Consider the following 65,877-nt stretch of genomic DNA (forward strand, 5'->3'; position numbering starts at 1 on the left):
GGGGACACTGCCGGTGGTGGGAATTGACAGCTTGTGCCCCAAGATGATGCTCTGGGAGGGACACGGCATTGCTTCAGTGGGATTCCTGCCCGAAGGTCATAGTGGAATCTGCGCGGGAGCAAACACCAGACAAACCCAAACTCTAAGGACTTGCGACCAAGTGACAGGGACACGTCATTCCTGTCATCACACAGAGCCAGGAGGGGGTGAGGGTGGTGAAGCATGGATTTTAAGGAAGTGCTTGTTGCTCGCCTGTTGTCACGCGTTCCTCCCATGCCGTATGGTGAGTAGGGAGCAGGCATTATGGCCACCTTCAAATTTAGTGTAGGTCTCTGGGTGACCTTGGATGAGTCTCTGGACATCTCTCCTCCCACCGTGTCCTGGGTCAGCTGGAAGGGACTCACCAGGGATTTATGGAGCTCTGGGGGAAATATGGAGGCACCTTGCTAGTTACAAAAGAGCACCCAGGTGTGTTGCACAATGATAACACTCACTCCCTGTGGGGCTTTCAGTCCTGCAGGCTTTTGATCAGCCCAAAATGTGAGGACCACCACCCTGCAATGGGCAATACCCACCCAAGGCTTGCTGCGTAAACACCTACACACTCAGTCATAACACCTAAGACGTGTGTGTGTGTGTGTGTGTGTGTGTGTGTGTCCAAGGTGGATGCTCCATAGAGCATCTCCTCCACACCAGACACTATTCTAAGCCAAGAAGACTGAGGGCAAGACAGAATGAATCTTGGTTCTGGTGGCCTCAGCTTCTAGGACGATGTAGTTCAACCCAAGCTAGGAACCTCAAAGTCTATTTAAAATGTATCAAGCCTTGGAGTTCTTTTAATGAGGAGAAAGAGGAAGAAAAAGAGCACGAAAATAAGCCCCGTGTTATACACACTCATTTAACCCTCATCCCAACCTTTGGGGTTAATGCATCCATTTCTCAGATAGAGAAACTAAAACTAGGGTTGCTCGGGTGGTGCACTAGGTAAAGCATCTGACTCTTGAGTTTGGCTCATGTCCTGGGATTGAGCCCCACGTCGGGCTCCATGCTCAGCGCAGATCGGTTAGAGATCCTCTCTCTCTCTCTCCCTCTCTCCCCCACAGTCCCACTCTCTCTCTCTCTCCAATAAATGAAAACATCTTAAAAACAAACAACAAAACCTAAAACTAGAAGAGGGGCCTAATTTAGATAACTAATAAATGCTAGGTAACTAACATTTATTAGTTATCTAATAAATGGCTGAAATTTGAACTCGCAGCTGTGGAGCTTCAGAGCCCTGGCAGTGGTGGCTCTGTGGGTGCACTGCTGGGACCCAAATCCACCAGCCTGGCTCAGGGCCTCTCAGGGCTGGATAATTCCTTGTGGTGGAGGCTGCCCTGTGCGCTGTGAGATGTTTAGCCTTGGCCTCTTCCCACTAAATGGCAGGAGCGGGATCCCTGGGTGGCGCAGCGGTTTAGCGCCTGCCTTTGGCCCAGGGCGCGATCCTGGAGACCCAGGATCGAATCCCATGTCGGGCTCCCGGTGCATGGAGCCTGCTTCTCCCTCTGCCTGTGTCTCTGCCTCTCTCTCTCTCTCTCTCTCTCTGTGACTATCATAAATAAATAAATAAAAATTAAAAAAAATTATAGTTTAAAAAAAAAATGGCAGGAGCACCCCACACCCGGTTGTGACAATCAAAAGTGTCTCCAGACATGGCCAAATGTCCCCTGGGGAACAAAATCTCCCCAACTGAGAACCACTAGCCCAAGTGTAAACAGTTGTCCCACCACTTACTGTCGTATAACCTGGATAAGCAACTTAAGCCCTATGTGCCTCAGTGTCCTCATCTGTAAAATGGACAAATGACAGTATGTGAGGTTAATGTGAGGATCAAATAGAATCAGGAAGGCTAGGGTGGCTGGGTGACAGGCATTAAGGCAGGCACGTGATGTGATGAGCACCAGGTGTTATACTATATGTTAGCAAATTGAATTTAAATTAAATATATATATAAATGTAAAGGAAAGCACTTGGCTATCCACATAAGGGCTCAGGACAAGATTCCTTTTTTCCACTGCCCTTTGCTGCCTCCCCTCCAAATATGAAAGAGTGTTCAGAGCAGGTGCACAGCAGAGGTTGGCTTACATATAGAAAGTTGTCACTGGAAAGTGTCAGGTAACCAGCTAATTAACAAATGGACAAGGGATGTTCTGATCCCCGCATTAGTGACCTGCTAACTGGGAATGTCCTGGCAGCCCTTCTCACCATTGCAGGGCAGTGAGGATTAAAGACTCCACAGCCAGACTGCCCAAGTTCAAGCCCAGCTATGGAACCCTGGGATCCTAATGCTATCATTTCCTCGTCTGTAAAATGGGGGTAATAAAGGTGCCTGCCTGGCAGTGAGCAATGAATGAATTAGCACATGCGTGGTACCCAGAGCCCAGTGCGGCCCATAGTACCTGCCGTTGCTGCTATTCCATTCCTAGAATAAGCCTCTCAAGGGCCTCCAGCCACACTGACCACCTCTATTTTCTCCTGGGGTGCCAAGTATAGTCCCATTTCCAGGCATTCACATTCCCATTCCCTCTGCCAGGAGCCCTCCTCCTCCTAGACATTAACATCCCCCGACCCTCCTCCTTTGTCTGGGTCTCTATGCATACCGCCTCTTCTGAGACACAGCACCCAAAATAAGACAGCAGCTCCCCACCCTGCTCACTGTGCTGTTGGTATCACATCAATCATCACTGCCTGACCCGATATATCAGAGTCTAAACAGTACAGCACACACTGCAGAACAGTACAGCGTGGTCGTGTTCCTCCCCTTGTCTCCCTCCTATGAAAGCAGAAGTTCAACACACCAGAGTATCTAATTGGTGACTACATTCTTAGAACAGTGACCAGCACACGGTAGATGTAAATAATTATAAGAAATGATTAGAGATATTTTGCAGAAGGGATTTTCAAAGTCCCCGCATAACTCATTTTCCTAACACGGAAACTGTTGGAACTGGGGCCTAGAACAGGTTTGCCACAAAAACAAAACAGAACGAAACAAAACCTTGCTTTATTATAACAGTGGGTCCTTTAGAACAGATTAGCTCTACTTAAGAGACTTCCAAACTGTGTTCCCTGAAACTGTGGTCTCCGGAGAGAAGGGAGTAAGGAATTAAACCAAGCAAGGATTCACAGGGTCAAAGACATCGGGAAGCAACGCAGAATTCTTTCCTGCTTGGGGATTCACACTGCACAGAAAAGCTCTAAGAAGCCCTGTAGAGAAAACACTTATTTGAGCAAGGTTTGCTGGGCTTACTTCACCCGAGACCCCACCCATAACATCTGCATCATGAACAATTTGAAAAACAGTGCTCTAGTAGAAGTGTCTCAACTTACAGAGGCAGACAGAAAGTACGGCCCAGAAAGGTGATTGGAGTCACTCAAGGTCACACAGCCAGCTTCTGAATCCTAGAGCAGGGCACTTCTCATGACTCTCGAGGTTTCCCTAGTGGTCCACACAAGTGATAGGTTCACCAGAGGCCAAAAACTGAGCACAGACCTCAGCTTCTATTATCAGTTTGGCTAAATCACTAATGAAACTTAAGGTACCAAATAGGACTTGCTTTCAACCTCACCATTCCAGAGGTATTCATTCCACAAATATGGATTAGCCATTATGTGTCAAGCACGGCACGTTTTGTGGTGAACTAGACACAGTTGTTCAGTAGATTGACAATAAAATTATCCCTAAAGAGACCAAAATTGATTGAACTGTCCTTGATAAGCCTGCTTCAGAGTAGGGACTTGTAAGACATTACATATTCAGATCTCATTTGCTTCCATTAACAATGCTCACATTTAGATCTAGTGGTAATAACATGCTCTCAATTGGAATGGTTCTGGAATAAAAGGTTCCCCTTTCCTGTGCAGGCTGCAGAGAGGAACCAAAAGCTAGGAATTCATTGGGCTCTTTTTTCTGTTGAGCACCTCAATCAATAGATTTTCCCATTTCTGATTCATTCAAATATCATCTCTGGCTCCTCGATTTTCATTAAAATGTGTTTTCTCATTTCCTGTTGTCTACAAATGAAAATGACTATTTAAAAAATGAGATTTGTTCTTTAAAGCATATCAGCTCACACATTTCAGAGCCTTTCAGAAATGTGGAACCAAAGCCACGTAAGTCTAAAACACTACAGATTCAAGACTGAGAAAGATTCGGCTATTATTCTGTATGACTTTTCAATGAACTAATAGCATCTACCTAGGAAATGGGAATATTCTTGTATGTTATTTTTAAAAAGGAGATTCCAAATGAGAAAAAATATATTAGAATTTCAGGCCAGAGAAGTCCCTACTTGATACTTTGTGGCACTGAAGCCAGCTCTCAGCACAGACTTGAGATGTGTGTATCTAAAAAAAAAAAAAAAAAAACCTACACACATGCACACACACACACAACAAAACCTGAGAACTGGATGCTCTTCACGGTCCTTGCTCCTGTGTGTACCTGTAAGGACAACCTGTATGCAAAGAAAATAAAGATGTCCTTCCAGACCAAGCCAACATCTACCCTGATATTAAGGATGCTCTCATGGTTTCTCCAGGAACTATCCTGAAAACCAATCTGGCAAAGCAAAGATAATCACCCCATAATCCACATAATTTGTGTTTATTAGACACCAGAACAAATCAGAAAGTGTTGCTCAGCTGTTGTAAAGACACACACAGAGAGCAGAAATTGCATAAACAAAGGGCCACAGGAAGCTGGATACAGGAAAGCCACACACACACACCCCATCAGTGCAACACACACATAGAACCTGTTGTCTAAAAATCAACTGAACAAAAATAAGTCACTGATCAATCCATTTGTTTAAAGGGGGGGGGGGGCGGGCATATTTTTTTAAAGACCAGCTGCTGTTTTTTTTTTTTTTTAATCAAACACCACCTTCTCTTCTCTAACCGAACCATTGGTCCATTTCTGCTCGACTGGGGTATATTTGACTGAGTTTATGTCAAACACTTCTGCCAACTCCTCAAACAGCAAATCAGTCTGGTGAGGCTTCTCAGCACACGGGCGACTACAGACACAGACACAGAAAATGTGATCAACTGAGCAGCACTGGAGATGTATCTGTGAGTGTGTATTCCGCATGCTGGTTAGTGTCTGTGCAGTTATGTAGATCCAGGAGGGGCGCTTCTTAGGCAGTTTAATGGATTCCGTTTGGGGTGAAAGGTGTTATTTTGCCCAACGAAATCTCCCCCTCGCAGTCCAGCTCCCAGAGGGACTCGGCAGCAGGGTCACCATCGGGGGACGCCTGAGAGATCCGGGACATGCGGTCGAAAGGGCTCTCCTCCTCCTTGTCCACCTCCCCGTCCCCCGGGGTCACGGCGTTGGGGATCATATGGATGTAGGCAGCTGCGACCTCCTTGTGGAGGACGGTGTCCTGGTTGTAGGAGATGAGCTCATTGCTGATGTTCACTGTCTCCACGGGGGTGCGGGCGCACAGGTGGCTGCACCCCAGCAGCTGCGCAAACACCTTCCGGAAGTCAGCGTTGAAGGCGTAGATGACCGGGTTGAGCGAGGAGTTGGCCCAGCCGAACCAGACGAAGACGTCGAAGGTGGTCTCGCTGACGCAGGGGAAGCCCGCCCGAGGGCCCTCGGGGCGTCCGCTGCAGAAGGGGACCATGCAGTTAAGGATGAAGAAGGGCAGCCAGCAGCACACGAAGACCCCCATGATCACCGACAGGGTCTTGAGGACTTTGGTCTCCTTCTTGATGGATGCCCGCAGGCTGGTGTCAGGGGCACAGGCTGCGCGGCTGCGGCAGCTCTGCGCGTGCTCCGCGGCGCGCTCCAGGGAGGAAATCCTGCGGATCTGCACCTGGGCGATGCGGTAGATGCGCGTGTAGGTCACGATCATGATGGCCACGGGGATGTAGAAGCTGATGAGCGACGAGGAGATTGCGTACGTGCGGTTCAGGCTGGAGTCACAGTTTTCCGCCCTCGCCTCTGGCTCCCCGGCGTCCTCCCAGGGCGTCCCGTTGGCCAGGACCGAGGGCGGCTCCACTCCGCCCCAGGGGTCCGCCTTGTCCCTGTGCCAATGCAGCTGAACCGGGATGAAGGAGATGAGAATGGACAAGGTCCAGGCCAGGCCCACCATGACCAACGCCACCCGCTGGGTCATCTTGCGCTCATAGCGGAAGGGCCTGGAGATGGCCCAGTAGCGGTCCACGCTGATGACGCACAGGTTCAGGATGGAGGCGGTGGAGCACATGATGTCGAAGGCCACCCAGATGTCGCAGAAGGCCCCAAAGGGCCAGTACCCGGCCACCTCGGCCACCGCCTTCCAGGGCATGACCAGCAGCGCCACGAAGAGGTCGGACACGGCCAGAGACACGATGAAGACGTTGGTCATCTTGGCGCGCAGGTGGCGGCTGCGCACGATGGCCGCGCACACCAGCACGTTGCCCAGCAGGGTCCAGACGATGAGCAGGGTCAGGAGGCCGGCGGTGACCACCTGCGCGGGCCCCAGCGGCGCCGCCCCCTCCGCGCCCCCCGCGGCGCCCCGCGGCGCCCGCTGCTGCTGCCCGAACCGCGCCCGGTACGCGGAGCCGTTGCGCCCCGGCGGCAGCATGTCGGGCTCGGCGTCAGGGGCGGGCTGCGCGCGGTCCCAGCTTCGGCCTTGCGCCCCCCGGGTGACCCCATCGGGCACCCGGGGGCTGGCGCACCGGGACCCGCGGCTGAGGGATGCCCGCGCCCCGGGGGGGCCGCTCACCGTGCGCCGCGCCGGGGCCCCGAGTGCGCGGGGTCCCCTCTCGCCGCCTGCGGTGCCTGCGGGTGGGTGGCTGCGTTGCGCCCCTCTGGCGCGGGCGCTGGGCGCGGGAGGCCGGCCGGGGCGCGCCGGGCGGCGGTGGCTGCGGCTGTGTCTGGTTCGCAGCCGGAGCAGCGGAGAGCCAGCCGGCACCGAGGGGGCGGGGGCCGGGAGCGACCCGCCGCGGGCGAGCGCGGCGGCGCTGCCTGCATCCCGGTGTGCGCCCCGGGCCCGCGCCCCCGCGCAGCCGCCGCACCTGTGCCGGGGCGCCCACTCTCCGCGCTCTGCCCGCCGCCACAGTCTGGGGGCGACTCCGGAGGCGGGAGGCCACCTTCGGGCCAGACCCTCGCCCCGCGCCAGGGAGAACACGCCCTGGGGCGACCAAGAGGTCCCCGACCCAGCCCTGGTGCCCTAGCCCCAAACACATTTGGGGAACGGGGAGGCGGGCTAGGGATGGAGGAAATCCCTGGCCTCTGGACTGGGAAAGCGTGTTTGTGAGGCAGAGGGCAGCCTTGGCTTTCTCCCAGACCCAAGCCCCCAACTGAGACTTCATTCCTGGCTTGTGTGACCTGGAGCGCCCCAAACTTCCCTGGGTCTTGGTTTTCTCACCCACAAAATGGGCTAATGATTCCTCCTCCTCTCCGGTTCAGTGAAATCAGTCATCTAGGGAAAAAGCGTGCAGGAGGCCTGTCTCCTAGGAACCACTTCTCTTAAACTATCCCCACCCCACTCGTCCATTCTAAAAATTCAGGCTCGGGGATCCCTGGGTGGCTCAGCCGTTTAGCGCCTGCCTTTGGCCCAGGGTGCGATCCTGGAGTCCCGGGATCTAGTCCCACGTCGGGCTCCTGGCATGGAGTCTGCTTCTCCCTCCTCCTGTCTCTGGTCTCTCTCTCTCTCTCTCTCTCTCTCTCTCATGTCTATCATAAATAAATAAATAAATAAATAAATAAATAAATAAATAAATAAATCTTAAAAAAATAAAAAATTTAAAAAATAAAAATAAAAATTCAGGCTCAGCCTGACCTCTTGGGAGAGTCTTTATGCCCACCATCACCCCTGATCTTCTTCCCTTTGGGGATAATTTTGGATGAACCAGGAAGACAAGGAGGAGGAAGGGAGGCTCCAGCTAGCTGGAAGCCTCCTCCCTGCTGAACATCTTCAGTCTTTCTCTTTTATAACCTTGAGAAAGATGGATTAATATCTCAGTGCTTGACAGAAGTGAAAATTGAGGCTTGAACCGGTGGCCCAAAGTTTTGAAAAGAATGGCAGGAAGCCCTGGAGAGGAGAGCAGTGTTCCGGGCTCTTAACAAGCTTCCTCCCTCCAGCAAACAAGTTCTGCTTCTGAAGGGCCAAGTTTCTGCCTGGGGCTAAGCTCAGCTGAAGATAGCCGGGGAGAGAAAAGGCTGAGGCATCCAGCCACCCTGCCCTGAGGTCCAGAAACAGGGACTGGACTCTCACATCCCCTCCGTAATCTCTCTCCCCACTCAGACCTACAGGCTCCATTCACCTCAGCCCCCATCTGCACCTGCAAATGTCCCAGCTTTGAAGACTCAGCCTCCTTGGCCTTCTACAGCCTCTTCTCCCTCCAATCTTCTCTCCCTTCAGCACTTTCTGCTGCTGGAGGCAACAAGACCATCTGTCCAGGGTCCTGCACCTAAAGCTGGAGAGTCATATTTACATCCTCTCTCTCCCCATCTCCTAGGGGCAGGTCCACTCCTCTCCAGATGTCCCATCCAGGACTGTGTCTCCTCTAACCTGTTTCATGGTGGCACTATGCTAGCTTCCAGCTTCTGTCCCAATCCTCTGTGGCAGGCAGAGTGCTCCTTCTCAGATGTAATTGTGATCATGTCATTCCCCAGATGGAAAACCCCCGGTATCTCTTTGCCATCCCTGATCCTTAGACTGTCAGGTAAGCTCTTGGAAGTCTTTAACCATCTTCCCCTTGTTCCACATCTTCTCCTGCCCCTCCTCCTCGACATACAGTCTGGACTCAAGCCACTACCACCACAAAACACAAGCAAGCAAGCAAACGAAAAAATGCTAATTGTCATTTCCCTAGTGGGTCTTACAGCAATCCCTCCCCGTGGAGTGACCTCCATCCCATCCCAGTCTTCCTGGAGAACACCAACTTAGGATGTCAGAAGAGGACTTGGGTTTTAGAAACAGGTTTGAATTTCAATTCCTCATATTTTTATTTGGCAAATGCTTATTGAGCACCTGTTATATCTCAGATGCTGTTTTATTCACTGAGAATACAAGGGAGGATAAAAAATATAATGTCCCTTCCCTCTACAAGGTTATAGTCTAGTATTGGAGATGGACTTTAATACAAGAATTATCCAAATAGGGCAGCCCGGGTGGCTCAGCGGTTTAGCACCGCCTTCAGTCCAGGGCCTCATCCTGGAGACCTAGAATCAAGTCCCATGTCGGGCTCCTGCATGGAGCCTGCTTCTCCCTCTGCCTGTGTCTCTGCCTCTCTCTCTCTCTCTTTCTCTGTCTCTCTCTCTCTCTGTGTGTGTGTGTCTCTCATGAATAAATAAATAAAATCTTTTAAAAAAAAAAGAATTATCCAAATAAATGTACAATTGCAATGGTGACGGGTGCTGTGAAGGAAAAAGTGTAATCATGAGGGGTGACCTAGACAAGATATTTAGGGAAGTCCCTTTTGGGTTGAAACCACAGTTGCGTGGACCAAGGGGAAGACAGAAGGAAAGAACAGGCAGGAAGAGCAGGCACTTGCTAGCTGTGGGAACTTGGGCAAGTTTTTCTTTTATCTCTCTGTGCATCGGTTTCCTCCTCTACGACACAGGTTAATAATAGTAGGTTAGAAGGCAAGGGAGATGAGGCCAACACGTATGGTGTGCAAGACCCTTCCTTCACCCTCTGGCTGTGCCCTGGGTGCCCTGCAAGGGTTTCTGTAATGGAGCCAGAAAGTGGATGCACTATTGGACCTGAGAGGCTAGAGGAGGAAGGACTGGTCCCAGAAGGAAAAGACTGTGTTTGTCTTCAAAGCAATGAGCCCACAGGTGGCAGGGGTGGAGGATGGAGGGGGCTGGGGAGGCCTTGCAAGAACCTTTGTGGAAGAGCTGAGGCATGAAAGAGAACACAGGAAAGGCGAAGGGAATTTTAAAGGATCGCCTGTTGCCTTCACAGAACTTAAAAAAACTATTTGAATTTGGGGATTCTCTCTTGAACACAGCACAGCTGAGAGCCTGGGCCACATGGATCATGGCTTTGCAAGTTGCCTGGAGCGCTGGACTACACCGGGGCCTCTCCCTCCTCTGACAGCTCACCTAAGAAGCTGCTCTCCAGGAAGCCTAGCTGGCTTGTGGGCTGAGGCGCCCCCCCTGCCCCCGCAAGCTCCAGAGGACCCTGTGATACCTCGCAATGCAGCAGGATGATGCTGTATTGTTACCAGCCATGGACGTGGCTGCCAGCTCCTCTAGACTCTGAACTTCTGAAACCAAGGAACCATGTCTTATCCATGTCTGAATTCCCCAGGCCAACACAAAGAGTGGGTGCTCGGCAAATCTTTACTGATGGAAGAGTGGAAAAAGAGGGCTCCAGGCCCAACACTGTGACAGTAAGGGACACATGCTCACCACACATGATTGCATTTGTTTTCAGCCAGTTCTGACTCCCTGAATTTCATCTACTATTCATTCATTCATTCATTCATTCATTCAGCAGGGCTTTGCTGAGGACCTAGTATATGGAGAATCATAGCCCAGGTCACAGAGGCCTAGACCTTCTGGACTGAGCAGGTCCTGCTCCAGCAGACCCCTGGGTCGGCTTATAAGGCACCAGTTATGACACTGGAGGAGGAGGGAGGGGGAAGGAGGGGAGAGAGAGGTGGAGGAAGAAGGAGGAGGTAGGTGGTGGAGGAAGAAAAGGAATGAGGAAGAGTAGAAGCCTCTAGATCCATTAGTACCCTAGTCTTTGCAGTTTCAAAAGCCAGTAACTCACCTTTTGGTGAACGCTTCCCTGAGTTGAACTTCCCTTGTCACCTGCAACTGGAACAGCCCAGCCAAGCGCAAGGAACAAACACGGCTCGGTGGTGGCTGAGAACACGGGGATGGTCTGGCCGTTTGAGCAGGCAGCTTGGGGAAGGGCCACACAGAAGAGAGGACACCGAGCTGGAGGGTGCATGGAATCCACCAGCATTCCAGGTGGAGGGCACGCCTAACAGAAGGAACAGCGTGCGCAAAGGCTCAGAGGCACAGAGCTTCATGTGTGAAAGGGCAGATTCTTCAGAACTCTAGGGCTTTTCCCTCTGTTACACACAAAAAAACTATGTTCCTCATCATTTTTGGGAACAAGAGTTTTCTATCATTAAAACGCTATGCGTGCAAAGTAACGCCAGGCAGCCAGGTTGCTATAGCCCGTGTCTCTCCTGTCTTCACGGGGAGGGTTCCTGGAGCCATTTGTCTGCTGAGGATGATGGTTCCATGTGAGCAGTGGCTGACCTCTCTCACCCGGGCTCTTTCCCACATTTTCCAGAAATCTCTCATCATCCTGGGAAGCCAGACTCATCAGCATGGACTCTAAGCAAGCAGGTGGCCGATAAGCTCCCTCTCTTGTGTCATCCCAGCCACAGCCCTGCTCCAGAGGAAGGCATCAAGGAAGGGATCCTCCCCTACATTTGGCTCCTGCAAAATTGTACTAAGAGGATTTGCTTAGAACATTTTAGCATAAAGGGGGTTTCCCTAAGCCAGTCAGCAAATATTCTTCTGTTTGAACTCACTGATCCTCCTTCCTCCGAAGATATTATTTTCAATTGGATTTGCTTCATTGAGACAAATAGCAAAATCCACAGGAGTGACAGCCAGGATTTTGGTGCTCCTGCCACAGCTGGTATCAAAAGACTTAACTCTTTTATACCACACAAGCCTTGGTCCTTGGTTACAGGACACACCTGAGCTCCCCAGGGGCCAGCCTTGCCAGTGTGCTCAGCTTGGCTCAGCAGAGCTCAAGCAGAAAGGTAGAGATGAGCCACTCACATCCATCCTGTGGCCTCAAGCACAAGACCATGGATGCTGACCTGGAGGCTTCCTCTTCAAACCCAAGCATCAGTCCCTAGGTCTCCATTCCCTCCCAGCTCAGACACACAGGAGACATGGAGATGCAGGTGTGTCGACAAGACACAACCACCAATGTGAAGGGGCTCTCACTGGCCAAATTTGGGACAATATGAGCATCAGAACTAAAAGCGATAATAATGGATTATAATCTATTTGATAAAATGAGAATCTATGGTGATAAAAAAGGAATAGGAAGGAAGGAATGAGAAAGGCAGGAGAATGCCAATTACTGCCAAAGGAATAACAAAAAAATCACATTTTAGGGGCACCTGGGGGGCTCAGTTGGTGAAGCATCTGCCTTCAGCTCAGGTCTTGATCCCAGGGTTCTAGGATCCAGCCCTAAATCGGGCTCCCTGCTTCATGAGGAGTCTGCTTCCCCACCCAACCCCCCGCTGCCCACCACTGCCCCTGCTTTTGCACTCTCTTCTCTCTATATATGTGTGTGTGTGTGTGAAATAAATAAATAATAATAAAATCTATTAAAATATTTTTAAACATATTTTTAAAATCACATTTTGCAACTGGTAATAACTGATTTAGACAAAAATCATCACCTAGTACAAGGTTAGAGAGGAACAGAAGGGATGAAAGGGTGGTAACTTTATCGTCGAGAAACCTGGCAGGCCCTGCCTTAACAAGTAAAGACTTAACATGACCGGGATAGAACAGATGGACACCAGGTACCCTCTGCTGGGACACACCAGGGCACAGCATCCTTACCTAGTATCCTTGCCGCCCTGAGGAAATAGCAGACATGCCCAGACAGAGGAACTGTCAACAATTGACCTGAACTCTTCAAAGTACTGATGTCCCAACAGACAAAGAAAAGACAAGGAGCTGTCCCAGGTCAGAGGGGACACACAGGCATTCCAGTTGGATCAGGGGACAGACCCTCGAAGAATGTTATTGGGACAGTCGGCAAAATGATCATGTGGACTGTATATTCTACTACTATTGACAATTAAACCATTGACAATTGATAGTTACTGACAATGAGACCACCGTATGGCATCGATCCTAAATTGGCTGAATTCATTCACCTTGTTCTTGAAGAAGACAAGCTGAAACACCAGGGGGGAAAGAGCAGGATGCCTGCAACCGCATTTCAGTGCTTCAGGAAGAGATGAGTGTGTCATATCATATCACATCATATCACATCATGTCCATGTTGGAGAGAGAGAGCAATGTGGTCAAGAGCATTCGGTGGGTCTGGTGGAGGGTATATGAAAGTTCACCATCCAACAACTCTCCTGTAAGTTTGAAATTATTTTTTAAAAAAAGAAAATTTAAATAAACATATTGATTAGAAATGCTTTCAGCGGTGAGTAACAGAAAGCCTGCCTACTCATGGCTTTATGCAATAAAGACATTTAATCCTCTAACATAAATGGGAAATTCAGAGGGAACAGGCAAGGTGCTGGCGCAGAAGCTCAGTGACGCAACCAAGGACTCAGATTCTTTTTACCCCATGTTCCACCTTTCTCAGTGTTGTGGTTTTGTGTCCTTGGAGACTCAAGGTCCCAGGATGGCTATTACAGCTTTGGGCCTCATGACCAATTTCAAATTACAGGAGAAAAATGGGGAGAGGCTATCTGGGGGTGTTTTCTTAATGTGTCTCTTAGCTATCACCAGTGAAGAAGACCCTAGAAGGACCTTTGTCTTGTTAGCCAGAAGCAAACCCCATGGCTGCCCCTGACTACAAGGCAGACTGCGAACTGTTTCAAGTACCAGCCCAAGGGACACAGAATGCCTATGCTTGGCTTAAACAAACCAAAATTCATCACCAAAGACTGGGCACTTGGCTTCCCCCACCAAAATCAGGGTTTTCTTAGCAAGCAAAGGATTGTCGCTAAGAGGGCAGTTAACAGTGTGTGCCACAGTTAATATTTGTGAAGCTCCTGCTCAAGTCAACATTGTACCGATGAGGACTCAGTCCCCAACCCCGGGAGCTTGTAGTGTGTGTTCTTGAACAATCCCCATAACTCCCCCTCACAGCTCTCCATCCAGAGCATGGGAAGTCCCTTCAGAGCTCAGTAGGAAAGGATGCTGCAGTGTCACCTGGGTGGCTCAGTGGTTGAGCATCTGCCTTTGGCTCAGGTCATGATCCTGGGGTTCTGGGATCAAGTCCTTCATCAGGCTCCCCACATGGAGCCTGCTTCTCTCTCTGCCTATGTCTCTGCCTCTCTCTCTCTCATGAATAAATAAATAAAATCTTAAAAAAAAAAAAAAGGAAAGAATGTTGCAAAAGGAGACCTCACTGAGTTGATTCAGGTTTTTCCAAAAGGAAATACAGAAATAATTTTTTACCTGCCCAAGCAAATACCAAATAAATATGTGCCTTTTCTTCCTGAGCTTTCTGCCGTATTGAAACTATCTCCCAGCTCCCTTTTTTAAAAAAGATTTTATTTATTTATTCATGAGAGACACAGAGAGAGGCAGAGACATAGGCAGAGGGAGAAGCAGGCTCCATGCAGGGAGCCCGATGTGGGACTCAATCCCGGGATCACGCCCTGAGCCAAACGCAGGCACTAAACTGCTGAGCCACACAGGGATCCCCTCAGTTCCTATTTTTATCTCAAAAGATCATCAATGAGGCACCTGGGTGGCTCAGGTCATGATCTCTGGGTCCTGGGATGGAGCCCCGCATCAGGCTCCCTGCTCAGCGAGGAATCCGCTTCTCCTTCCCCCTGCCCCTCCCCCTGCTTGTGCTCTCTTGCTCTCTCTCTCTCTCTCTCTCTCTCTCTCTCAAATAAATAAAACATTTTTTTAGAAAAAGATCGTCATCCATTTCTTTGTCCATTCAACTATTATTATGAAGCTCCTCCTCTGCTGGCAGAGGAGACACAGCTGGGGACTCAAACAGGCATTGTCCCTTCTTCTTGAGGCTTATAGTAAGTGGTCAGACAATCCCACACGTAATTGTAGGATTAACAGGTGCAATAGTCATGATGAAAAAAAGCTAGTTTGTGTCGTGAACGTTAATAACACAGACGCCAGAACTGATCTAGGGGTGAGTGAAGACTTCCCGGAGAAGCTGTCGTTTGGTTGGAGATCTACCAGAGGAGTTGAATTAACTAAGTGAAGGGCAGAGGAAGCAGCAAGTGCTAAGGCCCTGAGGCAGGAGGGGACATGCCACGTCCAAAGAACTAAAGAAGCTGGTCAGTGTGGTGGGGCACAGAGCGGAAGTGAAGCACAAGGGAAGGCTAGAGATGTGGGCAGCAGAGACCACAAGGACCCCTGGGGGACCAAGGCAGGGATTTTGCTTTTCATCTCAAGCACCGAGAAGCCATCAGAGGATGTTACACAGGGGAAGGATAGAAACTTATTTGCCCTTTTCAAACACAGCTCTAGCCACAGTAGGGAGGGCAGACTGGTAGGGCCAGGGATGCATTTGCATGCAAGGATGCATGCAAGGGAGCGAGGAGGCTACTTCAGGAGACCCAAAGGAGATGATGGTGCATCGGAGTGGGCAGGGGATGCAAGTGGAGAGAAGCACATGGAGCTGAGAGATTTGTGAGTAGATGTGACAAGTGTGGCTGTGGCTTGGAGATGAAGCACAAGGACCATGTAAAGACAGCCCTTGTATGTCCAGCGTGTAGAGGCCAGCGCTATCCATGGAGATGAAGACAAGGAGGGAGAACTGGCCAGAGGACTGATAACTCTTGAGTTTGGGGTCAGACTCATTCAGTTTAGTGTGCCTCTGGGACATCTAAGCTGCCGGAAATAACCCATAGGGAGCTGGGAGGTCAGGCTGAAAATGCACATTTCAGAGTCAGCAGCATCTAGATGGTAAGTAAGCCAGTGGCCATGGGCTGGACCACCAAGGAGAGAGGAGTGAGAAGCCAAGGGGACACAGGGCAGCCCCTTGAAAACTGCAACACCACCTGCGCAAGGAGAAGGTGAGGAGCCTGCACCCCAAGAACAGGGGTCAGAGAGATAGGACGAGCCCCACGGGAGCATGTCATCAAAGCCAGGACCCTGTGCCCGCTGCTCCTCCCTCCCCTCTGCAGACGAGGAGACCGAAACATGGAGGCACTTGATCAGTGCCCAGGCCGCCCAGCTTTTCCTGGGCAAACAGCAATGACAATCCTAGGGTCTCATTAGCTCCATTTCCTGCTCTCACGTGAGGCACGAAACACAGGGTAAAGGCACCATGCAAGTTTCTGCGGCTGCTCTAACAGACCACTACAAACTTAGGGGCCTAAAACAGCACAAGTTTATTATCTTATGGTTCAGGGGGTCAGACATCCGAAATGAGCCTCACTGGACTAAAATCTAGTCTTGGCAGCGCCATCGGCAGAGACCGTGGGGGACAATCCCAGGTCTGCTTCTTCTGGCTGCTGGCTGCTGCCGGCACACCTTGGCTTGTGGCTGCATCACTCGGCCTCTGCCCACCCTCTGGAGCCCAATTTCCTCCCACCCCCCTCTTATAAAGACCTGTGTGATTATATTTTGGACCTGCCCAAATAATCCAGGATAATGTCCCATCTCAGGATCCTTGACTCAACCACAATGACAACGTTACTTTTGCTGTGTGATGTGACATATACCCAGGTTCATATACACAGGGATTAGGACATGGACATCTTTAGGGGACATGGTTTGCTCTCCCCCAGGCTCCCCCGGGCCATGTAGAGGACCAGTGATCTGAATATTTTCTGGAGCAGCACCACTCCTGTGGGAAGACTTCTGGTCTACACAGCAACAATCCCTGAGGCAGAGACCTGGGATCATCCGTGTGGCCTTAACAGAGCCTGCTGCGTGCCAGACTCGTGGGCTCTACACGCATCATCTCAGCTCATTATCCAGTGACACTTCAAGGTGTGCACTTCTGTTGCCACTGACAGAGGAGAAAACCAGGTGCTCACAGCAGAGACCCAAACCTGGCCTCAAGCCTCGTCCCTTGCCCTGCCCCACACCTTGGAAACTCCATTCCTTGGGGACCTGGTGCAAGGGCAGCCCTGGCTCTGTGTGCACCTGCAGGACCCTTCCCCAGAAAATCCCACATTCTCTTGCAGGAAACTTGACTTCTTTCAGGGTTGAGTGTAGCAGCCAAGGAGCCCCAATTCTTTTTTTCTTTTTTTTAAAGATTTTATTTAGTTTTTCATGAGAGACAGAGAGAGGCAGAGACAGAGGCAAAGGGAGAAGCAGGCTCCCTATGGTGCCGGATGCAAGACTCAATCCCAGGACCCCAGGATTATGACCTGAGCCAAAGGCAGATGCTCAACCACTGAGCCATCAGGCCTCCCTGGAGCCCCCGATTCTAACACTGGGAATGGAGCTCTCATGTGTTTCTCTGGTTCATGGATGGCCTGTGGCCTTAACAATCATCATGACACATCACCTTACACTGTTGCAGAGGCTGAATTCTGGGGACTGCCCAGTCAGGGAAGGCGAATTCTCCTCCAATCATCCTGGAGTCCTGCTCCTGCTCTGCCATCCGCGGGCACAGCCACCCTCCCTCGCCCTGTCACTCTGTGTGGCTCAGTCCTGCACAGTGGGTGGGCCTAGTGCCCAGCCACCAGGTGGGAAGGGTGAAGGCCTGACCGCCATGGAAGCAAGGACACCTGTGATTCCCTGGTGTTCCCTCCACCATGGGCCTGGTTAAGGGGATGTGCTCACAGGACAAGCATTCAGATGAGGAGGAGCTGGAGGGCGCAGTGGGAAAGCATGACTGTGGACATGTGGAAATGGCAGGATCCGGGGGTGAGGGCCTGTGCTGCAGACCCCGCCCCTCTTGGGCTTATCCCTCCACCAGAACCCAGGGCCCCTGCAGCTCCAGTCCCACCTCCTCCCACAACCACATCAGGCAGGGAGAAAGGCAGGCCTCTTCCTCATCAGTTTCTATCAGGGATCACAATCCTTCCAGAACCATCCAGCAGAGACCCCTTCCCTCTCATTGTCAAGACCAAGGGCCAGCAAACTTTTTTCTGTAAAGAGCCAAGGAGTAAATATTTAAGAGCCACGTCTCTGCTGCGTAATCTTTTTATGTAGGTATTTGGGTGTTTTTTTTTTAAATCACCTTTCAAAATATAAAAGCCAGGGCACCTGAGTGGCTCAGTTGGTGAAGCATCTGCCTTTGGCTCAGGTCATGATCCCGGGGTCCTGGGATCCAGCCCTACATTGGGCTCCCTGCTTGGGGCGGAGCCTGCTTCTCCCTCTCCCTCTGCCTCTGCCCCTCCCTGCTGGTCGTGCTCTCTCTCTCTCTCAAATAAATAAAATCTTTAAAAAACAAAATGTAGGGATCCCTGGGTGGCGCAGCGGTTTGGCGCCTGCCTTTGGCCCAGGGCGCGATCCTGGAGACCCGGGATCGAATCCCACATCGGGCTCCCGGTGCATGGAGCCTGCTTCTCCCTCTGCCTGTGTCTCTGGCTCTGTCTCTCCTTCTATCTCTCAAGAATAAATAAATAAAATCTTTAAAAAAAAAAAAAAAATCTTTAAAAAAAAAAAATAAAAAACAAAATGTAAAAAACATTCGTAGCTCACAGGTGAGAGTTTGCAGACTCCTAGCCTAGAGCTACTCACAGGCCGTGCTCTGAACCAATCTCCAGCCACGGCAGAGCGGGCTTATTATGTTTGACTTAGACCAATCATCCAAAACCAGTGTTCAGAAACATCTGCCAGAGATACCTAGGCAGCACTTGCCCGTTGTCAGGAAGAATCCAAGCTCCATCTTCTTTCCCAGTGGGAAGAAAGAGCAGAAGCCACAGTAAGGGTCTGTAGAGGTGGTCCCACTGCTCCCTCCGCCGGCCAGAGCAAGCCGAGGAGCACATCCCAAGGCTGGACTCTTTATTAATATCCAGGCCTAAAGCGCCACCTTGTGCCCAGAAGCAGGTGGAGAATCTCTGCCAAGGCGTTAAAAACTATTCATAGAAACCGCCAGCCAACCCTATCCTGAGCACCCCTGCGTCCCCGCACTTCCTCACCCCTCCAGTAGTCCAGGGTGTGAGGGCGGCCACCTGTGTGGTGAGGCCTGAGGGAGAAGGAGGCTGGGCCTCTACCCTCACAAGACAGATGGTTGTGTCCAGAACAGATAAGCATAGATGAATAAGTAAATAACTAATGGTAAAGGGGCCAAGGTGAAGCATCATGGGGAATCTGTTTAGACAGGTGTCCGGGCACCCCCTTACAACAGAGGGGCCTCCACACATGGCCTGAGGGAGGGAAAGAGGCTGATCCATTTCAAGGAGCCAGAGAAGCACTCTCCTGGGGGTGACATTAGCACGTGCAAAGGGCCAGAGGAGCAGCATTTGCAGTGTCCAAGGCAGAAGGGAGCTGTGTGTGGCTGCAGCAGGCCTGCAGGTGGGAGCGCCTGGGGGAGGGGGCAGAGGAGGGGACTGGCCTAAGAAGAAGCCGAGGTCGGGGAGGCCAGATCGTGAAGATCCCCCAGACCAGTCAGGGGATTGTCCTTTCTTCTAAAAGCAACGGGAAGCCAATGGAGGGTTTCAGCAGGTGACTGGATTTCATTTACGTTTCTGAGACCATGAGCCATCATGGTTGTTAGTGACGTGCCTGAAGCAGCAGACCACAACTGTCACTCCTCCTGAGCAGGAAAACACGGCCTCATCCTCTCCCGTCCCCTCCCCGGGGGCCCCCTAGGGTCTGCTCTTTGGAGGAGCTAGTGTCCCCGACCCTCCACCGCCCCAACCTCCTGCCCTGGGTGACTCTCCTTGCCAGGGAACACCCTGCCACCTTGTTCCACCAAAGGCTCTTGGTGGGGACAAGATGCCCCTTGGGGGGCAGGCAGGAGGTGGAGGTGGTGGGCAGGGCAGGGGAAAGGAACAATCTTGTTGAAACTCGTTCTCAGCTTCCCTAGGCCTCACCTGGGAGTGCGGACAGCCGTCCCCAGCTGTGGGGACAGGGCAGGAGTCCAAAGCTGTGGATGGGGCACAGACGGGGCGCTTTGCACCCATGCCCTCGCTGGCGACCCTTGAGGCGGCTGAGGGCCAGCCAGGTCGCCCCGTCTTGGCCCAGGTAGGACTGGGAGGAGGGGCACCTGCGCCCCCTGCTGGTCGTGCTCTTCGGCAGCAGGGTTCCCATCGGGAGAAGAACCAGTTTTCCAGTAGCTTCTGTCCTTCACTGCTTTAAGCCAAGTGCAGCAATTCATAACTGGGTAAAAGGGGAACTATTCTCTCAGCTGATGGGTTATTCTGTGCATATATCCTCAAGCAATTGTTTGACGGATTTTTTTTAACCAAATTGACTTTCTTTTGAAGACTATATGGCTAGCGGGAAAAGGCGACAGGTTTCTCCAAGGCATGATAGCCCACCGCTACAGCCTACCTGCCACGCACGGTCCCTAGCATGCTGAGTAGAGTAGTCACGCTCACCTGGCGGGGGGCGGCCTCACGGGCAGATTCCCAAGGTTCCCGGCGAGCTGCCAGGGTTATGCAGCCCGGAAGGCTCCTGACTGGCGCTTGCGTGGTCAAAGGAATCTGATCTGACCTCCGGGCACAGGTGACTAGCAGGTGCTGGTGGCATCTCGTTCCAGAGTTTGCAAAATGTTTTGTGGGAGGGGTGCCTTTTCTAATGCACACTGGGCACCCCAGGGGCTGGGTGTGATCCCCGGTGCCCAGATCCAAAGTTCTTGCCCTGCCACTCGGCCTCAGCAAGAGCAATGATACTCTTGGAACATGAGTTGAAATCCTTGGTTGAATGAGCTCAAGCTGGCAAATGCACAGGCTCATCCTGTACGAGGTTGCAACAGGACAGTAAGAGATTTTCCGGATGCCCTGGGTGCCTAGGGCATCACTCCCCACGGTGCAAAACTACACAGGAAGGCACATTGATGTTGAGTTTCCCGATGAGCACAGAATCATCCAAGGGGCAAGAGTTGGGGGATCTTGACAGCTAATGGCATCGAGGTACCCCACCTGGGGTGTCTGCCCACTGAGGGACCAGACAGGGTGCCTTTGACACCTTCCTCCCAACGACGGTGGATGGATGTTAGAAACTCACCTTCTCTGATGACCCTAGTTGAGCTTCCTTACGTTGACTTTCATTCCTCTTTCTTTTACATGTTGTTATTATGAAACATCTCAGGTATATAGAAAAGTCCGAAAATATAGTGAATGCCTCTGTACAGGTCACTTTGCCAGAAAGATCAAGCACCGCAGATACAGCATGCACTCAGCTGGTTGTCCCTACCCTGGTCTTGCCTCCTCCCTCCTCGCCAGTCCACAGGTGACTGCTACACTAAACTTTGGGTGCATTCTTTCTTCATATGTGTTTTTCTTTTTAAAGATTGTATTTATTTATTTATGACAGACAGAGAGAGAGAGAGAGAGGCAGAGACATAGGCAGAGGGAGAAGCAGGCCCCCCTGCAGGGACCCTGATGTGGGACTCAATCCCAGGACCCGGGATCATGACCTGAGCCAAAGGCAGACGCTCAACCATTGAGGCGCCCAGGTGTCCCTCATATGTGTTTATAATTTTGCTACACATGTATCCAAGAAACATCAGATTGTTTTGTCTGTTTTATTTTTTTTTTAATTGCATTTATTTATGATAGTCACACAGAGAGAGAGAGAGAGAGAGGCAGAGACACAGGCAGAGAGAGAAGCAGGCTCCATGCACCGGGAGCCCGACGTGGGATTCGATCCCGGGTCTCCAGGATCGCGCCCCGGGCCAAAGGCAGGCGCTAAACCGCTGCGCCACCCAGGGATCCCTGTTTTGTCTGTTTTAAAATGTCGTATTGATGGTGTCATGCCAATGATACTTACTTGTCAACATAGCATTGTAGTGTTACTGCGTGTAGTTCCAACCCATTCATTTTTCACTGCTGTGTAATATTCTGTTGTGGGAATAGGCCATAGTTTATCCAGTCTCCTAACTGATGGACGTTTCGGCTGTTTTGACTTCGGCTGCTTTGAATTACAAGCACTGTTGCAGGGGAAGTTTCTGAACACCTCTCCTTCCACATACAGGTGAGGGTATCTCTGGAGCTCACTCCAAGGAGAGGGATGGCCAGGTCTTAAGGAATATGTGTCTTCAGCCCTCCTCGGTATTTCCAGTTGTTCTCCCATTTGGCTTCATCAATTTCGTCTCCTCGAAGTGTGTGTGCATCCCCTTTCCCTCACATCTGGCCAACCCTTGGCACTCTGATGAATGGGAAATGCTATCTCCTTACTTTTTTGATTTGCATTTTTCTTATTCTAGCCCTGAGGGCTTAACTTTAGTTTATTGCACACTCTGCTTCCTCATCGGTGAGTTGCCTTGCTATTACGGTAACAGATTTTCCTTCCTGCCTAAGCTGGCTGAGTGAGGAAGCTTGACTATTTGTAGGTCAAAGCTGCCTGGCTGGAACAGCCAGCCCTGAGGCTACAGGCTCTACATTCAGGGCCAAGAGATGATCCATCCTTAAGATCACCCCTCACAAGTTCTGAGCCCCGCAAGCCTGCTGACTTTTCCCAGCTACGGTGGTACCCCGTGGCCACCCTGAAGCCACCACACCTGGATCAGTCATTCCCAGCGTTACTATGATTCCCTTTATCTCCGGGCAGGGCCATAACCCCACAGACTGAGGCCCTAGGACTGTAGTAGGGCAAAATCAATGCCAACCCTTGGATAAATTTGCATTCATGTGCAGTCATCTCACGCAAGGTAGTTTATTAACACGTGCAAAGATGTTGCCATGAAAATGCTTGCCACAGTGTCATTTATAATTGCAAAAGGAAAAAGAAAAAAAAAAAGAAAGAAACCATCAAATGTCTCTAAATGTCCAACATCAGAGTCTAGGTAAGGAATGGTACATCCCTCTACAGAACCTACTTTGAAGTTGGCCAAGGTCGTATTGCAGAAGAGTACAAGGAATGATGTTCAGGGGTCTTGACTTGGGGTCCGTGGACTCCCGAGGAGATGCTTCTGGAAAGGAGTTGGCATCACCTGAGATGCTCATTGAAGCATCCTGAGCCCCACTCCAGCCCGACAGAACCTGAACTTCTGGCTGTGAAGGCAGGAATCCTAATAGACTCCCACATGCTAAAGGGTGAGAATCAATGCCATGGGGGTGCTAAAATCGTTAAGAAACATGCTGGTGTATTTAAGAGAAGAGGAAACTAGCTACATGCGAATTCAATACATATAAAAACAATCCTATTCATGTGTATGTGCCTATGTGTGTGTGTGTGTGCGGATGTGTGTGTACAATAGGTACTGAGGTACCAAAAACAAACAGCAATTACTGCTAGATTAGTTTTTCAAGGCATTATTAACCTTTGGGACCAGCCAATGCTTTGCTGTGGGTACCATCCTGTGCATTGTAGGATGTTGGGCAACATCCCTGCTGTCTTCCCACTAGGTGCCTGCAACACCCCAAGTAGTTACAATAAAAAAAATGTCTCCAGACTTTGCCAAATGTCCCCTGGGGGACGAGAGGCCCCAGGCTGAAAACCACCACCCTAAGAAGAAGGCATGATAGACACTCTTTTACTTTTAGTTTATCTGCCCATTGTGTTTAGTTTTTTTTCTGGAAAGAACATCAAGTATTTTAGTCGTGTAAAAAATCTGGTGCTTCTTAATGCACCATTGCCTGTGCTGTCAAAAAATAACAAAAACAAAACCACTCAGATGAAAAGATGTTCACATTAGCATTTATGGTTAAGTAAACTAATTTTATTATGATCTTGCAATAATTATGGCAAAACACATACAAAGGCATTCCAAATGTCACTATTCCTTGAGAGGCTTTAAAATCTTTATAACCTTTGGAACAGCATCCTGATTTTAAGTATTTGTCTTATGGAAGCAATTATACAGGAAATGCTTTACAAGGATAGTTGATTCTTGCAGAGTCCCTTATAAAAACCAAAAAGTATAAACATTCTAAAACCAACAATAGGAAACTATCTATGGCACATCCATTTGGTAGAGATCAAAATGATATGTACTAAGAGTTTGGAACAATGTGTAGAAAAGGTTTATACTCTATTGTTAAGTGGAGGGAAGTGGATATAAAATTGAATTTGTCACATCATCACTAGCAAGTATAACAATGATAACAACAACAAAAAGAATCCTGTGCAGGCACACAACTAAGAGAAATACGAGGTGAGAAAAAGTGATTGTCCATTGAGCAATGGCAGCCGAGATGGTCTTTCTCTCTACCCTTCTAAAATGTCCCCATTTTCTGTAATAAGCATGTATATATTTACAGTGAGAGAGAGAATAGTAAAAATTTGTTGAAAAACTCAAGATGATCACAAAAATGTGCCAAAATTTCAGTAAGAAAGACGTCTCCATATTGACCTATGTGCTAATTTCCATCCAGTTGATAAAAAAAATAACTTTGTTCAAAAACTCACACATACTCAGAAAGTACAATGTGAACCAAACATGACTGTATCTACATTGATCAGCCCTGGCAAAGATAAAACGTACAACTCAGATGGTCAGCGAAAGTTATAGGTAGTAGTAAAAAAAAAAAAAAAGAAAGAAAAAGAAAGTTATAGGTAGTAACATGATAACAGAAAACAATTTTTTGAAAAACAAACTGGATAATCTTTTCTCCCGACCCGAGATCACATTCTCCTAAGACAAAGGATCGCATTTGAAAGGAGATAATAATTGGGGTTTTATTAGAACCAAGAGCCGAGGCCAGATTTCAGCTCCTCCACGATGCGCATCTAACTTGCTTCCATTCATCCGGGGTGACAGCCGATCCCAGCTCCCGGGAAGAACGATGGGTGCAGACAAAGGCAGCGCTCTTGCATTTGTCAGGCAATGTTTGCCAGGCCTGGCCCTTCCCAGGTGGCCCCGGTGAATTCTCTTGTTAGGTCACTCCTCCGGCTTTGAGGTGGACGCAGACTATATCTTACCATAGACCTCAAAGAGAGAGGCAGCTGCATGCATTCGGTAGAAAATAGAAAAAGGCATGGCCAGGTTGACCACAATTATCCAAGGTTCAAAGCCAAAGACAATTTCCTCCAATCCGTTGTCGTACTCAGGGCGGCAGCCAAAGGCGGGAGGAATCCAAAGCTGCAAGAGAAGAGGAGCTCGTGCCAGCAGCCGCCTCGGAAGCCCCGCACAGCTCCCAGGTGCTGGCCTGGACTCGGGGACACAGAGTCACCCCTGTCTCTGCTCCGCATTTCACATCTCCACGGAGCCCGTCAAATCCACGCAGCCCGCCTGACCCTTCTCTCCCCCTTGGCCCCATCCTGAGCAAATGCCATTCACACCCGCCTGATTCTCTCCAGCCCCACAGCCCTCACCTTGGTCGGGTCCTCAGTATCCCCTACCTGATCTGCCACCATGCCTCCACGTGCCCGCCCCCGGCCCGTGCCAACAGCAGACACCTTCCATCTGCTCCTGACCCCACTGTGAGAGTGATCTTTGTAAAGCACACATCTGACCTGTCACTCGCCTGCTTGTCACTCTCCAGCAGCTCCCTTGGCCTTCCGGAGAAAGTCCAAATTCCCCAGTGACCTGTCCACGTCTCCACGTCCCTCACCAGGCCCTTCACTCCAGCCTCTGAAGGCCGGATGTTCCTTTCTCCCCCAACTCTTCAGGCTTCGCTTGAGCCTCTTCCTGTATCATGGGCTCCCTATCTTCCTTCTTTGATGGAATCCTACCATCTTCCAAGTCCTGAGACACCACTCCTTCCAGGAAGCCCTCCTTGATCTAACTAGTCTGGGTAGGAACTTCCTATGCGTTCCCACGGCCCCCAGTGTTCTCCTCAGCAGAGGTCCCTGTTTATCTCACCACACCGCCTTCACATACCAACATGGGTGCTCAGAGATCCCAGCCACATGGGCCTGGGCCGGTGGGTTCCACAGTCTCCTTTCTGGCTTGACTTAGAGAGACAGCCCAGGACCAGCCCACCTCCCCCCCCCCCCGCCCCCCCCATCAGGGGAGAGGAGCTTTGAAGCCACTCCCGGGCTTGTGGCACTTACAGACTCTCCTTTAACCCCTCCGAGCCCTCAGTCTCCCCATAGGTAAGATGGGAACACCGACACCTATTTCCCATGGCTCAGATGAGAATAAAATCCCACCTATGTTTGCAAAACCAAAAGCCATAACCTATTGTCACTGCTGCTCATGGAAACCACACACTGGTCACCCCTTGGTCTCCCTGTCCTGGGTCCTCCTCCCTCCACCCCTGCACGGTGGCAGGCAGCCTCTCGTGTGACATCCCCCACCACCAATCCCACCTCCTGGAAGTCACATCCTTGTGGAGTCCCCTCCCCGTGGTCCGGGCTAAGCCTAGTGACTCGCCTCTAACATCAGAATATGACAGAAGTCATGAGGTGTCACTTCTGAGACTAGGTGCCCAAAGGAGTGTGGAGTCCACCCTGTTCACATCCACCTGCAGGAGAGGAAGCCGGCCGCCCTATTGTGTGCTACCCCATGGCCAGGTGCCGAGGGAGGCCTCAGCCCGGCAGCCGCAAGGAACTCACACCCTCGGCCCAACAACCCACCCGGAACAGAATCCTGCCACCAGCCACTTAGGCAGGTTTGGAAAGATCCCCCCGCATCAGCTCTGCAGTGACTGCGTCCGCAGTGGGCCATTTCCTGCCAGTGAGAGACCCAGGCTGAGGCATGAGCTAAGCCGCGTTGGACGCCTGACCACAGACACCTTGACAGAACAAAGACCTGCTGTTCAAGCCGAGCGTGGGGTAATTTCTTACGCAGCAGGAGCTAACTGATACCGGCTCTCCATGCAGGTGTTAGCTCGTATCCCCGCCCCACTGCCCTCTCAGGGCTCCTCCCTCCCCTCTGGCTGTGTCTTCCTGGCTCCTCCTTGGCTCGGCCTCCCAGGGTGGCTGGAGGGCTCATCCCTGGGTCCTCTCCTCTCCTCCACACGTGACCCCTGGATGAGCTCACCCAGCCTTGGCTGTAAATACCAACTATTGGCCGATGACTCCCCGGCCTGAATCACCTGCCTGCTCCACCCTCGAGGACCCCTGGGCCAACTTGGTGTCCAACTTGTGTCTCAAACTGGCCCCCTCGCCATCGACAACATCTTCCTCCCTGTTGCTGTCAAAACTCTAGGTGTCATCCTTGTTTTCCTTCTCACCCTCAAAACCCTCCACCTGCCACCCAGCCCATCAGTGAGGCTGGAGGACTGAGCCTCCACGACGCCCTGGCAGCTGTGCAGCCATTTCTGCCCCTGAGCACCTGCCAGGCCACCACTCCCCACTCCCACCCGGACCATCGCAGCAGCCTCCTTCCCGCCTTCTGGCTTACGCAGCACCCCGCACATGTCCGTTCACCGCTCAGCTGCCAGGCTAGTTTCTTATGTCAGTAAGATCACGTCCCCACAAGTCTTCATAGAGTGCTTAAAATGAAATCTACCCCCTACCTGAGATGATAAAGCCCTCTTTCTGCCTGCTGATCCCTCACCAACCCCCTAACCCCACTGCCCGGATGTCCCACACGCCCAGGGCCCCAGTCACATGGCCCATCACCCTTTTCCTCAAATGAGACAAGCTCCTCCCTTGCGGCCGGCCTTGGATGTTTTCTGGAACCCTCACTGCCAGCTGCTCCCTGCCTGTTGGCACCCAGCCCCGATGTCACCACCTAAGAAAGCCCCTCCCACCAACTTGGGCCTTCAGACCTGAAACAGCCGCCAAGCGCTACCTCACAGCCTCTCTGCTCATTCTCTACAGAGCACACGTCACTATAAGGTGTGTCCTGCGTGGCTGCTTGTTGCCAGCCCTTCCACATGGCTTGCAAGCCCCAAGACCGGGAAGAAGGCCAGACCCCGGTCACATTGCCCCCCATCGCTCATAGCCATGCTGGCTCTTGGTAGACACCCAGTGGATCTATCTTCAGGACAGAGAGGGAGGGAGGGAGGGCAGGAAGGAAGGAGAAAGGAAAGGAGGGAAGATAGGGCAGAGACAGGAAGGACAGAGAGCGACCCTCCTAAAATCCAGATCTTTATGTCTGCTGTCAAGTTGGCTGGAGATCTTGCTCCTCACCCATTAGGAGCTGTCACTGCATGACCCATAAAATGGGGCAGAACCGATGCCACACAGCATCCACACCCAGGCCGGAAGAGACTGGCACTTCCAGTCTCCCAGCAGGTTGGCTCCAGGCCCCTGAGCTGCCACATAAGAAGCCCTGAGACCCCCTCTCCCCATGCTGGAGAGGCCAGGTGTAGATACTGCAGCCAAGCGTCCTGCCAAGCCCTCCCGGCCACCCCCACCCCAGTCACCAGATCTTGGATCCTCCAGTCCAGTCCTCCCACCAGCCTCAGTTGATACTGTGAGGAACAGGAGAATTTCCCAGCCAAGCTCTGCCAGCATCTCTAACCCCAAGGTCATAAGACCTAATCAAACAGCTGTTTTTTGTTGTTATTTTTGTTTTGTTTTTTTAGAGAGGGAGAGATTGCGGAGCGGGGGGGGGTAGTTCTTTAGAGAAGGAGAGAGATGGAAGGTAGTTCTCTAGAGAGGGAGAGAGAGAATCCCAAGCAGGCTCCACACCCAGTATGGAGCCCAATGGGGGCTCGATCCCATGACCCTGAGATTGACCCAAGCTGAAACCAAGAGCCCGACGCTTAACCAATTGAGCCACCCAAGTGCCCCAAACAGCCATTGTTTTTGTCCTGCATCTGGGGTCATTTGTCATGCAGCAGTGGGAAACCAAAACATCGGCCTGTTGGCCACGTCCACCTGGGTGTCTCAGAGGCACCTCCCAAATGCACACGACCAGTTCTAAACTCAGGGGCTTCCTTTCATGCTGAGCCCCTCCCTGAGCCTACCTCCCCGTCTGAGTCCCCACTCTCCATGAATGGCGTCAGCGTCTCCCCAGGAGCTCAAGTCAGACATCCCCCCCCCCCACTTCACACACTACCACATGGCTGACCCTGGGGACATTATGCTGAGTGAGATAAGCCGGTCACCAAGAGAAATCCCTTGTGATCGTACTTACGTGAGCTGTGTGGAGATAGGAGGTAGGGTGGGGGGTGGGGGTACGGGGGGCTGTTTCCTGGCTACCAATTGCAGTTTGCAAGGTGGAGAGGTTTCAGACACGGGTGGGGCAGTGGCTGCACAAGAGTGCAAAAGGACTGCCCGCTACAGAACTGTATGCGTTAAATGGTTAAAATGGTAAATTTTATGTTATGTGTTAGTTATTACAATTTAAAATTAAGCTGGATTAAAAAGAAAAGAAGCACGAATCAGATCCTGTCCCTACCGTGAACCCCTCCGGATGGCTTCCTGCTGTGTTCAGGCTTCTGTCCTGGCTGTGGCCGTGGCTCCGCGTGGTGTGCCCGGGGCCCCTTCCGCGTCCTTCCCTTGCTCACCCTTGCTCACCTGTGGGTCTCCCTTCCTGCTGCTGGAGTGCTTCCAGCACGTCGTGCCTGGCTCTGCATCCCCCTGTGCCTGTCATTCTGCCCAGACTTCCCCGACCCTCACCCACCACCCTCTCCCAGAGGAGGCCCTCCGAGCCCCCTGTGTTCCCACCGCACCCTAAATTCCATCGTCCCCCCTCCACCCTTCTATGCCCACTGCTGCTGTCCCCACACAGATGTGCACACAGGCCTGAAGCCACAGCTTCTGTGCCCGCACTGGTCCCAGAGCAGAGCAGATGCCCTCCCATGGGATCAACCTCAGGTCTGCAAGTGCTGTCCATGGAGTTGGCTGAGGGCGCCTTGGCCATCACCCTGCAACGATTTCTGGCCTCTGGATCACTCCCAAGTGAACAGAGGCAGGACCTGGGGACATCAGGGGTGGAGCGCAGAGATGAAGAGCCAACACGTGTCCCCCTCCTGGGACAGAGCCCTGAGTCTGGCCTCTGGGTCCCAACAGACCATCAGTTGCCACTTGATTCTATTATTGCACCACTGTTCTTGTTCAAGCTCGTCTAAAAACGCAAGCCAAGTGTCTCACCAGCGGTCAAGCAAGAGCCCATGGGGAGAGTGGCTTTACTGAACTTGCTGAAAAGAGATCTATCATCCCTCTCGGTGTGTACAAAAACAATACACGGTAGGGATATTCTGGAACCAGCTCTGACTCTATCCGATGAGCTGAGAGACAAGCCTGGGATACGAGCCTCACATAAAACAAGCCGCGCTGCAGTCACTCATCTCCGTCTCTCTTGTTTCCCTGATTAACTCCTCCATTCACTGCTGTGCCCACACAGTGCCCAGGATACAGCAGCTGCTCCGTAAACGTCTGTCCCTTCTGGGACCCCCTTCTTCCTTCAGAGCTCCTTGTAACTCTCTGCCGACCTGGAGGGGGACCGAGGTCCAGAGGACCCAAAGCAAGAATCAAATTTGATTGGCAGACACGTGGCCATTTCAGCTTCAGACAGACTGTATCAACTTCTTGGCCTTAGAGTGGTATCAAAATCTGCAGTCGCTGGGCATGCACCCCATGAAATCAGGAGGAAAAAGCTCAAAAGCCAGTGACTGACGGGAAACAGTAGCTGGCAGCAGAGAGCTGACCGTGACAACAGGCAGGTGCCCTGGATGGGGCAGCCCCGCCATCCCACCAGCCACGGTCATTGTGAGGCTTGTGTGGTGCCAGAGGCCACCCGCCTTCCTTTCTGCCAAGCCCTGCCTTCCTCTGTGAGTCTCTAGAACAAATCCCGACAACACACAGTGCCTTTTGCTCCTTTCTCTTCTCTCCATCCCCACAGCCACTGCCCTGGCTCAAGTTCCCAACATTTCCCATCCAGGCAGATGCAGGGCTTCTGTTTGGGTGTCCCGGCCCTTGGTTTTCACACTCTCCAGCCTCCCCACACCAGCTGCTAAGGGGATCGTTCCACAGCACAAACCGAGGTCCTCTATTCCCTGCAGCATAAAGACCAGACTTGGCCAGGCTTACGAAGTTCCCTCAAGCCAGACCCACTAACTGGACCCGCCTTCCTCTTTCCCTGCACTTCTTGATGTGTATGGAATTCATGCTAAAGTGCTCGCTGCTTCCAAAATAGGTCATGGTGTCTTCTGCTTCTGTGTCTGAATATTATGTGCCCTTTGCCCCAAGTGCTTTTGCTTGCCTTGGCCACCTGGTAAACTTCCAGCCATTTCTTGACTCTGAGGCAGCCAAAACCAAGTTACTCTACATTTTCTATGTTGCCACTTCCCATCAGAGGCTGGAAGGCAAAACTTCCACTTCCCCAGTCTCTCTTGCAGCTAGGGGTGGCCATGCGAAAGCCACTGCCTGGCACTAGTACTTCTCTCCTTCATGTTGTAAGCCCAGATATGATGTTTGGTGCTGCTGCAGCCACCTTATGACCACATGGCAACAAGCACCGCACTAAGTGGGGTCGAGTGGAAAGATGAACAGTACCTGGAACCTTGATGATAGGGTTCAGCTGCCAGGCCAACCCCAAGCAGCCAAACTTCAGAATTCTTACCTTTAAGACTGAAGATACTACTGGCCAAGCTTTCTATTCTTTGCAGCCTAAAGCACTGCTAAGTGAGCCTGGCCCTCACCTCAAGCATGCCCAACTCATTGAAGTCCCTCCTTAGATCCATGCTCCCATTACACCTTGCACATCCTTATCACAATGCTTGCCCTACTCACTATTTTTCCCTTGTGTCCCTCCTCCCTATACTGTGACCTCTCTGGAAGAGACTGTTGGGGAAGGTCATCAAGAAGACATGACTGCCTATTGACCCCTGAGCTGGACCGGGGCACTCAGAGGCTCCTCATCCCCATCCCTTTGTCCTTGGAATGTGGGTTCTGCTTGCCTTTTTCGCTCCTAGAGGCTGCTGCAAGGACACAGTCCTGAAATAACCATGTGGTGTTGAGAACACCTGCATGGTATATGTGACCAAACTTGGTTAAGGCCTCTCTCTACATATAAACTTTCACAATTTGGCAGGCAGGTGCACAGATCCACTTGTCTTACTGCTGCCTAAGACAGGCCTCGTATGTAAGTTCCCTTTGGTTATGAAAACCGTCGCCTACGAAGCTGGAGTGGCTTGCCTCTCTCTGCTGTCTCCACGGGGGTGGGGGGCTGTTTCAGATCACACCTAAGAAGGTGGCTAACCTACAGACATTGAGTCTTCTCAGCTGCAATCTTCGGCCCCGACCCCAGCCCCCAGCACACAGCAGTACTCACTAAGTGGATTTATAGAACAGAGGCCCTCACTCCAGTCTCATTTTTAACTTTACGCTTAAGTCATTTTGATAATAAGCTGCCTTCATTCCTTATTTGAAAAAAGCAAGGAAAATAGGTTGGTCATTTTTAAGTTAAATAACTTAATGCAGATTACCGAGATATTGCAGAGGAACAAAAAGGCTGTGATATTCCTCAACACTCTTCTCTTGGCATCACCCCGCAGGAAATGAGGGCGGCAGCCTGGGCCTGGGGTCCCTTCCTGGCTCCCCTCCTCTCCCTCCCTGTCACAGGCTTCTCTCAGATGTGTATTTCCGTTGACTGTATGTGGCATGTCACTGCCCAGGGAAGCCACGTCCTCGGCCACAGCTCCGCTCTTGAGGCAGGAAGAGGCAAGGGATACGGTATTGCCATTGCAGACTGTGACCACCCGCAGGGTTCTGATGTCCTCGGAGAGCTTCTCTGGCTCGCGGTGAATGGACTCGATGATGAAGAGGTTCTGGATGTACTTCTCGACAATCACCAGGATGGAGTAGGGCAGGTTGAACCAGGTGTAGGGGGGACAGGCTTCAGCACAGAGGATGGCCAGGATGGACCCCCAGGAGATGAGCCAGGAGCCGGAGGCAGTGCCCACCAAGAGGTCCGCGTCCAGTTTGCGGGCCGGGTTTCTGGACTCATCTAGTGATCTCTCGTCTATCCTGTAAATCCGGATTCCAAGCAGCCCGGCGGCCCCCATGAGCATCAGCAAGGCGATGGCATACAGGTAGAACATGATGAGTGCCGACTCGCTCTTGGTTTTGGAGCGCCCAATCTGAATCAGATAGACCACCACGACCCCAATCGTGGCAGCCAGCACGGTCAGGCCCAGGACCGAGCCTGCCATGACCCCGGGGAACTTAAACTGCATGTTGTGGTTCTGTTGACTGTCCACATTGCGCCCGATGTTCTTCCACAGGACGTAGAGCATCGTGGAAGCCAGGATCTGGTACTCTATGTTGAAGGGGTAGAGGTAGTAGATCCCCTGCGAGATGGCAGAGCAGAACGTCGGGGGCGAGCAGTTGCACGGAGGCGTGTGGTCATCTAAGACTGGAGGCAAGAGGGACATGCGTGTGAGGGCGGTCAGCATGGTCAGTGGGCAAGTGGGCAACACACAGGAGTATTTTCACCAAGGATTCGCACGTGGGTTTTCCCATCGGATTAAAGCTCTGTTTTGTGGCTTATTGCCATGTTTAAGATCACCAGTAGAAAGGGAGGTGGGCGGGGGGTTGGAGTGACTGGATCATGGGCACTGAGGGGGGCACTTGGCGGGATGAGCACTGGGTATTATGCTAAGTTGGCAAGTTGAACTCCAATAATAAAAAAAATTAAAAAAAAGTAAGATCACCACTAAATTGACAGCCACAAACATCCCCCAAAGAGTACTAGCTGCAGGAATCCTATTTTATCCCTACATCAGCCCCTATGAACAGTATTGTGGGAATTTATTTAGCATATAAAGATGTTCACAAGATTTTGCTGAACCAAAGAGGCTGGCTAAAGAGGATAGAGTTTAATTCCTTTTTTTAAAAGATTTTATTTATTTATTCATGGGAGACACAAAGAGAGAGAGTCAGAGACACAGGCAGAGGGAGAAGCAGGCTCCATGCAGGGAGCCCGATATGGGACTCAATCCTGGAACTCCAGGATCACGCCCTGGGCTGAAGGCAGATGCTCAACCGTTAAGCCACCCAGGCGCCCTTAATTCCATTTTTTACAAACTATAGATATATAGATGATGATAGATAGATAGATAGATAGATAGATAATAGATAGAGAAAAAATCTGGAAAGATATAAGTGAAAAGGTTAACAATGGTTATCTGAGAGTGGAAAATGGTAGGCAATTTTTCTTTTCTTCTCTTTTCTTTCTTTTTCTTTATCTTAGTAGAAGAAAGTTCTATCATGTCTCTTCCCTCCAGGTTTATGGGGATATAATTGACATGTAACATTGTAGGTGTGGGGTGTCCAGTGTTACTTCTCTCCAGGTTTCGCTTCCCTAAATTCTCTAAACTTTCTATGTGAATGTGATTTACATGCGTGATTTTTTTTAAATTGTTGCGTTCTTCTAAAGATTTATTTCTTTATTTTAGAGAGAGAGTTCATGCAAGTGGGGAGAGGGGTAGAAGAGAAGCAGACTCCCTGCTGAGCATGGAGCCCAACGCGGGGCTGGATCTGACAACCCTGATATCATGGCTGGAGCCAAAACCAAGATTCGGACGCTTAACCGACTGAGCCTCCCAGGTGCCCCTAAATTATTATTTAAAAAAAAATAACTTTGTGAGAGAAAATGCCCCTTTTCATCAGCAAAGATTTTGCTCTTGAGAATATTTAATACTAGCAAGTGTAGTGTGAGACAGTCACCATCAAACACCAACGGTCGGTGTGGGAGTTGGCACCACCTTCTGGAAGGCACTTGGCAATGGTATAAAGAACTATTTCATAACAAGGAGAGAAAACGCTGTAAATAAATAGTAAAATATGTAACAAAAGCCTTAAAGATGATACAACCATAGTCTCTGGCCTATGATTCAATCTATTGTAATGGACAAGTAAAAAATGTAATCAAAGCATTAGGTAGAATTGTGTGTGTATGTGGGTGTGGGTGTGTGTGCGCCCACAAGAGAGAGAAAGAGAGAGACCTCAGTGTTCAACAATTTAGAAATTGTTAAATGAATTTTGGTGCCTCCATACAATGGAATAGTAAGCAGCCATTAAAAAGTATAATTAAGTTGTGTTTTAATGATACAGGAAAAATATTCATGTTACATAACAATGGAAACAAGTAGAAAAAAATGTATATACAGTATTTTCTAAATGCATACCCCAGCTCAGTACTCAGTCATGAAATCGATTTGGCAGGTAGCTGCCAATATATTTTTTCAACAGAATGGACTCCTGTGGAAGAGGACAGAATGGAATAGAATGACATCAATAAGAATAGAAATCTGAGTGTCTCTGATACGGTGAGGTTATTTCATGACCTACGTGTGCACACACACAGGTCTGTGTGCATTTGGGTTGCAGTGTAAGTTGTATTTCTTATTGCAGGCTGAAGTCAAAAAGAAAGATTGAATTTATATAGTATGACCTTCACTATAAATAAATAAATAGGACACTACAAAGAACTAAGCCAATATTAATAGCATGTGACTGCATTTCTGGGCAGGTACTATTGAAGGTTTTTTTTTTTTTCTTTACACTTTGTCATTGTTTTAACTTATGATTTGCATATGCCAGGTATAAAATCAAATGGAAAGCCCTGTGGCAGCACAAATCACCTCACCTTAGCAGAGTACTGCAGTTTTGAATTCATAAGGAGTTTCCCCCAACTCATGACCCAGTACGCTACTACGTAAAAGCCAGGGGAAGGAATCGAGGAGAAAGGCTCAGATGAACAGGATGTTAGAACTGATGGAGTCCTTTGTGAATGTATCCAATGCCACCTTTCTACAGAGGTTCCTGGAGACAAATTAAATCCTGGTTCTTCGACCATTGGCTTGCTGTGTGAACCTGGGGCTAGTTACTTAACTCCTCTGTGCCTTGATGGCTTCATCCGTATGATAAGATCAACACTGACTACCCCACAGTGTTTTGGGTGCAGAATTAAATGAACCACGTGGTGGAACTAGAACTGTGTGCCAGGCACACAACAGACGTGTATAAGTTCGTTTTTGTCATTGTTTTCGCTGCTATTACTGTGATGGACACCAAGGAAAAGAGAAGTGCTTCCCCAAGATTTGGCTGCTAGTGTGGAGCAAGGGTTGGAGGGTAAAGAAATAGCATGTGCCCCTGATTTCATCATCCCCACCCAACTGGTGGGGAAACAAGTTTTCAGGTTGCCCTCAGGGTGCCTGGGTGGCTCAGTTGGTTAGGTGTCCAACTCTTGGTTTCAACTCAGGTCATGATCTCAGGGTTGTGAGATCAAGCCCAGCATTTGGCTCCACACTTGATAGTGACTCTGCTTGAGATTCTCTCTCTCCCTCTGCCCATCCCCACTTTGCTCTCTGTCTCTCTCAAATACATAAATAAATCTTTTTAAAAAATAGTGAAGTTGCTCTCAGTCTCTCAGTGATGGCTCTGGGTCATAGAGTGAGTGTAGATGTGCAATACATCAAAGCTGGAAAGACTCCCTGCAAGTGCCTGGTGCAGGTCCCCTCACTTGATGAATGAGAAAAGGGAAGCCCTGAGAAGTTGAATGGCTTCCAAAAGTCATACAGCCAGTATGTAATGAAAACTAGACCCAAATCTGGGATGTCCAGTTCCCAGGACATTTCCCCTCCACACATTCCTGTCAGCCCATCCCACTGCTCTAATAGAGAAGCGACAGGTCATAAATGTTAAAGAACTTGGAAGGAGGTAGACTGGTGGGGTCTCAAATAGGAGCAAGGGGGAATAAAGATGAGCCAAAAGTGCAAGCCCAGTAGAGTTAGATAAAAAACTTCAAACAGGGGATCCCTGGGTGGCTCAGCGGTTTAGCGCATGCCTTTGGTCCGGGACGCGATCCTGGAGTCCTGGGATCAAGTCCCACATTGGGCTCCCGGCATGGAGCTTGCTTTGCCTTCTGCCTGTGTCCCTGCCTCTCTCTCTCTCTCTCTCTCTCTGTCTATCATAAATAAATAAATAAATAAATCTTTTTAAAAAAAAAAAACTTCAAACAAACTAAAACCAATTAACAGCAACCCTTCAACTTCTTGGGTATTTTAAAGCTATACTTTTAGCAGAATGAACCGGTAATAGAGGCTTAATTAAAAACACAATGACTGCCAATCTTCCATAGCTGTAAACAAAGACATTCACTTCCACACCAAACTGTACCGTGAGAAATGGTACCCTAAATGATACCCCTTGGGTCTGACAAGCCCCTGAGTCACCGAAGAAACCACTAATTATGCTCAGCACATCCTACTTATGGAACCAGGATGAGGGACTTAGGAGGTTTTGAAAGATTTTCAACAACAGATGATTGTCTGGCCAACATTGAATTGGGAGAACCCTGCCCCTCCATCTCTGAACATTCTGGTCTCTACAGGTTTCTGAGAGGTTCCAGCATGGGGGCAGGGCAACTCTTATCACTCACCTATTGTGATGTTCCCAAAGCCCAGGGTGATAAGCCGTTCCTTGTGCTCATTAAGTTGGTGCTTTGATTCATTCAGGACACCATTGGTCCACAGGAGCAGATTGGTGAACACTGAGTGGATCACCCCAAATCTGAAAAACACAGGGACTCAGTTATTGAACAGCCCTGGGGAGCTCCAAGCCCCATGGGGTGAGATGGAAACATTGCATGTGCATGCATTCACACGCACACACACACATACACACACACGCCTCCTTCTTAGCCATGATTCTAGTTTCACCAGGCAGCTCAGACTCTGGGTGGGTCCCTGTCGGGGGAGAGGCAGTTCCATAAGAACTTCCAAAACCACAGTCTGAGCATTTTGTCATAATCGTGAACTGCCAGTACTCAATTCATTGTCAATGGGATAAAAAGAAACTGGGTCTTAGAAGCAGGGGTCCAGGGGTGGAAACTTACTGAAAGCACGCACCAACCCCACCATACCCCAAATCCTTTCTTCCAGAAGGGAAGAGGAGAGAACCATGAGGGAAGTATGAAGGGCTACACTGGAAATGTGGAGAGCTGGGCATGCCCTTACTATTGTCTGGCCAACCCAGCAGTCATCAACCACCAGCTCTGTATGCCCACTAACCTCTAAAGAAACTGAAACAAGTCAGAGACTTGCTCTCCGGTCTCCCCTGCAGCGAGGCATGGCCACTCTAGCCAGTGGGACGTGAGGTCAAGACTACTGGGCACTACTGAGAGCTTCTACTTTTATGATAAAAGGGATGAGAATAAGAAAAACCTACTCACTGTCCCTCTCACCTTTATTTCCAGCCTTGAATACAAACATGAAGGCTGGCCTTCTGGCAGCTATCTTGTGACCATGAAGCAACCAGTATGGGATGAAACACTAACCCATTTAAATGGCAGAGCAAAAGCATAAAAAGCATCATGCTGAGTTTCTGGAATCTCAGGTTCAGGGATTAGGCTGAAGTCACAAATAAAGGCAGTAGCTGCCTTGGGGTTTGAAGAACTAGTAAGCAGCAGGGCTGTCCCAGTCTGACCCCAGGGCCTGCCCTTACCTCAATACCACACCCCTAAGAGGGAAGAAGATGACATGGAAGGTGGATGCTGGACTCGGGCACAGAAGAGAGGTCTGTGGGGAATATGGTTCCAATGGGATCAGAGTGCATCTCAAAACCTCCAGGCTTCCCATGCCTGTGGTTTAAGATGTATGCACATTGGTAGTCTCCAGGCACTTAACAGTGGGCCTTGCAGGTAGCAGAAGCAGCAAACCCTGGGGATTTGGGAGAGGTATCCTTCTAGCATGCATCACTGATGGCTCCTATGGTGGAGAGCACAGGCCCCAGAGGAAGCACACCCGGACCCATCTAACCAAGAGCATGCTTGTCCACGATCTGCCTGCGGGAAAACTGCTACACCTGTGTTCTCAACCTTGACCTTTCCTCTCCTCTGAGTTTTAACACCAGCTGATCCCTCTCAGGCTCCCACAAGTGACTGCAAGCCAGACTTCCCTCATTTGAACCCTGGCTTCCTAGGGCAGCTGCAGAATAACCAGGCACAGGTGGACAAGGAAACAGGTGTTTGCCCATCTGCTTGCCCCTGTGCTTGCCCAGTTCTATAGACTGTGGCCAGCCTGCCCTGGGGCATCTGAAAGGCACTGGATAGATCCTTGGACAAACGCAGACAATGCTGTTTGCCTCGGGCTAGCTGCCTTTTCTTTTACTTATAATGCACACAGCTCCCTTTTCTTCTCTTTCCTGGGCCAAATGGCACCGTCCAATCCCAGGCCACTGAACCCGATGAGACAATGCCCATGCCACCTGCAGCTGGAGCCTGGCGTGCCGTGCAAGCTCCCTGAGAGCTAGCAGCCTCCTGTTGGTCTGACCTGGAAATTGTCCTACACACTAAAGGCAGACATCACTTCCTCATGCCAGGTGGCCTTGCTCATACTTGAGGCTGATAGTCCCAGACCACAACAAAGACAAGGCTTCCATGAGCCACTTCTGATCTTGGTTTATGTTCTCAGTTCTGCTTGCAGAACTCCTGTTCCTCTAAACCTCACCTTGGGGAAGAGAAAGGACTCAAACAAGTTAAGGGGAATTCTTAGATCAGGAGAATAGTCCCAGGACATACTAAAAGCATGGAACAGTAAAATGAATATTGGCTCAAAAGACCAGGGGAGAAAAACCCAGCAAGTCCACAAGTGGTAAATTCTGAAGCCTTCAGGTCCTGGCAGGAAATGAGAATGAATAAAGGAGATCTGGGGCACATTAGGGAGTGGTGGGGTCTGTAGCAAATTGAAATGACAGCCTCCACTCAGCTCTGGCCCTTTGCTGCATGCCAAATCTTCTGAGTTTTCTAGAGAAGTCTAAACCTAAAACCTAAACGTGGTAACTAAAAAATGTTTAACATTTCACCCTACAAGTAAAACAAGCTAAATCGAGCTCTATGCCTCTCCCTGTCCAGGTTAGCACAGGGCCCCAAGATAGGGAGAGGCTTGTGTCCAGTCACTCAGCAAGCAGGGCCAACACAGCATTGCGTCCCATCCAGTGAAGTCCCCTCAGATGACAGAGCTGGGTGGTAAATGTCTGGGTGTGTGGCCTAGAGCAGTGCTGTCCAAACACTGACAGCGCAAGACACAGGTGTGAGCCACATGTGTAATTTTAAATTTTCTTGTAGCCACATTTTTAAAAAGTGGTAAGATAAGAAACAGATGAAAATAGTTAGAATAATTTTCTTTGAAACCCAATCTATCAAAGACACTATGATGTTAACATGATCAATACCAACAAAAAAAAAATGATTATTAGGATATTTTACATTCTGTCTGCCATCCTAGTTTCCAAAATCTGGTGCATATTATATACTTCCTGCATATCTCAGTTGGAAGTAGCCACAGCTCAAGTTCCCAGTAGCCACATGCAGCTGGTGGCTGCTGTACTAGACAGTGCAGATGCAGAAAGCAAAGCCAAAGACCCTTTTCTACCTGGTGGGAAATGGGCCCAATGTCCTGAGGCTGCTATCACAGAAGTGACAAAAGCAAAGAGAGAGACCCCACCAGCACAGCCAGAGAGCCATAGCAGTCACAGCAACACATGGACATCCCACTGGATTTAAAGTTGACAATCAGAGCCCCCCGGCTCTGCACAGGCAAGCTGTCTGACCTTGAGCTTTTGCTTTGTTTCTTTGAGCCTCGGTTTTCTCATCTGATGAATGGGACTTACAGTCGCATGGGCCCTAAGTGACAGGACTAGCATGAGAGAAGTCCTCACAAGTAACACGCATAAAAGAAAGTGCTTTCTACGTGGGCAAGTCCACTCCACTCAACTAGGAGCTTCTGGGTAGAGATAAGAGGCTCAGTGCACACCTGTTGAAAATATCTCACCCTTTACCCCAACGGGTCTACTTCTAGGAATTCAACCAAACAGATCATCAGAGGCGTTTAAAAATATGTTTGACCAAAGATGTTCATCACAATATGATTTATAATAGCAACAAAACTTTCAGAAAGATTAAACATTCCCCAATAGGTGTTATGGACTGGCTCGTGTCCCCTCACAATTCTTTTGTTGGAGCCCTGGCCCCCAGTGTGACTACATTTGCAGATGGGCCTCTAAGGAGGTAAGCAAGGGTAATTGAGGTGCTAATGGTGGGATCCTAATCCAATAGAGGAGGAAGAGACAGCACAGCTCTCTGTCCTTGAGCACAGAGGGAAGGCCATGTGAGGCCACAGCAGAAACCAGCCCTGCTGCCACCTTTATCCTGGACTTCCAGCCTCCAGAACCATGAGAACCATGTGCTTCTGTTGTTCTTGCCTCCCACTATTCGGCATTCCATCACCATAGCCCGAGGAGACTGACACAACAGGGCGCTGGTGAGACAAACTCTGGTAGTGGCACACTGGGCTGTCAGGAGAGGCCATGGGGTAGACAAACACCGATGGCAGGACATGAGAACAGAAAAATGAAAAGAAGAAGCCGAGCAAGAAGAGCAGGATCACAGCTGCAAAAAGAAAAGAAGGGGCACCTGGGTGGCTCAGTCAGTCAAGCCATCTGCCTTCAGCTCAGGCCATGATCCCAGGGTCCTGGGTGGAGTCCAGCATCGGGCTCCCTGCTCGGTGGAGAGCCTGCTTCTCCCTCTGCCTCTGTCCCTGCCCCCTGCCCATGTGCCCCCCTCAGAGAAATAAATAAAATATTTTTTTAAAAAAGGAAAAAGGAATAAAGACTATATCTATTCATGAAAACAAGACTGGCCCAAAGCAGACCACAATGTTAATAGTAGTTACCGTGCTGAGTGGTGGGGATCACTCTGGCCGCTATAACCAAACAATTATTTCTCACAGTTCTGCAGACTGGAGTCAAAGTTTGGTTTTGGTGAGAGCCCTGTCCTTGTGCCTCACATGGCCTCTCCTCTGGGTGTGCAGACAGAGATGCAGAGATCTCTGGTGTCTCTTCATATAAGGGCACTAATCCCGTGTTGGGGGCCCCACCCTCAGGACCTCACCTAAACCTAATTACCCTCCAAAGGCCCTGCCTCCAAATACTGTCATGTTGAAGGTTAAGGCTTTAACATATGAATTTTGGGGAAACACAAACATTCATTTCATAACCGTGGCATTAAGGTGATCTTTAGATCCTATTTGATCCTTACAAGTCTTCTTAGCTAAAAATTATAATCCTGGGGTGCCTGGTGGCTCAGTTGGTTAAGCATCTGCCTTCGGCTCAGGTCATGATCCCAGGGTCCTGGGATTCAGACATGCATCGGGCTCCCTGCTCAGTGGGGAGTCTGCTTCTCTCTCCCCCTTTGCCCCCTCTACCCCTGCTCATGTGCTCTCTCTTCCTCAAACAAATAAATAAATAAATAAATTTCAAAAATCTTAAAAAAAAAAAAAAGTATAATCCTTAAAGAGCAGAGTAGCTGAAGTGAAACTCACTCCCCAAAATAAAGACAGCAAGTGCTGTCCTCATGCTGGGCATGTAGCCCACCCTTGCCAAGGGGAGGAAGAGACCATACACATACTCCTCGCTCCCCAGCATACAGAATGGGATAACCCAGGACAGAAATCCCAGGCCTGCCACTTGCGTTCTGGAGACCCGGGGCAAGTCCCCTAAACTGCTAGAACCTGCAGCCACACCCCATCAATGCAGGGAAGCATAGTTATCAAGTTACCCCTTACAGAGCCCCCATGTAGGTTAAATGTGAGATTGGGCATGGATGTCTTTGCTGTGCTCGAAGGGACAACTAAAGTTCTCTTTGTTCTGTTCTTGAGGGCTGGACCTCATTTGTCCTTGATTTGTCCATTTGACTGTATTTGTCCATTACCTCCCCTGGAAGCAGAAGCATCGGTGCCCCTTTGGGCCCCTCCCCTGCTCCTCCTGCAGCAGAAGGCCTGGCTTCTCCTGTTACTGCTGGGGTTAAAGATCACTACCAAAGCCACCACTCGGAGCCGTGGAGGGATAGCACAGGCTGCCAGGGCACAGCTCCTGGACCTCCCACTAGGTGCCTGGGATACCTTGGCCCATCAATCCTTCATATCTCCAACAGGGCCTGGCAGTGGGCTCTGCACACAGCAGTAGCTCAAAGATGCTTAACTGCTTGTTGAGGCTGATCTTTTCTGCATAACGAGATAGGTAAAAAGTTATTTCTCTAGCAATAGTCAAGCAAAATAGTTCTGCCCAGTGGTCATCCATAAATCAATCCTTTAACCTGTTGTCATTTCAAATGGTCCTGGGGGAGTTGTCTGTTCCTCATTTTTTTAAAAAGATTTATTTATTTATTTATTTATTTATTTATTTATTTATTTATGATAAACACAGAGAGAGAGAGAGAGAGAAAGAGAGAGAGAGAGAGAGGCAGAGACACAGGCAGAGGCAGAAGCAGGCTCCATGTCGGAAGCCCAACACGGGACTCGATCCTGGGACTCCAGGATCGCGCCCTGGGCCAAAGGCAGGCGCCAAACCGCTGAGCCACCCAGGGGTCCCCTGTCTGTTCCTCATTGATATGAGTTCTTTCTAGGAAGCAAATGCTAAGGGTAAGTGATTCACTGGTATGTGTGCATCCAGGACTTTCTTACATGTTAACAATACTTCCCATCTTGTTAATTCACCCTATCTTCCTATAGGTTCTGTCCCTTGATCCTCACAAGCACTGAGAGAAAGGTGACGGATATAATAACCTGACCCCACATTTACTGAGCGCTTGTTATGCACCAGGCACACACTTAGATCAATTGCTTCATTCAGTCCTCCGAGGTTGGCTCTACTATTACCTCCATTTTACAGATGAGGAAAACAAAGGATCTTAAAGGAAAGTGTCTCAGATGGCAGCATCAGAGTTGAAACCTACATTGTCCTACTTCCATGCCCAGGAAGAGGCAGATGGTTCAGGGTCTCCTCCCCAGGCCACAAGCGAGGGCTTTGCTTGTCAGGATGGAAGGAAGAGTTGGTTTCATAGTTACAACCCAAGCACGATGGCTGTGATGAGTTCATTTGTTCAAGACATACACCGAATTCAACAGTAGAACAATTCCCATGACTTTTACCTTTCCAGTGTTTTGAAGGACTGGATGACATCCTTTGCATGCCCCCAAAGGAAATACACCTAGGAAATGAAGAAAGAAAAGAAAAATGCATCGGTGAAAGCCATCCTTGTATTTGTATGCTGAGAAGCTAAGAAACGTCCAGAAATGGAATGGGAAAGAAGATGCTGGAGAACATCAGAGACCTCCCATCCCAAGGGTGCCAAGTCTCTGGATTCATCTCAAGTGGCAGTGGCATCCCTGGGTGGGGACTGTACTCCGGGAGCACAGAAGTGAGAACTGATTAAGGAGGCTTCCAGGTTTGGGAGGAAGAGCTGCCAGGACAGGTGCAAGCTGTCAGCAGGGACCGGCCTTGGGACGTGGCAGCTTGCCTGTCATGATCCCTATTATCCCAATTCTATCACCCGAGTTAGGTTCCCTCCAAGAAATATCCACCGAACAGTTCCTACACCAGGGGCCTGAAATCAAATTTTGAGTGCTTTAAGTGAAGAGCAGATTGATTCGGGCTGGTCCTTCATTTCACTGTATGACATGCGCCACCAGACAGACCCCTGGCCTGCCTGCAGCACACGACAGGGACTGATGATGGGAGGTGCTGGGGTGGGACCTGTGGCAAATCCTGGGCAAGTCGGGGGACCTTTCTCCGTGTGTTTTCCCTTCCATGAAACAGGGATGATCACGGACCCTTCGTTGGAGATATTATGATCAGTTAAATAAGACTATCCATGCAACTACTTAGAACAGCGCCCCGAGTGGGTGCATTTTCAGTAAAATTCTCCGCCGTCAACTTACTCGCGCACTGGCACTGACTGAACACCTCCTACGTACCCACTATTATTTGAGCTCCTAAAACATTCTGCGCTTTATTTCACACACAAACACACCCACTGCGTACCAAGCACTGCTGGGCACTTCATAAATGTGTCTCATTTAACGTTCATCTTGCAATTAAGTGCTATAAGAAGAAAAGCATACAGCACAAAAGAAAATTTACGTACACATCCTATCCTTCCACATTGTTTTAGCTAAGACTTACTGGCCTGCCCTGAGAACACTTTCAGGGCATGGTTCTCGAAACATCTGACAACTTCAGAAACAGAGAGCAGTGGCCCCTGGAGGAGATGACATCCAGCCCAACAATAGCGAAACAGTTCTGTAAGTGGACTTATCCATTATTTCCAAGTTAGCTTCTTAATTGATACTTTCATAAAGAGTACATAGCACCACAAAAAAAAGTTTACAATTTTTTTAAGTGAAACCTCAGAATAGAAAATTCCGCACCTTCTCTGTAAAGCTTCCATGAGAATGTACACTTGAGTACAAGGGAGAGAACCCAAAAACGGCAACAAATGTTTCAGTTAATGGGCCCACAGATGCATTGTCTGTACACTTTCTCCTTTCCAATTTTTTCTGTTAAATGATATTTTAAAATTAAATATTTTTTAATTACCATGTAATCCAGCAATCCCACTTCTGGGTATATATCCAAAGAACTTGAAAGCGAGGTTTCAAAAAGATATCTGTACGCCCATGTTTATGGCAGCATTAATCACAATAGCCAAAAGGCAGAAGCCACGCAGGTGTCCACTGATGAAGAATAATCAGAAAGTGGTCCAGCCATACAATGGAATATTGCTCAGCCTTAAATAAGAAGGAAATCCTGACACCTGCTATCACATGGATAAACCTTGAAGACAATGAGGTCAATGAAACAAAGCCAGTCACAAAAGGACAAATACTGTATGATTCTACTTATCTGGGGTTCCTAAAGTAGTTGAATTCATAGAGACAGGAAGTAGAAATAGTGGGTACCAGGGGCTGGGGGAAGCAGGAATCAGTAGTTAGTGTTTAATGGGTTGGAGTTTTAATTTTGCAAGAGGAAGAAGTTCTGGAGACTGGTTGCACAGCAATGTGAGTACACTCAACACTACTGAGCTGTAGCTAGGACAGCAGACTTTATGTTATATGTATGTTAGCACAATTTAAAAATAAATAGCATATTGTTTTAAAATAATGTCTTTCATTCTCCAGTCGCCTAGTGCAGCACATCTAGAGCAACAAAGGCACGCAGCAAGTGTCCACTAGGTACAGAATGTTTGATGAAATGGCTGATAAAATGCCTTAAATTAGGAAGATAGAGATCTGCAACCCACCAAGTAGGAGAGTGATTATTTTGAAAACTCACATCTGTCCAGGTTATTTCTCTACCTAAAGCCTTCAATGGCTCCCCATTGCCCTCAACATAAAGTTTAAGCTCCTGAGTGGCTGTGAGCCTTGACCAAGTGCTCACTGCCAAGTACTTTATACACATTAGCACCATTATTCTTCACATCAACCCCGAGAAGCAGGTCCTTCACAGATGAGACCCATGAGACCCAGAGAGGTTAAGTAACTGGCCAGAGTTCACATTGCTGATATGAGCCAAAGCCAGGTCGCCTGAACAGAGTCCACCCTCACAAGCCCTACCCTGAATCACGGCTCTGTCTGTGTCCATTGCCCCAGCTCACTTTCCCCCACAGCCCCACACATCTTCTCCCCATCAGGTGGGAAGACCACACAACCCCCAAATGTCCTCCTGTGATGTCTCTTACACACCATACCCCTCTTTCACTGACAACTCTGGGGCTCTTTCTAGTAGAAACCAGCCCTCACCCCAAAGCTGGCAAGAGTCCTCCCTCGTGCTCCCTTGTCACTGGGTAACTTTGGTCAAAGCATCGAGCCCCCATGCTGTCACTGTGTTATGAATTTCTCCCCACCTAACTGACACGCCTGTAGGGCTCAAGTCACAACTCTTCACCATGCACTGCCAGTCTTGGGAACAGTATTTGCTGAGTTCTGGATGAAGGCAGGAAGGAAGGAAAGTGGGAGGGAAGGAGGGAAGTTCGTTCTTTCCGGTCTCACTAAAGCTCTCCACATTATTGCTGGTATCACTATAAGACTCTGTCATCATGGGATTTGACTTCCCTGTAATAAAAAGCCAATTAATGAATTGTTGGAGTTTTCACAACGAAATACCACAGACTGGGTGGCTTCAAAGGCCAGAAGTCCAAGATGATGGTGTGGGCATGGTTGGTTTCTCCTGAGATCTCTCTCCCTGGCTTGTGGATGGCCATCTGCCTCCAATGTCCTCACATGTTCCTCCTTCTCTGTAAGTCTGTGTCCTAATACCCTCTTCTTACAAAGACACCAACTCTTTTGGATCAGGGCTACCCATATGACCTCATTTAGCCTTAATTACCTCCATAAAGTCCCTATCTACAAATATAATATTTCAGTGACCCAGAGAAGTGACCATAATGGCACAGTGTTTCTTCTGGGGATGATGAAAATGTTCTAAGATTGATGGTGGTGATGGTTGCATAACCCCATGAATATACAAAGCCACTGACTTGTACACTTCAAAGGGGTAAACTGTATGGTATGTGAATTACAGCTCAATAAAATATATTAAAATCCCCACCCCCCAAGCCTTTGCTGGTAGACTCAAGCTTGGCAAAATTTCCTGACTCTCCATGACAAGTTTTGCCTCATAGGATTCTCACAAAGACAGCCAAGGGGACACAGAGACCCATTTTACAGTGGAAGCAGCTGAAACAGTGAGCCTCAGAGAAGGATTCAAGCCCACCTCATGCTGCCTGCCCCCTACACATCCCATTTCATACACATCCTGGGGATGCACATAACAGAAGCTAAGGCAACATAAATAAACATCTTAGGGTTTACCTGCAAGAGAGTATGTACTGCATGTGTGACAGGGAAAACTCCTTCAGTGGCTGATAAACATTCAGCAAATCCAACGAAGTACCCAACTTTAAGGCATCCCAGGATGATGGTAATGGCTGCAAACAACGTGATACTACCTAAATTGGGGGTGGGGGTGGGGAGAGCATAGAAACACACACATATAAGCATTGATATGCATGGATGTCATTTCAAAATAAACCACATTAAACCTTCCCATACATAGTCAAGTGATTTTGATCAGGGTGCCAAGACCATTCAGGGAGGAAATGGCAGTCATTTCAACAAATGGTGCTGGGGGACACCTGGGTGGCTCAGCGGTTAGGCACCTGCCTTCGGCCCAGGGAGTGATTCTGGAGTCCCGGGATCGAGTCCCATGTCGGGCTCCCTGCATGGAGCCTGCTTCTCCCTCTGCCTGTGTCTCTGCCTCTCTCTCTGTGTGTCTCTCATGAATGAATAGATGAAAATCTTTAGAAAAAAAAATGGTGCTGGGAAAGTGGATCTCTAATTACAAAAGGATGAAGTTTACCTTACCTTACTCTATATACAAAAATATACTCCAAATAAATCAAAGACTCAAATGTAAAACCTAACATTATAAAACTCTTGGAAGAAAATACAGAGGAAAATCTTTACAGTGATTTATTGACGATGACAGCAAAAGCACAAGGAAACAAAATTAAGATGGATAGACTGGACTACACCAAAATGAAAAAACTTTTGGGCATCAGAGGACACTAGCGACCCACAGAAGCGGAGAAAATATTTGTAAACCATATATCTGGTAAGGTGTTAGTATCCAGAATCTATAAAGAGCTATAAATCAACAACGAACAATAAATTAAAAACCCAATTTAAAAATGAGCAAAGGACTTGAATAGATGCTTCTCAAAAAACCCCACATATGAATAGCTAATTAACACATGAAAAGATGCTCAGCACCACTCATCATCAGGGAAATGCAAATCAAAACCACAAGGAGCTAGCACCTTACAGCTATTAGAATGGCTGCTATGAAGAAAAAAAGGAGAGAAAGAGAAAGGAAGGAAAGAAGAAAAAATAAATAGATAATAAATGTTGGCAAAGATTTGAAGAAATGCAAACCCGTGTACATGGCTGATGGGAATGTAAAATGGTGCGACCACTGTGAAAAACAGAATGGTAGCTTCTCAAAAAATTAAAAGCAGTATTTCCACATGATCCAGAAGTTCCACTTTTGGGTATATGCCCAGAAAGATCAAAAGCAGGGACACAGAGGCACCTGGGTGGCTCAGTGGTTGAGCATCTGCCTTTGGCTCAGGTCATGATCCCAGGGTCCTGGGATGAGTCCCCCATCAGGGTCCTACAGGGAGCCTACTTCACCCTCTGCCTATGTCTCTACCTTTCTCTCTGTGTCTCTCATGAATAAATAAATAAAATCTTCAAAAACAAAAGCAGGGACACAAAAGGATATTTGTACATACATATTTATGGCAGCATTATTCACAACAGTTAAAAGGTAGAAACAACCCAAATGTCCATTGACAGATGAATGGATAAACAAAATGTGGTCCATCCATACAATGTAATATTATTCAGCCTCAGGAAGAAAGGCCATTCTGACACATGCTACAACACAGGTGAACCTTGAGGACATTATACCAAGTGAAATAAACCAGTCACAAAAAGACAAATACCATTATGATTCCACTTAGATGACGTTCCTCAGAATAGTTAAATTCATAGAGACAGGAAGTAGAGTGGTGGGTGCCAGGGGCTGGGGAAGGGGGGAATGGTCAGTTGTATAAGGGTACAGAGTTTTAGTTTTGCAGGATGAAAGGCTTCTGGATATAAATTGCATATTGTCATTGTACTTAATGCTACTGAACGGTACACTTCACAAACAAGTCAGTAAACTTTATGTTATGTTATATTTTACCATGATTAAGTAAGTGTATATAACAAGACAGTATTGGGTCCTGTTTATCATTGTTCCTACCCAATGCATATCTCAGGGTCTGACAAATGATATACATTCAACAAAGATTAACCAAATAATAGAAGCTTCTCCCCGAAAAAAGATCAATCTAAGAGTGTCACTGATCTACAAAAAAAAAAAAATCTCAGTTCTCTAAACCGAAAATCCTGCTCTTGAGAGAACAAAGATGAGGGGCATATGGGTATTCAGGAACTCTCTGTATTATCTTTGCAACTCTTCTAAAACTTCTCCAAAAAAGCAGGTATATTTTTAAAACTGATAGGAAGGGGGTTCCATACCAGAGGCATAGAAAGTGCCCACACTAGGAAAAGTGAACAAAGGAAGCATCCTTTGATGGCGTATCCAGCGTGGTGTTGACCAAACAATAAAAACAAATGAAAAATATGAATATGAAAAAAAGACTGGAAGGAATTTATAAGATACATTAAAAAGAAACTTGTAGCAAATGAAAATATTAGCAAGAAAAACATAGTGATCCTGGAGACTTCATCATCAAAGTTCCTAATCCTTCTCCTGGGCCAACATTGACGGCCATTCACACGTTCTCTCCCACGAATGGGAGGAAACTGGATCGTGTGTGACATGCATTATGGTGAGAGAAAGAGGACAGACTCATAACACCGAGCTATAACATTACAGCTCCAGTCCAAGAAGCCTCCAGTGAAAAGTAATGCAATCGCCTGGCTCCTTTCCATTGCTCAAAGTCTTATAGAAACAACTCTAAGTCACATTTTTTTTTCCATTCTGGAAAGCCCCCAGTGAAATAAAAAACTCAGTAAGAGCGGAGATTCAATCCCAGGGCTTTGAAATGGTTTGACAAATGCACAGTTCCTTTTGATTACAAAAGAAATAGCAAAATGAGGTGAGGCAGCCTGGCTGGTGTGGCGAGAGCACAGGCTGTAGCTCTGGGGACCCGGGCACTAGTCCAGGCTGTGCCACCGATGGCATGTATGAGTTCAGGCGAGTCACTCCTAGCCTCGGTTTTCCCATCTGGAAGATGAGACTGGTGCCCAGCACTGGTTCTCACACTTGAACATGCATCAGAATCACCTCGAGGGCTTGTTAAAACACAGATGGCGGGTCTCCACCCGCAGAGTTTCTGATTCCATAGGTTTGGGTGGAGCCCCAAAATCTGCATCTCTAACAAGTTCCCAGGCAGGGCTGACACTTGATCTGGGACCCCACCTTGAGAACCACTGGTCTAGAACATCTTGATCACTGATATTTCAAGAGTTATGATAAATATATCATATACCTTCTCATAGTCTTGAAGTCCTTTCTTCCTTTACCCATCCATTTATCTCTACAACAAATATTTTGGGGACTCCTACTATGCATGTGGCATTTTGCCAGGGGCTCAAAGGTAAACAAGACTGGTGGAGAAGCAAAAATACACATGAGTAACACTGCATAAAATTGGGGTGTGCACAAAAATACGGACATGCAAACTGGCACCAGACTTCCCATCTGCAGCACCGGAAACCAGAAACCAGTGGAAGAATAGTGAGAGTCCACTTCAAGAACAGATTGCAGCTCAAGAACCCTATTTCCAGCCAAGATGTCACCTGCTTGTCAGGGCAAAAGACAGAAAGCGATTTATAGATAGGCCAAACATATAATTCCTTCAACAAAGATTCAATGAGCAGTAACTATGGTCCAGCCACTGTCCCAGGCACTGGAGACATAAAAAGTGCAATAAAATGAAGTGTCTGTCCTTGGTGAGTTTAAAATTCTAGTGGGGAAGACAGAGAATCTGCAAATAAATAGTAACCACAGAAGAAGTGTCAGGAAGCACTAAGTGCATGAAGAAAAGTAAATCAGAAAGAGGATTAAAGTCAATGATGGGTAGTCAGGAAGAACTGTCTTAGAAGGTGACAGCTGAACAGAGAACAGGGGGGGGGGAATGTCATCCACACAACTCACCTGACAAAGGACATTAGCCAAACGGCCAATGAACCCAGGGAAGAGTCCTCACAATTGGGGAAGATGAAGAGGAGAGGGACAGTGGTGAACAATAAACTTAGCATCAGACTGGAGAGGATGATGCATTATAATGGAAGGAGGGAGGGAGGGTTTAAAATGACAGGATGGGTGGGTGGATGGGTGGGTGGTTGAATAGTTCAGTAAATAGATAAATAAATTAATAGGAATGAAGACAGGATAAGAGAAATTAAATTCAAATGGATGAAGATAAACCCACTGGAAGGGTGCCTCAGTGTAGGATTTCTTCTGGGGAATAAATAAGAATGGAGTAATATGCATCTGATTGTGGGAATGAAGAGAGGAAAGACAGTCATTAGTTTAGTAGAAAGACACAATAAAATGTTCAAGCACTCCGAAGAGCAAATGTGTGCAAAAGGAAAATGGGGGGAACAATATGTAAAAGAAATCATTATAATCATCATAAAGAAAAACGGGAACAAAGTCAAGTATGTAAATCCTACCAGTGAATGAGAATGATCTAAATCTCCCATTAATTAATCAACAAGTTGGGGGACCAGGGGTCTGCCTTCGACTCAGGTCATGATCTCAGGGTCCTGGGATCGAGCCCCTCATCAGGCTCCCTGCTCCTCCCCCCTGGCTCGTGCACACACCCTCTCTCTCTCAAATAAATAAATAACATCTTTAAAAGATAGTCAACAAAGATGGGAATATTGAATAAAAACAAAACCTAGCTCTTTTATGAATTACGCTTTTCACTTAGTGGCAATGGCAGAAAATCAAAGTATGGACAAAGAGGCAACCTGAAGGGGAAGCAGGAATAGCACTATTGATGTCAGACCATCTGAAATTTAAGTAAAATGGAGTAAATAGGATAAAGAACCCCTTCACCTTTATCATCACACATGAAAAAGAATACATAATGTATGAGGAAGATACAACAGTCCCTTGTGTGCCAAATAAAATAGTTTTATCCTTGTATATTTACCTACTTTATTTTTTTTAAGATTTATTTATTTGAAAGAGAGAGAGGAGGGAGATATCATGCACTCAAGTAGGAGAGGGGCAGAGGGAGAAAGAGAGAGAGAGAATGTCAAGCAGACTCCCTGCTGAGCATGGAGCCCAAAGCACGGCTCTCGATCCCACAATCCTGAGAACACAACCTGAGCTGAAATCAAGAGTTGGACACTTAACTGACTGAGCCACCCAGGCACCCCTAACATGCTACATTAAAGAGATAAAATGGGAAATTCTAGAACTAGACAGATTTGATAGAATGAAACATAAGGAAGGGCACAGAAGTATGAAGTCACACAGCCAATAAAGTTGGTTTTATAATATCCCTTTGTACACCTCCAAAAGAGAATATATAATTTTGGAAGTCAATGGAATATTGACAAAAACCGAGTAAGCTCTAAGAAGACAGTAAGGCTGTAGTGGTAGGAGCTCACTGCCTGGCCTCAGACACTGTTTTCTATCAATTATTAGTTGATGATTTCAGGCAATCACTTAACTTCTCTGAGACTCGGTTTCCTCATCTGTAAAATAATAACAAGACTGCCTCTCTCATAGGGATGCAGAAGAGATTAAATGAGTCACTACATGAAAGGCACCTAGAACAGTGCCTCACACGTAGGAATTCTCTATACAGATGCTATCATCATCATCATCATCATGACAGTCAACCACAAAGAAAAACTTAATGCATTAGAACCATTTAGAAAGTTTCCCAGCCACATAACTTGAGACTAATCCTGTAAGGTCTAGTGTTGGCAGAGGGAGACCCCTCCTCTGTCTTAAGCACCCAAATCCCCCCTACAAGTCTGGAATCTTGAACTGTATGGTCTTGGAGGTAGACATTTCCACAAATCAGTGTACAATCCCCCCTCTTATGCAAGAATGCTTCCCAGTGCATCATGACTAGTGGCCAACAGGTCTGTATCCAGACATGCCCAGGGCTGGGAGGCTCACCATCTCTCAGAGAACATCCTTCCATCACCTGCTGGAGCTTATATTAGAATGTTCTTCCTTACGCTGGACTGCAGTCAGCCTTCTGGAACTGCCATTCTCTTCCCTGGAGATTTTGTCATTATTCTCTCATCCGTCCCTCCGTCCATGCCTTCCCTTGATGATTCAGTAAATGCCAGCTGGCACTTGTTACTTGTTAGGCACTGTGCCGGGAGCTCAGGATATAAGGGGGGGCACATTCAGACAGGGGCTCTACCTCCAAGAGCCCACAGTCTGGCAGCCGATGAAGTGAATAACACAATATCCTGCTTGATTAGTGTTAAGAAGAAAATGTAGGGTGCTAGGAGAACATACAGCCTGGGAGCCACACCTGGTCTGAAAGGATAGGGAAAGGATTCCCTAAATCCCTAAAGAAGTGGCTCTGTTTTCTGGAAACCAAAGGATGGTCTGGGGCTCACAGGAGCGAAGCTGCCTCATTTTCTACCCTGCTACTCCCCTCTCCTCTTGACTCAACAGCCTTTCCTTCCTCCTGGGGTCACCCTTCTGCGGGTGCCCATGCGATGCTCAAAGGGGGCCAAGGCACCCATGTGCAGTCTGACTTCCTTTCCAAACAATGCCAAACCAGCCTCAGCTTTTGGGGCAGCCCTATTATCTTACTGATGCTGAAATCCTGACATTATGTTTCTATTTTCTATTAGACAAAAAAAAAAAAAAATCTCATCAAGAAAATATATCTGTAAGAAAATGCATGCTGTTAGGAAGAGTCCCTCATAGTGACCCCAGGTGGGGTCTTGGGGATCGCTACTCTCTTTCCTGAGGGAAGTGCTCAAAAACCCTGAATGTTGATATGTTCCAGAACTTCACTGGGTGTCACTGTCATGCTCAATTCATGTACTCAGTATATTCTTTTTTCATTTTTTAATGATTTTCAAGGGTTTTTTTTCTGGACCCCAGAAAAAACAAAAGTCCTCTGAGGACCCTCCCCTAAGTCCCCAAGCCTGTACCCCCAGGCTACTCTTCTGCCCCAACCTATCCCCTGCACTTGCACATCAGAATGCTGAATCATTTATCCCACAATAAGACATTTCTCTGACTATGAGCCAGAGGCTTCTAAGCATTTTATATATATAACTCAACAGAGTCTCTTAACAACCCTATGTGATAGGTGGTATCATCAGCCCCATTTTACAGACAAGAAAACTGAGGCAGAAGTAGAGCCTCGTGCTCGGGGAGGGGGGGCATGCTCTTAGCCATCATGCTCTGCGGCCCTCACTGTCTGCATCATCCTCGCCCTCCCCCGCACCCCTCCGTGCAGGGCCATGCCTGATGGTCCTGCCATCCCCAGAGCCCCGCCAGTACTGGGAGCTCGGTCCAGGCTGTCAGGCAAAACCGGATCGACATTTCGGCCCAACCACCACCAAAGTGTCCATGCTGTGCACTTGGCTCCTTTCTCTGTTGCTCTCTGCACGTTCCCAAGATCCTTCCGCTCAATGAAGAAAGCAAAAAAGAAGTAGACTTTTTCCTTCTCTGACACCTGTTGCGATCATGCCATCCGCCCTGAAGCAAGGAGCTCATCCCTCTTCTCTTTCTCACTGTTTGAACATTTCCAGTGATGGGGAGCTCAGCCCTCCTCCTGAAACCCAGCTTCCTGGGCTGGTAAATGGGGCTCATGGCACCCACCTCAAGAGTCACTGTGAAGTTGAAAACATGTGGTATTAAAGCTTGTCACAGAGATGACAGATCACATGATTCCATCCAGAAGAAATGTCTGGACTGGGCAAACCTACAGACAGGAAGTGGACCCGTGATCGCCTAGGGCCAGGGTGGACTTAGAGGTATAGGGGATGACAGCTAAAGGGTACAGGGTGGTACCGTACCCTTTTCGAGATGGTAAAAGTGTTCTCCAATTGACTACAGGGGTGGCTGCACCTACCTGTGGATATACTACAAACCACTGACTCCTGCACTTCAAGTGAGGGAACTGCAGAGCATGTGGACCTTAACTCAGTAAAGTGAAAGAAATCTCTGGGACACACTCTTGCAATCCCTGTGGCAGAGGCAAAAGCCCCAAGAAACAAAAAGTGTGTGCAAGAGGCTCTGGCTGCAGGAGAATAAGGCTGTGAAATTCAGGTGAACAGGCCTCCAGAGGAGGGAGAGCCAGGTGAAGCCCAGACCAGGGCTCACGAGCTTGCACCTGCCCCAAAGTCAACAGGGTGGGCTGGGATCCAATGGGACCCACCCGACAGCCCCTCCTCCGACCAGGTGCTACCCCGTGACAGCATCCAGGATTCTGGGATCCTGGTATCATCCCTGGTGGTTTCTCGGGAGTTCTGGCTGCACTTTCAGACCGTGGGACCCCTGGGTGCCCAGACTGTCGCATCTTTACCATCTTTACGTCCTGTAGCCTCTGCCCCTCCTCTCATCCCCTTTTGTTGCTCTCTGCCACCATCCCCCATGGTACCCTCCCCCTCTTCACACGCACACCAATCTCTTTTATTGACTTTCACTTACTCACAGGTGGGGACAGGCTGTTTCCCAAACCATGCTCATGTTCCCGACCTTTATGTCGACAGCCTGTACAGCCACCACCCTGAGGCTGGCCTTACGTAACAGCTCACCTCTGTGCCTTTACTTCCCGTCCCTTAAGGAACAATGAGCAGCCCATACCCAGGGGTGGCAGGCTAGACAAAGATGTATCATATACATGGGTGCGTCTCATTCTAAGAAAAAGGTATTATGCAAAAATCTGATCTAATAAAAGGAATACATTTGGGAATGATTAATCACAAGCACTTAAAAAAGAATCGCTGTGACAAATAATTGAGACAATGCTTCTGACATACCTGCATTCCGAACTCACTCAATAAACACAGCTATTATTCCTATTGGCGTTATTCCCATAATTTTGTGTTACTAACACTTCTCTGGACTTGAGAAAGAACAGTAACAATAACAAGATCCTACACCGGTAGGGAAGCCACTGTAGTGTTTTAAAGGGACTAGAAACAGAAGAGAAACAGGACCCTGGAAATTCACCGGATGAACCAGCTATTTGCTGGGCTTGCACGTCACCGCTCACACTGGGCTGGCATGAGATCCAGGCTGCTGTCATTCCTTGCAGAAAAAAAAAAATCAGTCTCTTTCCTTAGCAAACAGAGGAGCTGGATGAATAATCCATCATTTCTACTAAATATTTCAATAGGTCCATATTTTTTATTCCAAAGGAAGTGTTCACTTTCTCACACCCAGTATGCGGACCAGAAAGTTTTCTGCTCAAACAAATCCCTCACAGCCCTTACCAAGACCCAAAAACTTTCTCCGGAAAATGTGAATGTCCTGAATCCCACAGCCTGGCTCTTTCTCGGCACCCCAGACCTCCAAAGCTGCCGCAGAAGCCAGGGCAGAGCTAAGTCAAACCTGTCTTTCCAGCTATGATTCCAAGGAAAACCTCACTCCTGGCTGGGGCCGAGGCACTTCCGTTGGCACCCCAAAATTCTTTCCTTTCAGGACAATTAGCCTCTGGCTTCTTTGATTAACTCTCAGCTCATTTACAGGGATCATAGTGCCTTGCAAACTGCATTCACTTGATGCAGCTCTTCCAACCCTTTCCTGAAAAGCAACTGGGAGTCTCATTTTACTGATGAGGAAGCAGGGAACTCAGAAGGTGAAGGTCCTAGAGCTGGAACATGGAGTCAAGCCTTCCAGGCCAGCACTATTTCCATTTTCCACATACCTCATTTGAATGGTTATCAGGATTATCTAAAGAGCCATCATGTACTGAACACCTACTACGTGCTCTCTCTCTCTCTATTGCCACATTTATTCTATCACTTCTTGGTGTCCTATAGACCTCTCAAAAGTAACATGCCCAGAGCAGAAACTTGATTCTGCATCCCCACCCCCACTCATCCCTCTGTCTTCTTAACCTTGGAAAATGGCACCAGCATTCACCCACTGACTCCGATGCCAATGCTTGAAGTCTTCCTGGAGAGAGGGAGAGACAAGGGAAGAGCAGGGAAGGGAAGGGTGGAGGAGGGAAGGGGCAAGGACAGAGGGAGGAGGGAAGGGGAGGAGTGAAGGAGAAAGGAACAAAAGGAGGAAGAGGGAGGAAGGAGGAAGGGAAGAAGGATGGAGGAGGAAGGAAGGGAGAGGGACAGAGAAAGGATCCCCCCACTAGAGGAAAGCATAGGTCAAAAGCCTGTGTATGTATTCTTCAGTCTGTGTAAATCAATATTTTCAAAACAACATTTCAAGCCTATTTGTTTATGTGATATGGCGCTGAATTCCCCACCATTCAGTCACAAAACCATGAGTCTTCCTAAAACAACCATTTTCAGAACAGGAATCTGGGCCAGCCTGGAGCTGTGTCTACTTTTTCCAAAGGCAAGATGAGCTAGACACAGTCCCTGACCCTAAGAAGCCTCAAATTTCAAATCTCATCCAGGTGGCAAGGTTCACATCCAACTAGTCATAACACAAGGTGGAAGTTGGCAAGAAGCAAAACTCTCTCTGCGGAGAGGTGTGGCACCCAGGGCGGAGGGGAGGAGTGGTTCATGCCGGGTGGGGTGGAGAAGATGGCACTGCGGTCACACCTTTGAAGGGATGTGGGTGGCGAGGAACGCATGTGTGCCGGGCGCCCAGCCTGCACCCGGGCAGCAGTCACTGGTCCTACCAAGTGTGGGATTCCCATTCTCCACCTGGTGAAACTCAGAGTGGCCGGATTAAGTCACTGCCCAAAGTCACACAAAGACCAGGAAAGCCGCACTCTAAGGGAGATGGAAATTCAGACCTGTAGACCATTCAGGTAGAGACGGGAGATGTGTCTGGTCCACACGGAGTGAGATGTACCCCTCCTCTCCCAGACAGGGGTTTTCTCCACGCACACTCTCTCCCCCCTCCACTTCCTCCCTCCTCCCTTCACCCTCCACCCTCCACCCTCCTCTCCTTGACTCCAGCACTGTCTGCCTCCCTCTTAAGAGCAGAAGCTCCTTGGGGAGGGGCAACCTTCCTATCTTGACAATGTTTCAGTCTGCTGGGAGTCCATAGCAAGTGCTTCCACCCTGCACCCCAATATTTATCACTTATCCATGACTCTGTCGGACCAGACTGCATGCTCTTGCGTGCTCTTAGCATCTACTCTACCCCAGACCCTGCCGTGGCTCTAGGATTGAGAGAGGGGCATCACAGAGCACCCCCCAGGGTGCTGAGGGGTGGAGGAGTGTGGTCAGAAGCACAAACAGCAGGGGGAATCAGAAAAGCATCACTGGGGTTGGGTGGGGGGGACCCCGTGAGGCCTGAGCCCTGCCTTGGAGAGCAAGGCAAGGGGGAAAGCACTGCGGGGAGGAGGGAACAGAGTATGCAAAGCTATGGAGATGGGAAAACTTGCGTGGGAACTAGAACCTTTCAGACTGGAGCACAGGATGAGGGCAAGGGAAGGATAAAACTGGAGGCCCTCTGGGGACTGATCCTCGAGGGCCGGGAACGCCAGGATAGGGAGCCCCCCCCCCCCCCCCCCCCCGCCCAGGGGTCGGTGGAACCTCGGCAGGAAGTTCAGCCAAGGAGAGAGGCGAACAGGTGCAGCTGTGTGGCTCCCAGGATGAAATGCGCGACGGCAGGAGGCTGCTGCAGCAAACCAGGCTTAACAAAGAAAGGGAGAAGGAAGGGAGGAGGGGCGAGCCAGAAAGGCGTCGGGGACGCGGGGACGCGGGGACGCGGGGACACTCACCGCGGAGCCAGCGCGCGCCGGCGTGCGTGTCCTTGGGGCGGATGAGGCGGCGGTGCGCGGCGCTGCGGCGCACGTACCACAGCATCCAGAGCAGCTGCAGCAGCATGAGCGCCGTGAGCAGGCACAGCAGGTGGCTCTTGCCCACGCCCGAGGCGTGCACCGCCCAGGCCAGCAGGAGCAGCAGCCCCGCCACGAACACGATGAGCCCGTACTGGCTGCTCAGCGCCTCGGCCAGCTTCTGCGGGACGCCGGCCCGGACCGCGCCCCGCCGCCCGCGCGGGGGCTCCGGGGGCTCCGGGGGCTCCGGGGGCTCCGGGGGCTCCGGGCGCCCCGCGGACCCCCGGGCCGGGAGGCGGGGCGATGGGCGGGTCGCGGGCCCCGCAGACACCCTGGCCGGGGCGCTCCGGGCCGCCCGGGGAGAGGGAGGCGCCCCCTGGCCCTCGGGCATCGTGGAGTGACCCGCGCGGGGTCTGGGTCCGCGAGCGGCTGCCCGGCCGCGGCCCCGGCCCCGGCCCCCAGCCCCCGCCCCCCGCCCCCGCCCCGATCCCCTCCCCTGCGACACCTGCGCTCCCCGCTTCTGCCCCTCCGCCCTCCGTCCAGGTGCGCACCCGGCCCCCGTACCCGGGCTGCCCCCCGCTTCCTCCCCGAGCTCCAGGATGCGCCCCGCGCACTTCCCCCGACCCCGCGACGGCCGCGGGGGTCGCGCTCCCGCCCGCCCCGCGGTCCACGCGGGCCTCCCCGCCCCCCGCGCCCGGGACCCAGGCCAGCGCCCCGCCCCCGACCACGGCCTCCGCTCGCACTCCGGGCCCCCCGGGTCCGCGGCGCCCGCCCAGCCCTGCCCCGCCCGGCCCTGCCCGGCCCTGGCTTGGCGGGACTCTGGCTGGCGGCTCCCGGGGCGGGGTGAGGGCGAGGGGTCACCCTGAGCCGCGGTCCAGCGGGGCGCCCGGGGGTCCGCAGTGCGAGCCCTGCTCAAGCTGCCCCAGGGCGCTGCGGCGCGCACCCCCGAGGTCTAGGGGAGCCTGAGAGCGCCCGCGAGGGAGTCCTGCCGGCCGGCCTCCACCCTGCGCATCGCCGCGGTGTGTTTCATCTGTGCGGGTCTCTCTGGGTCTGGCTGGCTGGCTTCGGGGTGTGTCTGCTTAGGGCAGGGAGGGGAAGGTGTCACAGCGCTCGTCCCTGCATCCGTGAAAAGGAGGAGGGGGTGTCTTGGTGATTGTGTCTGTGTCTGTCCGTCTAGTGTACCCGTGTGTCTGCCAGGAGATGCCCAGATGGGGACAAGACAGGAGCCACTTCCCAATAAAACAGATCGCCCCTCCCTCTTCTGAGAGAACCAGGAGCTGCTTCTGCACTGAGCAGTGCTGGGAGTGGGGGCTGCCAGGAGCCCCTGGAACCATGGAGGCCAGAGCGCCTCCCTCTGCACCCACCCCTACCCCCAGCCTATCTGAAGCTGAGCGAGTCTGCCAGCGTGTCCCATTCAGATGCAGCTGAAGAGGAGATTCCCTCCCCCAGAGGTTTCTGCAAAGGAAAAATCCTGAGGGCGCACCTGGCTGAGAGCAGGGGAAGGAGCCAGGAAATTGGTGGGGGGAGCCTCTTGGGGGACTGCAGCCTGGAAGAAGCTCAGATGGGCCTCTTGGGTGAGCCCCCTGTGCAGTAACAGAGGTCTCCTCACCCAGGAGACACGGCCTCTCCCTCGTGGTTTAACGCTCTGCCCTTGCTGTCCTGAAATTAATTTTTGGATGACGAGACTCACGTGTTCATGTTGCAGTGGATCTAATAAGTTACATACTGGTTCTGACTGCCAGAGGGTCCTGCCTGCACTGGGGGAGTGGGGGTGTGTGGAGAGGGGAACCCTGGGCCAGGAGGGAGTCAACCTGGGGGCCCTGTGTTCCTCCATTCTTTTTTTTTTTTTTTTTTTTTTTTTTTTGCAATCCATTCATTAACTTAAGGAAGTCGACACTTATTTATCCAACGCTGGATCATTTGCCTGGCTCTGTTCTGGGTGCTGGGGTTCAGCTATGAAAGACTGCCCTCAAGGAGCCAGCGTTCTGACGGAGACGTGCTGAATAGACAAGTGTTTACCGAGAGCGCCCTGGGAAGCTAGAGAGCATCAAATATGAGACTCGACTCTGCCTTCTAGGAAACATGGCCCATCGGGGGTGACTGGAGCGAGCAGCCCCTGGGAGCAGGGCTGTCTGGAGGGGAGGGGTGGATGAGCCTGGATTTTGCCAGAAGGGTGATAGGTTCCCAGGGGTGGCAGCACCTGCACAGTCTTTACACCTAGCAGTCGGAACTGGCCGGGAGACCAAGGGCAGGGCAGCGGAGGGCGGCTGGTCCAGAGAGAGGGTGGAACATGTGCACAGAAATGAGTGTGAAAGGCAGGGAACCTGTTCATTGTTATGAAACTTAAGAGTGTCTTTCAGCTGGGTTTCCCCAGACCCAAGCCAGGTGGATGCTCAGTAAATAAACCACAGAGTTAATGAAAGTGCATATGGATGGACGCCGCGTGAAGAAGCAAGCCGGCTGTGGGTCTCGCCAGATCAGCAGGGTGTGCAGTCAGCGCTGCATCCACCCCACTGTGCTCTGTCCCATTCCTTTGCTTCAGATTCCCCCTTAGATCAGGTTGTTCATTCCCTGGAATATGTATACATCTGTGGCCTGTCTCTCCCGCTGTAACGGAAGCTCTATGGGAAGGACATTGCCTGTCTTGTCCACGGCTCTAGCTCCAGCACATAGAACAGTGGTGACCAGCACATCATGAGTGCTCATTAAATATGTGTTGAATGTGTCCCCTCAAAATATGTCAAAGTCCTAGCCCCCAATACCTGTGAACGTGAACTTATTTGGAAATGATCGAGTTGAGGTCATTAGGGTGGACCCTAATCCCATACAACCGTGTCCTTACAAAAAGGGGAAATTGAAGACAGACACAAAATAGAAGGGAGATGACGTGAAGACTCAGAAAGGGTGCCATCTACAAGCCGAGGAACAGCAGAGGCCACCAGAAGCTAGGAGAGAGGCCTGGAACAGACATCTTGATCTTAAACCTCAAGCTCAAGGATTTTTTTAAAATTTTTTTTATTTATTCATAGAGATACAAAGAGAGGGAGAGAGGCAAAGACACAGGCAGAGGGAGAAGCAGGTACCATGCAGAGAGCCTGACGTGGGACTCGATCCAGGGTCTCCAGGATCACGCCCTGGGCTGCAGGCGGCGCTAAACCGCTGCGCCACCGGGGCAGCCCGTCTCAAGGATTTTGAGACAATACGTCTGTGTTGTTCAAGCCGTCCAGTTGGTGGTCTTTGTTATGGCAGCCCCAGGAAGCTAAGACACCTGACTTTTTCCTTCTGGGGTCCCCCGTGGGCTTGTCCAGCTCTGCATCCCTCTATCCCCCCTGCTTTAGATTATTATTAACTGCCTTTCCAATGCTGAGCTTCCTACAGGCAAGAACCATGTCTGATCCATTCTGCCTTCTAGCATCTGTTTTTTTTATCATACGTTGTTTTTTTTATCATACATTGAAAAACGTGTAGTGGGTGCCTCCCAGGTATGAGGCCAGGCCTGGGGACAAGAAGGTGAAGCCCATAGTTTGTGCCAAATGCCACGGGACCCTGGGAGGAAGAAACAGAGAAAGAGAGAGGGAGAGCTTAGTGCCTGGCAGATGGCAAGGACTCCATGAATGCCCCAGGCTCCCATAAAATCCACTTTTGCTTGTATTTCAATTTTACAATGCACATCACTTCATGATCTCTTTGTCATAAATCAGTTCGTGTCAACATGGATTTGTAGGGAAAGGCACTATCAAAGAGTAGGTAGGTAGTGAGTTCTAAACCAGGCTGCGAGGTTTGATCCCTGAATCCATTATTTCCTGCTTGTGACCCTGGACCAGTTACTAAACCTCACTGGGCCTCAATTTCCTCATCTGTAAAGTGGAGCTCTTCATAGTCACCATTCTTCAGAGTTCTATGAGGACAGTACAGGCTGATATGCGGGCAGTACCTTGGAAGGTGCCTGCCGAATACAATGCACCTAAGACACGTTGTTATTTACTGAGCACCTACGAGATGCAGGACGTTGAGCTGAGGCTGAGTGGAGAGGTGCCTGGCTGGCCATCAAACATGTGCTCCCCTTCCAAGGTGTGGAACTGTCCCTGGGAAGTGGCTGTCCAGCTAGGGACTCTGATTCCCAGTGTCCCTGCATCTAGACGGAGCCAGGGGACTAAGTTCTGGTCGGTGGATTACAGGCAGAAGTGATGACACCAACTCCCAGAGCACCGTTGGGAACTTGATGCTAAAGATGGCAGAGTCTGGGGGCGCCTGCGGGGCTCAGTAGGTTAACCATCTGCCTTCAGCTCAGGTTGTGATCCTGGGGTCCTGAGATCGAGCCCCACATTGGGCTCCTGCTCAGCGTGGACTCTGCTTCTCCCTCTCCCTCTGCCTGCCAACCCCCTGCTCAGTCTCTGGCTCCCTCCCTCCCCCTCTCTCTTTCTGTCAAATAAATAAATAAAATCTGTAAAACATAAACCAAACAGATGGCAGAGTCGGTCAGCCTGAGCCCCCCAGTGGTGAGGTGATGAAGTGGACGCTCCCTGCAGAAGCCAGGCCTCCCTGTGAGAAGTGAACTTCTCTTGTGCTCAGCCCCCATAATTACACAGCTCAGCTGTCGCTGCAGCCAGCACTGCCTTTACTCCTTTAGAACACAGAGAAAAATAACACGCACCCCCCATCTGAAAGTCAAGTGGGCCTCCCTTTTCTGTGCTACATCGATTTCTTTTGAGAAGCAACAAAATGTAAGTTTCTGGACACATAAGAGAGAGCCCGAAGTCTGTCCCCTTTCCTCTCTACTCAAGACAATCCTCAAGATTGAGAGATTTACTCATCTTTCTGCCTTCCGCTGATGTAAGTTGTTCAGAGGTCAGAGCCATACACGACCCTGTTTCTTACGGCTGCCCCAGCTCAGGGGGTGGACAGACATGGGGCATGAGAAACGGTGAGCTCGGATGGCCTCCGGGCCCCCAGCTTTGGCCTCCTTCAGAGCATGTTACTCCCACCCACAGTCCATTGATCACGTGTCATCTCAGTGAAGGACCAGGCAACTGCCGCCTAGGGACATCAGTGCCACTTGGATGCTGGTGAGACATGGACTGCCCAGAGGGGCAGAGCCCAGCTGGGAATGCTTAATTAGCTGCCACAAACAACCCGAGCAACAGGACCCAGGGCCAAGTGGAAGATTTTGCTCCCAGTTACCTTCGGTGGTGGCTATATAATCCCAGAGTTTCTAAGAATAAAAGAGGTGAGCGGTGTTAATTAGTTTTCTAGGGTGGCTACAATGAAGGACCACCAATTCGATGGCTTAAAACAACAGAAATGTATTATCTCATAGCTCTGCAGCCTGGAGGTTGGAAATCAAGGTGTCACCAGAGACACATTCCCCCTGAGGGACCTAGGGGAGGATCCTCCCTTGTCTCTTCTAGTTTCTGGTGGCTGTTCCTCATCCTGGGTGCCACTTAGCTTCCAGCTGCATGACCGAATCTCTGTGGCTATCATTGTCACACGGCCAACTTCCCTCTGGGTCTGTCTCTCTCCTCTTTGTATGAACACCAGTCATATTGGATTAAGGGCCAACCCTACTCTACTATGACCTCATCTTAACTTACATTGTTATTACATCTGCAAATAAGGTCACTTTCACAGGTACCAGTGGTTAGGACTTCAGCACATCTGTGGGGGCGGGGGGCACAATGCAACCCATGAGAGGCAGCCTATTAAAGCGTTATTTGATCTAAATAACTGGAAAATCTCTAGGTAGGGTAAACTGAGATCTATCTTGAATCAGTACAAGAGATCATCAAAAACTCTCACTCGGTGTCCCAAACCTGAGCAGACCTGGAGTCTTCAGATGAAGAAAGGGCTGCCTGGATCTCCTTGAGAAAGGCCCTGCAGCATTGCCACAAACATCCTGTGAATCTTCCTCTGAGCCTTCCCCAGAAGGACCCACAGCATTATGGCATGGTGACCATCCCTGAGGAGAGGTCACTACCGCATCTATTTTCTTAACTTTTCCTTTTGAAAAATGTTGGATTTACAGAAGAGTGGCGAAGATAGTAGAGATGTTTTGGTTCACCCTCCACTCAGCTCCCCTCACCTCCTCCTAATAGCTCATACACCATGGGACCTTTGTCAAAACTAAGAAATTAACGTTGATACAAAAGTATTAGCCAAACTATAGTCTTTGCCCACTGATGTCATTTTTTTCTATGTGGATCCTTTGGGAAACACTAGAATGTGCTCTGAATGGATGTTAAGTCTTGGGCATTGGGTGAAGTCCATGGTCGTGAATCAGAAGCAGTGTGTCGTAGAGGACCATGACCATATAAATGCCAGCAGAAGCATCATGGGAAGGAAAAGCAAACTCATCTTCAGAGTATGTGTCTTATCCAGGGAGAACAAATCTCCACTCCCTTCATGATGGAAGGGATCTGATATAATCAAACGTCCACCAGGCAGCTCAGTGGCGGCCTCCGCTGTTGGCAGCAAGTTCTGTCACAACCTAATCAACTGCCCAACATAGCAACCCTTTTGTTGTGCACATGGATCCGTGGGTCAGCATTTGCAGGGGACACAGTGTGGGTTGCTCTTTCCTCTGCTCTACGGTGTCCAGAGCCTTAGCAGGGAAGACGAGAACAGCTGGGAGTGACTTGATGCCCAGGGCTGGAATCCCCAAATGTTTAATTCACATTCTGGTGCCCAAATGAACCCAAAGGCTGGGCTCAGCTGGGTTCCCACGAGTGTCCTCTTTATGTGGCTTGAACCTCCCACAGCCTTGCCGCTGGGCTCTGAGCGGAAGCATCCTAGGAGGGGACACCGGGACAACATGCATTCCAAGCCAACCAGCAGCAGCTGAATGGCCTTCATGACCTGGCCTTAGCGGCCACAGGGTGTCATTTCTGGCACACTCTATTGGTGATGGCAGTCATAGGTACGTCCAGATTCAGGG

General features: G+C 49.7%; 2 protein-coding genes across 2 annotated transcripts; both read right to left on the minus strand.

Moving 5' to 3' along the window:
• Positions 1-4,629: 4,629 nt before the first annotated feature.
• Positions 4,630-6,999, minus strand: DRD5 (dopamine receptor D5). Its single transcript, XM_072737781.1, has one exon. The coding sequence runs from the start codon at positions 6,609-6,611 to the stop codon at positions 5,187-5,189; it is 1,425 nt and encodes a 474-aa protein (XP_072593882.1). The 5' UTR covers positions 6,612-6,999; the 3' UTR covers positions 4,630-5,186.
• Positions 7,000-23,461: 16,462 nt separating this feature from the next.
• OTOP1 (otopetrin 1) lies at positions 23,462-59,337 on the minus strand. The gene is made up of 6 exons (XM_026002136.2): positions 58,890-59,337; positions 47,260-47,396; positions 43,540-43,598; positions 36,993-37,123; positions 32,035-32,963; positions 23,462-24,845 (listed from the first exon to the last, which is right to left on the minus strand). The coding sequence occupies exons 1-6, from the start codon at positions 59,335-59,337 to the stop codon at positions 24,675-24,677; spliced, it is 1,875 nt and encodes a 624-aa protein (XP_025857921.2). The 3' UTR covers positions 23,462-24,674.
• Positions 59,338-65,877: the final 6,540 nt, after the last annotated feature.

Source organism: Vulpes vulpes, chromosome 14, assembly GCF_048418805.1.
Source record: "Vulpes vulpes isolate BD-2025 chromosome 14, VulVul3, whole genome shotgun sequence".
Taxonomy (NCBI): domain Eukaryota; kingdom Metazoa; phylum Chordata; class Mammalia; order Carnivora; family Canidae; genus Vulpes; species Vulpes vulpes.

What these genes read in the sequence shown, in the direction of transcription:
- DRD5 (XM_072737781.1), bottom strand. Translation starts at nt 6,611, where the DNA reads ATGCTGCCGCCGGGGCGCAACGGCTCCGCGTACCGGGCGCGGTTCGGG.
- OTOP1 (XM_026002136.2), bottom strand. Translation starts at nt 59,337, where the DNA reads ATGCCCGAGGGCCAGGGGGCGCCTCCCTCTCCCCGGGCGGCCCGGAGC. An exon ending in CGGCGCGCGCTGGCTCCGCG is followed by an intron (nt 47,397 to 58,889) that starts GTGAGTGTCCCC and finishes CCCCCAATTTAG; the next exon opens with GTAGTATCACGTTGTTTGCA. An exon ending in TCCTTCAAAACACTGGAAAG is followed by an intron (nt 37,124 to 43,539) that starts GTAAAAGTCATG and finishes TGTGTTTTTCAG; the next exon opens with ATTTGGGGTGATCCACTCAG.